Genomic DNA, 72,089 nt, shown 5'->3' with positions numbered 1-72,089 from the left:
CTATGAGAGCCTTGATAAGGTCTACGGAGAGTGGCCAACACACGATGTACAGATTGTCATCGGGGATGCAAATGCGCAGATCGGAAGAGAAAGTTTCTTTCGACATGTCATTGGTACGGCAAGCCTTCATTCCGCTACCAACGATAACGGTCTGCATCTTGTAACCTTTGCTGCTGCTGGAGGGATGGCAATCAGCAATACCTACTTCGAACGTAGGAATATCCGCAAATACACCTGGCAACATCCGAGTGGAGACACTCACTCACAAATAGGCCACGTGCTGAGGGGGCAGCAGGGTCTACGTCCAAGGGCTTGGCGACCCCTCTCCTGCAGTCTGTGAGTCATGGAGAATTGCCTAGGACGTGGTGGGGCTTAGCAGTGGGCTCCACAAACTCTCCGAAGCTCAGTAAGGTTACGCAGGAGACGAACCTGCAAGTAGCTACCGAGAAGTCTGCAGCTCCTAAGCGGGAAAGACGAAAGAAGGTTGAACGGAAGGCTGGCCCTCCCAAGCCGGAGAAACCAGTGCCTCTACCAACGAGGACCACTGAAGCTCGTCTGGAGGAAGACCTACAATGGAGGGAGGTCGTGAACCCCAAGAAGGCGAGGAAGAAACGTCAGCAGGCCGCATAGAGTGCGGCAGGTGAAACTGTGCGCACCACTGCTAAGAAGGGCAAAACATACTTTTGCATATAAACAATAAAGACGGATCCATAAAAAATGAAAAACGATCCATAAATAACATCTGAATGTTCCTTAAAATGCTACCATAAATCCATAAAATAGTTCAGGAGATTCCATAAAGAATAATTTTTTGTTCCATAATTAAGCTAAAATTTAGCAATTAAAAGGGAAATATGTTCCATTAACATGGTCAAGAAAAAAAATGCAATTCTTGCTATTTTCCCATAAACGTATATGACAAAAGATCCATAAAAAACTATATTTTGATCCATAAACCTTCAAATTTGCGCATTTTTTATCGTGATGATGATCCATAATTTTAGTTATATGATCCATAATTCTGGCCATTTGATCCATAACTTTGTTCAAATGATCCATAGTTTCGGTGATATGATCCATAAACTTTGATAATTGATCCATAGATTTTATAAAATGTGTGGATCAATTAATATAGTTTCATTGGCCTTTTTTCCAAGCATTATGGATCACATTATCAAAATTATGGATCATATTACTAAAATTATGGATCATCAACACGATAAAAAATGCGCAAATTTTAAATTTTAAGGATCAAAATATAGTTTTTATGGATCATTTTTCAAAGTTTTATGGATCATAAAAATATTCTTTATGGAATCCAAACTATTTTATGGATTTATGGTAGCGTTTTATGAAACATTCAGATGTTATTTATGGATCGTTTTTCATTTTTTTATGGATCGTTTTTGCACATTGAACGGTGCAAAGTAAGGGCTGCCGCTAAGAAGGGCAGAGCCCAGTAGAAGACGGGTGCGCCTTCTAATGTTAGTGGTAAGTGTAAAGACAGAGGCGAGGCGATTATCGTCAAGAATGACAATGAAAGCTACGCAAAAGTCTTGAAGGCTAAGAGAGTAAACGATAAACTCTCTGGCCAAGGAGGGGATGTCAACTGCATCTGAAAGATGCGGAAAGGCGAGATGATTCTCGTCTTGAAGTGGGATGCTGCTCAGAAGAGTTTTGAGTACAAAAAGTTGACGGAGTAGGTCCTAGGTGATGGGGTACAAGAAAGAGCTTTATGCCCAGTTTCGAACATCCATGGCAAGGGCCTGGATGAAGTAACCGAGGCCCCTGGTCGACGCACTGAGACTGCAATTTCGAGATCCAGGAATCTGCGGTTCGGTTACACAAAAGCTACGCGGGAATGCAGGTTGCCTCATTCCAAGTACCTCAGGCTGAGACCAAAAAGGTAATGGATAGGGCTAAACTGAAAGTGGGTTGGTCGATATGTCCGCTGAGTATAAGCCAACAACTTCATATCTGCTTCAGGTGTCGTGGCAAAGGTCATAAGTCATATGATTGTAAAGGACCTGATCGCAGTAATCTATGCCGTAGGTGTGGAACTGAAGGCCTCCAAGCTCGCACCTGTCTGGCTGCATCAAGGTGTCTGATCTGTCCCCTGGGTACAGACAACAAACACCTTATCGGTGTCCAGGCCTCTACAAGGATCCAGACACGCAGGTTACACAGCTAAACCTAAGCCACTGCGAGGTGGCTCAACTGCTGCTTCAACAGTCGGTTACTGATTGTAAAGCTGATGTAGCCTTGCTGTCCGATCCATACCGCATTCCTGCTGGAAATGGCAGTTGGATTGCGTATAAGTATCAGATGGTGGCCACCTGGACTTGCGGGTGATAACCCATCCAGGAGATATTATCATCACCTGATGATGAGGGGAACGGGTCGGAGATGTCCTCCCACATTCTTGCAGCGAAACTAACTGGCTTAAAACCATTAGTTGCAGCAGGCGTCTATAGAAGCTATATGGAATGCGGTAAACACAGCATCTCAACAGATTATGTCGAAACTGCAGCGGTGGTGGCGTCTTGAACAAAACCAACGAATGTAGTAGGGGCATCTGTGGTGCAGTGAACACTTCGCTCACCCCGACAACTAACATGTCGCGGGACTGCGAGGACCTCCGTATGTAGATATACGGGTCATTGCGGTTCATGCGCGCTGGTTGTTGTCGGAGTGCTCGTCTCCAACGTGAGATTATAATACGGACCTCTAGGTTACTATCATAGCTAGCAATCGACGGGTGGTGAGGTTACCACCCTTGAAGTCGATGTTGTGTGTATTGACGTCAAGTGAGTTAGCATAGGCGTGAGCGTTCTCAACAGTCCCTCTCTGATATATTGCTTAATTGCGGGCCGGAGGTACGGATTGGGCCTCCTTAGCCATGCGGTAAGACGCGCGGCTACAAAGCAAGACCATGATGAGGGTGGCTGGGTTCGATTCCCGGTGCCGGTCTAGACAATTTCCGGATTGGAAATTGTCTCGACTTCTCTGGGCATAAAAGTATTATCGTGTCATGATATACGAATGCAAAAATGGTAACTTGGCTTAGAAACCTCGCAGTTAATAACTGTGGAAGTGCTTAAGGTCTGAGGGAAGGGTTTTCCGTTAAAAAAGCACGTGGTAGCACTCTCTGAGAGAGAAAATTGCCCAATTCAGCCCGCCAGAATGACGCTGTCAGTGTCGCCAAAATTATTTCATCATTATGCAGTTTACAATTGCTTGAGAATTTACCGTAAACGGAGAACAAAAGGAATTGGCAACAATGCGGAAGAAATTTATCACTCATGCAGTGGTTCGGCGAGAGAACAGCAGCAGCGCCGACCAATCACGCAATGAGGAAATCAAAATAAACAAACTCCAGCTGGTTTTGGAAAATGAAAACATGAGCCGTTTCTAGAACAACACTAGAAAATATCGTGGGAGGATTTCTGTACAAGGTTTCCACACAAGCTTTGAAAAGTATTTGGGTGATAACAGTGGTGCTGGTGTAAGTTAGACAAATAAGACAAAAAAGACAAAAAAGACAAAAAAGACAAAAAAGACAAAAAAGACAAATAAGACAAATAAGACAAATAAGACAAATAAAACAAATAAGACAAATAAGACAAAAAAGACAAAAAAGACAAAAAAGACAAAAAAGACAAAAAAGACAAATAAGACAAATAAGACAAATAAGACAAATAAGACAAATAAGACAAATAAGACAAATAAGACAAATAAGACAAATAAGACAAATAAGACAAATAAGACAAATAAGACAAATAAGACAAATAAGACAAATAAGACAAATAAGACAAATAAGACAAAAAAGACAAAAAAGACAAAAAAGACAAAAAAGACAAAAAAGACAAAAAAGACAAAAAAGACAAAAAAGACAAAAAAGACAAATAAGACAAATAAGACAAATAAGACAAATAAGACAAATAAGATAGATAAGACTAAAATGAAATATAAAGAAACGTCCTCCAGGAGTTCCTTCGGAAGTTCCTCCGGGAATTCCTCCGGATTTTCCTCCAGCAATTCCTTCGGAAGTTCCTCCAGGAATTGTCTTCGAAAGTTCCTCCAAGAAATCTTTCAGAAGTTCCTCCAGGAATTCTTTCAGAAGCTCCTCCAGAAATTCTTTCAGAAGTTCCTCCAGGAATTCCTTACGAAGTTCCTCCAGGAATTCCTTCGGAAGTTCCTCCAGGAATTCTTTCAGAAGTTCCTCCAGGAATTCTTTCAGAAGTTATTCCAGGAACTCCTTCGGAAGTTCCTCCAGGAATTCCTTCGGAAGTTCCTCCAGGAATTCCTCCGGAGGAATTCCCGAAGGAACTTCCGGAGGAATTCCCGAAGGAACTTCCGGAGGAATTCCCGAAGGAACTTCCGAAGGAACTTCCGGAGGAATTCCTGGAGGAACTTCCGGAGGAGTTCCCGAAGGAACTTCTGGAGGATTTCCTGAAGGAACTTCTGAAGGATTTCCTGAAGGAACTTCCGGAGGAATTCCCGAAGGAATTCCTGGAGGAACTTCCAAAGGAATTCGAGGTGAAACTTCCAAAGGAATTCCTGGAGAAACTTCCGACGAAATTCCTGGAAGAACTTCCGAAGGGATTTCTGGAGGAACTTCCGAAGGAATTTCTGGAGGAACATTCGAAGGAATTTCTGGAGATTATTCTGAAGGGATTCCTGGAGAAGTTTCCGAAAGAATTTCTGGAGAAACTTCCGGAGGAATTCCTGGAGAAACTTCCAAAGAATTTCTGGATAAACTTCCGAAGGAATTCCTGCAGTAACGTCCGGAAGAATATCTGGGGGATCTTCCGAAAGAATTTCTGGAGGAACTTCTGAAGGAATTCCTGGAAGAACTTCCGAAGGAATTTCTGCAGTAACTTCCGAAAGAATTCCTGGAGGAACTTCCGAAGGAATTCCTGGAGAAACTTCCGAAGGAATTCCTGGAGAAACTTCCGAAGGAATTCCTGGAGAAACTTCCAAAGGAATTCCTGGAGAAACTTCCGAAGGAATTCCTGGAGAAACTTCCAAAGGAATTTCTGGATAAACTTCCGAAGGAATTTCTGCAGTAACTTCTGAAAAAAAATCTGGAGGAACCTCTGAAGGAATTCCTGGAAGAACTTCCGAAGGAATTTCTGCAGTAACTTCCGAAAGAATTTCTGGAGGATCTTCCGAAAGAATTTCTGGAGGAACTTCCGAAGGAATTCCAGGAGGAACTTCCGAAGGAATTCCAGGAGGAACTTCCGAAGGAATTCCAGGAGGAACTTCCGAAAGAATTTCTGGAGGAACTTCCGAAGGAATTCCAGGAGGAACTTCCGAAGGAATTCCAGGAGGAACTTCCGAAGGAATTCCAGGAGGAACTTCCGAAGGAATTCCAGGAGGAACTTCGGAGAAATTACTGGAGGAACTTCCGGAGGAATTACTGGAGGAATTTCCGGAGTAATTCCTGAAGGAACTTCAGGAGGAATTCCCGGAGGAACTTCCGGAGGAACTTCTGGAGGAATACCTGGAGGGACTTCTGTAGGAATTTGTCTTGTTTATTTTATTTGTACTATTTGTCTTAGTTGCTTTATTTGTCTTGTCTCATTTCTTTCATTTTGCTTAGTTGTTCTATTTGTCTTATTTGTTTTATTTATTTTCGATTGTTTATCTCATCATATTCCAATATTTGATTTCAATTTATATATTTGGTATCCTCGTGTTCACAAATAGGAATACGCTTTTTTCTAGTGTCACGCTAGATACAAAGTTGACAGACTTTCTACCGCTCTCATCGCTCCTTTCCTGCCGTGCGCCACAAGACAATATGCTGTTGGCTGCTCTCCCGAAATGGTAACTTTTGTATGGAATTTAAAAAACTTGGTTGAAGTAAAAAGAGCTTCCTTCAAAATTTATTGCGGTGACATATACTTTTTATTACATCAAAATGATCGTTGGAAAAATTCAAAACTTTTGCCAGTTGGGTTTTGCGAAATTCGGTTCCTTTGTGCCTCAAATCATCGGAGAGAGGTACTGAGAAGCGAAAATTTCAGTTCTACAATAGTTCATTATTTGGAGCTTAATTCCATGAAATTTTGTAGGAACATTCCTTGATTAATTTCAAAGAGATTGTCAGTTGGGATAAGCGAAATTCGTTCCCAATTCCGAGTTATAAACATTTTAGTACGAAAATAGCGCTCTACCGCGAGAGAGGTTCCCTCAGACCTTCATGAATCTTAAGCTGTGAGGCGGTTCTGTCTCAGTGTGGGGATGTAATGCCAACAAGAAGAAGAAGAAGGTACGGATTGGCGAAAGGGTTTTGGTTTTAGTGGGTCGGTTAAGAGTTACATGACATACCCATCCCCACACTACCTGAGTTAACCTCCTCAGGTGTCTGGTTCCAGATTTCCGTTTACCCTTGCAAAAATTCGGGCGCGAATGTCCAGCGTCGTGAACTCATGAAACAACAGAACGATGTGTTTCAATATCCAACGCTTGTCAGTTGAAGAAGTTGCTGAACAGTACCACCAGCATCTGAACGAGTGGATAGGAGATGCCACCGCATCTGGCGACGTCAACAGATTGTGGGAAAATATCCACAAAGATGTGACCACTACAGCGTAGGAAGTGTTAGGCACTGCACAGCGACGCCAACGAAATGGTTGGTTTGATGAGGAGTGCCAGGGAGTGACGGACGAGAAAAATGTTGCTAGGAGTCGAATGTTAGTGGCTCGTATCCTTTCCAACAGAAAGCGGTAGTGGCTCGTATCCTTTCCAACAGTGTAGCAAGGTCAGAAGAGAAACGAACCCACCTCAGAAAAGAAAGGCAATACGAAGAAAGTGTGATAGCTGAAGCGCAGGAGAACATGGACAGAAACGATATGCGGAGGTTTTGCGCCACTGTCAATGGCGCGCGGCATAAGACTGCGCCAGTGCCCGCCATGTGCAATGACCGAGAAGGGAATTTGCTGACAGACAAGACTATGGTGGCAGCCAGGTGGAAGGAACAGTTCGAAGATTTGTTGAACGGTGAAAATTAAGGTGTATTTAGAAGCAGGATGGACATAGTCTGCGTCGGTCAGTTGTCGAACCACTAACGCTGGACGAAGTAAAGAAGGCTCTAAACGAGCTGAAAACCAGTAAAGCTGCTGGGAAGGACGAGATCCCGGTCGAGCTTCTCATACACGGAAGTGAGCAGCTGCATCAATCAATCCACCACATTATCCATTATCAATCCTTGATTATACCTGGCAAGCACGCTCCTTTAGTGAACGAATTATCTCCTCTTCTTGCCTTATTGCGGATAGAAGTTATCGATTGTAAACTGCTTTTTTTATTTTTAAAGCGCAAAGTAGCTTAGGGAAGCAAAGGCGAATGTCCATCCATCGGGGGAACCAATGTGTTTGGGCTCCATTTGTAAACTACATGATGGATTATTTCATTTCACTTCTTAATTTGACACGAACCCTTTGATCGTCGGTACGGATCTCCAAAAAAGAGCAACCCTCTCTAGCGATCATAACTATCTCAATATTTTACCATCTCATCGTTTCACTGCAGCAATTAAGCATCATTACATCCTGTCATCAACCTCATTACCGAGACCCATTCGCTGTCCCATAAATTCGGTGACACGCTGTCACAACAGATTTCAATTAAAAGCCACTTTTTTCCCGCTCATTCAGTCCAAAACTATCCGACTGCCTTTCCATGTGATTCTCACCACTAATTTGATCCGTCATTTTTCGTAGCTCCTCCAATGGCTCGCAGCAGTTCATCACACTTTTTTTGCCTTTTCCGATGTCGATGAGCATTCCACTGCGCTCGATTCAGAGGAATAATTTTCCGACAAACTTTCCCGATATTTCAAAGATATGATGTAGGTGAAAATTGTTGGATATCCGTCGGAATGGAATGGAAGCAATGCGATGGGAACGTAAATGATGATTCAATAAATCTAGTTTTTTTTTCTTCCCCCTTCAAACGATTGCGTTCGAGGAACGTTGATGTAGTTCTTGACGATTTGTACATGTGGAACACACGGCCACATGAAAAAGCATGTATGAAAGTGAGGAAAAGCAATATTTTTTTCGTACAGCGATGATCGAAAACCTCACAGAACGCAGTTTGTGTATAGTAAAAAACTCTTCATAGGGGGGAGTTATGCGGGAGGGTATGAAAAAGGAAAAACTTCCCACAACTGGTAGTGGATTATAAAATTATTATTTTATTTTTATTATCTTTTATGGTTCGCAATCGTGCTTCTAGAATCACTTTCCTCGTTCCAAGAAATAAACAAATAAATCAAATCCGCTCGTTTGGTTGGTCCGTCGGTCATGGATTGTCGTTCATTTTCCGCTGCATACTGGTTTGTTGGGGCACGTTCTTCATTTTTTACGAAACGGGGAAAATCTTCACGTGCTGACGGGCCGGGATCGGGAATGTATCTTTTTCGAGTGCATCAAAGTGCGACTTTGTTGAGTTATTTATGGACCTTTTCCGGATTCATCACCTCCGGATGGTGGTCGTATTGCTGTGATGCCACTTTATGTGGAAAGTTTTGTAAAGGGTTTACCGGGAATCGTTGCACTCGGATTGAGTTTCACCGGTGTTGTCGGCACAGTTTATATGAGTGATGGAAAACCACACATCATAATTACGCGCTGGGATGTCATTTCCATAAATTCATTAAAAACAAATTAAAAACCTCATTCTTCACGGGAAATTCATATGGTTTTTTTTTTCCGTTGAAAAAAATGGATTAATATTTTTTTACAATGCAGACATCAGACAGTAGAATTAAATAAAATTGGTGGATAAATTCCAAAATCATTGTTCACAACAACTTGTACATATTACATTTTTCAAAGTTGTGCCGAGTCCGAATAATTGTTTTAGTCAAATAATTTTCGGTGAAATGGTTAATAACTAATGTCTTTGAGACGAAAATTACTTTCGATTGTCAAAAATGTAAACAGGCACCATAAAGTAGTAAATCCAAAGACATCGGGTAACCGGCATCGTAGGCCCAACCATCAAATATTCACTAATTCTTTCTTGTAATGACTGGCAATCATCCACATAATCAACAAATTTCAGCGCAATACGACGTTGACGTGATGATGAAAATCGAAAACGGTGTCTGCAGAATGCGCTGCTCGGATGTTTGGACAGCTCGTGCCTCGCGAAAGGTAGACCGGATTGACGCCAGCTGCGAATTTGATGGGTTGACAGGGAAGAGCGTGAAAAATCTCAAGATAGCTCTCACCGAAAAAGGAATCCGACCATTGAAAATGCTTCAGTGTGGCGGAGATTTCTGCACGTTATGTAGGTTATGCCTTTATTCGGTTCAAGTTGCGTTCATGGGCGGCTTTAGTGTGTTTGCTTCGTGGAATTATTGCAAGGGAAAGTTAACTTTTTCCAGGATTTCACTTTAATGTAGGTAAAAAACAAGTATCGTAAAGAGCACATTGCATTGATTTTGATGATAATGATGAATTCCAACAAGTTGTAATCTTAACAGAAACGTCCTCCATGCAAGGCCGTCTTCAGTGTCTCGTACTTAACTGACACAACACTGAAGACGGCCCTAAAATTGAGGTCGAAATACGCTCTATATACAGATATTACAACATTGTGGAATTAACTAAACTAAACTCGTCTCATGACAAGTGAAATGATTTCATTAAAAGAACTTAATAATTTTCTTAAAAATTTAATCTCTAGCTTCAGCAGGGACGGAAATGATTGACATTTATTTCAACCATCTATCCTTCCATGCAGTCAAAGAAAAATAAAACCACGGTAGCGACAGCAGCAGCAGCCACGGCAAAGCTGACGACAATCAGCACATGCTTCTACTATTGTTTCTCTCTATAACTAATGTTTACGTAAAATAATTTCACAACTTTGACATTGAACGTTAGGGTAAGGGAGGTATTTTGGACCACAATTTCGGCGGCTCATATTTTGGTGGTCCAAGATAAGAGCCCCCGTAAGGGTGGTCCGAAATACATCCTTTACCCTAGTATCTCAGTTGTTTCTGGATAGATTTTCATTTTTTTTACCATTCGAACACGGTATAGTCAACGGTTTTATATGATTACCCGAAAACATTGAATTTCAATAATTTATCATCGATAATCGTTAAATAGCTTAGAAATAGGAAAACCAACTAATCGCGTGCGTGCATCGCAAGCACAGACTTCAAAATTGAGCAACTTGCAGGTTTGGATCTAATCCTCAGTTCAGTAGCGCTACCGTTACATCGAAGGCGCTGGTAGCAAAAGCAACGGAATCTGAGCATTAAATCTCGGGTACTTTTTTTTTTAAATCGGCGTATGTAACATTTTGATCAAGCTGAGAAAATAGGCTTGGAAGTTTTCAGATTTTATTTTTATTCCTATTTAGAAACTAAACATTTTTATTGCAATTGAATTCACCTCAACGATACTTTAAGAAGTTTATGAAGTCTGCACTGCGTGTGAACATTTCAGTTATTTTGATATAAATATATGTGACTAAGCATATGCGGTATTTCGAAAAATTTCGTTTCAGGTGGTTCGAAACGAAATTCCGCGGAATTTCGCGGAATTTAAGAATGGCGAAATCTGATTTCTTGATTTCGTTTCGTTTCGTAAAATTACAAAAATTTCGCTTGAAAAAACTAGCTTCTAACGAAATTTAACGGAATTTCGCGGAATTTCGAAACAAATTTAAACCCTAATCCATACTTTATATTATAAAAAAATTTTGGCTGCGCCGCTGAACAGAATCGTTAAGTTGTTTTCAAAACTTTAGGTCATACAATTTTTTCTATCAACGCTTACTACATAACCCCGTTCTTAGTCGATAAATACGTAAGTAGTTTTCTTCTATAAAACGTCTTCAGTGTTTCCATGATTTAAATTTTGTGATATTTTTTTACTATTTGCACAATATGAATGCGGAATCGATCGTGTTGCTGCTGGTCATGGGACGGCAGCTGGTCCGGGAGAACGCGAAATGAAACAAAATCTACCTCGCGTAGCAGAAATTTGTTTAACCAGTGTGCAATCGACCGTGTTGATGCTGATCACACCAGCTAGTGTGGGAGAACGCGAAGTGATAAAACTTATGTCTGCATCGAAGAGCACAAAATTATTTAGTGCAGAATCGATCGTGTTGTAGAAGATTATTAAACGAAGCACATTGATCTTGTGTTGGATTGATTTGAAACACAGTTTTCGTCTTCTTGTTTTCAAAATAATTTCGTTTACAATAAATATTTTGTCGCTGACCAAGGGGTTTCACATGAATTACCTTCATACCAACGATTCCTTTTCCGTAGCGCTCACGGAGATGCAGAACATTCATCGGTCTCTTAAAACAATGAGTGTTAAACTAATTTTCCTCTCCTAATCCTAAATTGACTATAAGCACGTGACCAGCATCGTTATTAATCATGAATTGGAAACTCCGAAGCAAGTGTACAATAAGAATAACTTTTTGTATCACAAGAATGTTATTTAATTGGCATATTTGCTGTTTCTCGGCCAATCATAATTAGCAACTATGATGTGTACAGTTAATTAAGCTAATAAGCACTTCTTTGACCATTTGCACAATATGTGAGGAACATAGCAGATTTGTGGGCATTTATAGATCTTCGCATTAAATTTGCAAAAACAAAAATATGAGCGGGTTGAAAGATCAATAAAATTGCTGAGAATTCTTTACTTATGATTGCTTTCAGCACATACTGACCATAACAGCTGTTCTCATATGCCAAGGACACACACAATAGCTCAGTTTGTCGAGCTGATTGTATATAAGACTATGCTGCCGCTAACCGCTAGTCGAGCACATCTGTATATGAACGCCCATATAGAGATGAGTGACGTTTAGCGCTCGCACACTAATGTGCAATTCGTCATGTGTAAAAACATGTTTGTTTTCCTTTCCTCATAACCTCAAAAATGATCGGGTCATCACATTGATTTCAAAAGAGTCAAAAAATATATGGAAATATACTCATTTTTACCTAATCTTTGCTGAGTTGCACCATCTAGGAGTGTTTGTTTTCCTTTTATCGCCACTCACACCTTCGGACGTGAGAATCTCAATACAGATGTGCTCGACTTGCGGTTAGCGGCAGTGTAGACGAAGAATAAGAAGGAATAAATTTTGGCAGATAAGCCCTTTTCAAATGTTGATCTACTAATATCAATTCTATAACTGCGTATACGCCTTGCAGATGTGGATACATTGCTCTTTAGTTATAATAACTTATTATAACTCTTTTGGTCGCCAAATAGTTATTCGACATCGAAAAAGTGGAATCAGAATTGCGTACATAATGTAAAACCAATTCAATAAAAATTCCGCGGAAAAAAAATCAAAATTTCGTTTCGTTTCGAAAAAATTCGAATTAAATGAACCTTGATTTCGTATCGTTTCGAAGTCTCGAAAGAAATCTATATTTCGTTTCGTTTCGATCCGAATCAACATAGACATTTTAAATTTCGTTTCGTTTCGTTTCGTTAGGAAAAAGTGTGTTATCGCATACCCTTATATGTAACAACGTTCTGCAACAGATAAAACACATACGCCGTTTTGATAAGTCAGCATGACCGAGGTCATGCTACTTTCGTCGAAATGTAATGCGTAAAGTTGAAACATTTCACGCACATGCGATAAAAATATTGCAATACTTACAACACGACGTAACAACATTTGCTGCAGAAAAACAAGCGTAAAATGTGTTTCTTAACGAAAATTAGAATTTACAAACAACAAGCTCAATTTTGAAATCAGTGGTAAAAAAGTACAAGCAGACGCTCGTTTTAAACTATTTAGTTGTTTGAAAAAACATTTTGAAGTATATTTTCTGCTAAGCGGTGTATGTGCACTATTTTCAACAATGATATTACACTGTTTTGCAAAAAAAAATCTTTTACATTCTTAATAACACATTTTCATGTAGCTTTGAGGATATACACATTTTTAGAAGAATTTGATGTCATATGCTGTTAAAACGGGTTTGTTTACATTTTTACATTTCCCGATAATTGAATACGTTACTTTATTAATGGATCTTCCCTTTGAGTACTGAACTGTTTTGTTTTCAATAATATGATTTTCCAATCACAAACAGAAACAAAATTAGAATTTGATGGAAACTTTCACTTGACTGTTACTGACGGCAATGTCATCCACTCTATAATTTGCATTTGAAACACGATAGACGCCATCAATGCGAATAAATTTCTTTAGCACCTTCCTCCGAAGAGCGCTTGGGATTCTGCTACCGACGCACAGTGGTTCCCCCATAGGTCATAAATCCAAAAACATGACATTATCGAAATTCAACAAGTTATCCCTAAACTGCTACTTTATGGTATACTATATAAGATTCAATCGTCATTTTTATAGAACTTGAGCTAATATGCTCTGTATAAGGCTACGAATTTAAGATAATCCAGTTAAATAAACTTTACGTGAAAATGTTGGCATACCTCATGAAACTTTTGTTTTACCTTTGAATTCCCTCTTGAAATATCCTCTGAATACATATTTACACTCTAATCTGTCATCTACATGCTATTTCAGCTGGGACCGTTCGCAACCAAGCAAATGGTCAACGACAAACTCTGCTGTGTTTCCCCTTCAGATCCCCTCCAGAAACATTCCCTGAGTAAATATATACACTATTATCTATCATCTAAAGGCTATTTCAACTGCGACCATCTGCGACCAAGCAAATGATAAACAAATAACTTTTCTATGTTTCTTCGACGAAAAAAACATTTTCTTCTAAATTTTGTCATCTTAATCCTCCAAGAAAGTATATTTCCCCTTCAAATCCCCTCCAGAAACATCCTCTAAGTAAATATTAACACTCTAATCTGTCATCTAAAGGCTATTTCAGCTGCGACCGTTTGCGACCAAGCAAAAGGTAAACAAATAACTTCACTATGTTTCTTCGACGGAAACACAATTTTCTTCTAAATTTTGTTATCTTCATCCTTTACAAAAATATGTTTCCCCTTCAAATCCCCTCCAGAAATATCCTGTGAGTAAATATTTACACTCCTATCTGTCGTCTAAAGGCTATTTCAGCTGCAAAATTATGTTATTATATATAATCCAGATATAATTATATATATCCAGATATAATATTTTCTGCTCAATTTAATCGTGTACTGCTTCAATTTATTTTTGAATATTCGGCAAGTGTATTAATATTTCTGGCTGCTCCCTAAATGGCATTTCAGTTACCACAGTCTGCAACTGAGCTTGGAAATAAATAAACGAAAAATTACCAAAATTGATAAACACAAGTATTATGTTTTCTTTATCATGGTCAACTTTGTGAGACTGAAAAGCATGTTTCTCCCCAATTTCCATTCTCAGACATCTTTGATTCAAATTTTTAGCTGTCATTCAAAAGCTATCTGTGTGCAGATTATTAAATAGTATATCGTGGATTATGGATAATTTCTGTAAAAATTATATTTTATTTAGCTCTAAATTCATATATTAAACCTTTTTGCCTTTCTCATATACTAAGTATACGTAAAGGCTATACGTTTGTTCCAAAAACGAACTGTTATAGGGTGCCCGGAGACCCATAGTATAAGATACCAGATGATATATGTCTGTGCGTGTGTATGTGTGTGTATGTATGTGCGCAATAAAAAAACTCACATAGGGGAAGGTGGGTAGACTTGATCCTCGGGGAGACTTGATCACCCCCTGTTTTATCGAGAACTAAAGTAGTTTTGTTCTAGCGTATTTTTGAATATAGATCCTCTAAACAAATGACCTTTATGTGGTGAGTTATTTTTTGGATTGACAACCTTAATTATTCTGCAGGGCGATTTGTATGTTTTGACCTTCCTAAAGATTTTTTTATTGGCCACGCAAAATTTGAACAACTTTTCATAACAATGATCGAATGCTTTCGTTTTTTCACAGCACAAAGCCATAAATATGCTTAATGATCTGTACTGATGAGAATGTCGAAATTCCATCAAAGATTTAGGATATTTGGATTTGAAGTTCTTCCTTCAATATGGGGACACTTGATCCCCCATTAGTCACCCATACAAAAATTTATGAAAAATTCAAAAAATTTAAACCTGTATTCAGGCTTCTAATTTTTGTAGATTTGACAGATGTGATGAAGTTTTGGCAGGAAAAATATTTATTGCGTAGATATCATACAAAGTGGATCAAGTCACCCCAAATTTTAAAATTGCATTTGATGTCGAATTTAATAACAAAAATCTATCATGTATACGCACAGCAATTCGAAAATTCTGTATATTTTGAAGGAAAATTATTTAAAAAATCTAAGGACACCTTTCTAATTTTATCACAGCAAGTTCTTGGAGAGGGATCAATTTCCCCCGAAAATTCAAAAAGTCGCTTTTTGACAGCACTCCAAAAAACGATTGTGTATCAATAACAACAATAATTTAAGGACTGTCATACATCAGTAAAGTTAAATACTATATTTCTTAGAGAGTTTGTGTGGAAATCGCGTATGTTTATTTATTTTTGGCTGAGGTACATCAAAAAACAGAAAAGCGGATCAAGTCTACCCAGTCTCCCCTACTGTTTAGGCACTTACACTTCTAGACCAACATTTGGAAAGGGCGTAACAACCAATATTGATTCCTCCTGATCCTTCATCTACATATTTAGGTATATATGTGGACAAAGAATCAGAAGGAATAAATTTTGGCTGTTACGCCAAATGTTGATCAAGACTTAACCGATTTGTTCGGAACAAGTTGCATACGACGTGGAATCATATCCTTTTGTTTTCTAATAAAAATTGTGCGATCTCAATGGGTCTAAAAGTTATGGCAAAAATACTATTTTTTCATACGCACTAGAAAGTCATTAACACCGCTAGGTGGGTTAATCAGGTTTATTTTCGTTTACTACTTTCACAATAACAAGCATCTTCCCACCCACGCATCTTCCTTCCTGAATACAAGAATATAAATTGAACGTTGTTTGTTGGATTGTTGCATATAATACTGAAATCGGCTCCGTAAAGTATGATAATGACTGAGCCTACCAAATAGTTACAAAATAGGCTGTTTATCCCGAAAAATACTAAAAGTACACCATTTTACCGAATAATTTCCGTAATTTATATTTATGACCGCCCTTCTATGGGAATGGAACCACTGTGCGACGACGGCAAGTTTATTTCTTTCTTTTTCGCCACTGATGTTACGGGAACGCAATCAATTCCAATTTTTGCAATCAATCTCATAAAACAGCCGTTCTCAACCTACATGTACAGTACATGTACCCCTGGTGGTACCTTCGCTGACCCCAGGGGATACCTCGGATAAGAATGCGTAATGGCAGATGTGTACAGTTCCAAAAAAATCATTGATATAGTTTTGATTGTTGCATATTCTTTATCCTAAAATTTTGTAATGTACATAATATGCATGGTGATCGTTAAATCAAATACGTTTGAATTCTGCCCAGTGTATAAAGGGCTGTTGAAGACAGTATGACATGATCGAGACAAAATGAAAAAAATGTTTAATATATGCTTCTGAACAAAAACCTAGAACCTAACATTTCGAAAGCCTCAAATTGAAAGCACGTTAACCTCATTGTAAGAGGCTTGGAAGCCTTCTTCTAAGTGTCTCGAAAGCCTACTTCTATGCTGCTCAAAAAATACAAATGGCCTTCAAGAAGGCTCTGAAGCTTCCTTTAAAGAACCTCGAAAGCCACGTTGCAAGATGCTCTAAACCTGCCTTTCAAGAGGGTCCGAAACCTGTTTTCAAGAGGCTGGGAAACCTCCTTCAAAGTGTCTCGAAAGCTTACTGCCATGCAGCTAGAAAGTCCCAAGAGGCTCCGAAGTCTCCTTTGAAAAGACCCCGAAGCCTCCTTCCAAGAGGCTCGGAAACCTTCTTTCAAAAGGCTCCGAAGCCTCCTTTCAAGAGGCTCGGAAACCTTCTTTCAAGAGGCTCCGAAGCCTCCTTTCAATAAGCTTGAAAAGACCCCGAAGCCTCCTTCCAAGAGGCTTGGATACCTTCTTTCAAAAGGCTCCGAAGCCTCCTTCCAAGAGGCTCGGAAACCTTCTTTCAAGAGGCTCGGAAGCCTCCTTTCAATAAGCTTGGGAGCCTCCTTCCAATAAGCTTGGAAGCCTCCTTTCAAGAGGCTCGGAAGCCTCCTTTCAAGAGGCTCGGAAGCCTCCTTTCAAGAGGCCTGGAAGCCTCCTTTCAAGAGGCCTGGAAGCCTCCTTTCAAGAGGCCTGGAAGCCTCCTTTCAAGAGGCCTGGAAGCCTCCTTTCAAGAGGCCTGGAAGCCTCCTTTCAAGAGGCTCGGAAGCCTCCTTTCAAGAGGCTCGGAAGCCTCCTTTCAAGAGGCCTGGAAGCCTCCTTTCAAGAGGCCTGGAAGCCTCCTTTCAAGAGGCTCAGAGCCTCCTTTCAAGAGGCTCAAGCCTCCTTTCAAGAGGCCTGGAAGCCTCCTTTCAAGAGGCCCGGAAGCCTCCTTTCAAGAGGCTCAGAAGCCTCCTTCAAGAGGCTGGAAGCCTCCTTTCAAGAGGCCCGGAAGCCTCCTTTCAAGAGGCCTCGGAAGCCTCCTTTCAAGAGGCTCAGCCTCCTTTCAAGAGGCCTGGAAGCCTCCTTCAAGAGGCTCGGAAGCCTCCTTTCAAGAGGCCTGGAAGCCTCCTTTCAAGAGGCTCGGAAGCCTCCTTCAAGAGGCCTCAAAGCCTCCTTTCAAGAGGCCTCAAAGCCTCCTTTCAAGAGGCTCGAAAGCCTCCTTTCAAGAGGCTCGGAAGCCTCCTTTCAAGAGGCCTGAAGCCTCCTTTCAAGAGGCCTGGAAGCCTCCTTTCAAGAGGCTCAAGCCTCCTTTCAAGAGGCCTGAAGCCTCCTTTCAAGAGGCCTGGAAGCCTCCTTCAAGAGGCTCAGAAGCCTCCTTCAAGAGGCTCGGAAGCCTCCTTTCAAGAGGCTCGGAAGCCTCCTTTCAAGAGGCTCGGAAGCCTCCTTTCAAGAGGCTCGGAAGCCTCCTTTCAAGAGGCTCGGAAGCCTCCTTTCAAGAAGAAGTTACTTGGCATCTACTATCCAGATAGTCTTTCGGTAACTAATTAAAAACTTTATTGTGACTTGAGTGCTTATGACAGTTCAATGTTATGGTTACAATTCAATTACCCTGTAACTGCTTAAAAACTGATATCACATTTAGTTTCAAGATGACTGAAAAATTACCCAAATGCAATCAACCGTGACTTGGAAGGTTTCAAGCATCCTAAATCCAACCATTATGTAACCTTTCATATATTTTTTATATTTAAGAGTTGTTACAAGTGCTACTTGGGAAGCCTCCTTTCAAGAGGCTCGGAAGCCTCCTTTCAAGAGGCTCGGGAGCCTCCTTTCAAGAGGCTCGGAAGCCTCCTTTTAAGAGGCTCGGAAGCCTCCTTTCAAGAGGCTCGGAAGCCTCCTTTCAAGAGGCTCGGAAGCCTCCTTTCAAGAGGCTCGGAAGCCTCCTTTCAAGAGGCACGGAAGCCTCCTTTCAAGAGGCTCGGAAGCCTCCTTTCAAGAGGCTCGGAAGCCTCCTTTCAAGAGGCCTGGAAGCCTCCTTTCAAGAGGCTCGGAAGCCTCCTTTCAAGAGGCTCGGAAGCCTTTTTCAAGAGGATTGGAAGCCTTCTTTCAAGAGGCTTGGAAGCCTGCTTTCAAAAGGCTTGGAAGCCTCCTTTCAAGAGGCTTGGGAGCCTCCTTTCAAGAGGCTTGGAAGCCTCCTTTCAAGAGGCTTGGAAGCCTCCTTTCAAGAGGCTCGGAACCCTTCTAGCAAGAGGCCCGGAAGCCTCCTCCCAAGAGGCCTGGAAGCCTCCTTTCAAGAGGCTCAGAAGCCTCCTTTCAAGAGGCTCTGGAAGCCTCCTTTCAAGAGGCCTGGAAGCCTCCTTTCAAGAGGCCCGGAAGCCTCCTTTCAAGAGGCTCAAGCCTCCTTTCAAGAGGCTCAGAGCCTCCTTTCAAGAGGCTCGGACGCCTCCTTTTACGAGGCTCGGAAGCCTCCTTTCAAGAGGCTCGGAAGCCTCCTTTCAAGAGGCCTGGAAGCCTCCTTTCAAGAGGCTCAAGCCTCCTTTCAAGAGGCTCAGGAAGCCTCCTTTCAAGAGGCCTGGAAGCCTCCTTTCAAGAGGCTCAGGAAGCCTCCTTTCAAGAGGCCTGGAAGCCTCCTTCAAGAGGCCTCAGCCTCCTTCAAGAGGCTCAGAAGCCTCCTTTCAAGAGGCCTGGAAGCCTCCTTTCAAGAGGCCCGGAGCCTCCTTTCAAGAGGCCTGGAAGAAGCCTCCTTTCAAGAGGCCTGGAAGGCTCCTTCAAGAGGCCTGGAAACCTCCTTCAAGAGGCCTGGAAGGCCTCCCTTCAAGAGGCTCGGAAGCCTCCTTTCAAGAGGCCTGGAAGCCTCCTTTCAAGAGGCTCAGAAGCCTCCTTTCAAGAGGCCCGGAAGCCTCCTTTCAAGAGGCTCAGAAGCCTCCTTTCAAGAGGCCTGGAAGCCTCCTTTCAAGAGGCTCCAGCCTCCTTTCAAGAGGCCTCAAGCCTCCTTTCAAGAGGGCTCAGAAGCCTCCTTTCAAGAGGCCTGGAAGCCTCCTTTCAAGAGGCCTGGAAGCCTCCTTTCAAGAGGCTCAGAAGCCTCCTTTCAAGAGGCTCAGAAGCCTCCTTTCAAGAGGCTCAGAAGCCTCCTTTCAAGAGGCTCAGAAGCCTCCTTTCAAGAGGCCTCGGAAGCCTCCTTTCAAGAGGCCCGGAAGCCTCCTTTCAAGAGGCTCAGAGCCTCCTTTCAAGAGGCCCGGAAGCCTCCTTTCAAGAGGCTCAGCCTCCTTTCAAGAGGCTCCAGCCTCCTTTCAAGAGGCCCGGAAGCCTCCTTCAAGAGGCCTCAGCCTCCTTTCAAGAGGCTCAGAAGCCTCCTTTCAAGAGGCCCCAGCCTCCTTTCAAGAGGCCTCAGCCTCCTTCAAGAGGCCTGGAAGCCTCCTTTCAAGAGGCCTCGGAAGCCTCCTTTCAAGAGGCCCGGAGCCTCCTTTCAAGAGGCTCAGGAGCCTCCTTTCAAGAGGCCTGGGAGCCTCCTTCAAGAGGCCTGGAAGCCTCCTTTCAAGAGGCCTGGGAGCCTCCTTCAAGAGGCTCAGGAGCCTCCTTTCAAGAGGCCTGGAGCCTCCTTTCAAGAGGCCCGGGAGCCTCCTTTCAAGAGGCTCTGGAGCCTCCTTTCAAGAGGCTCAGGAAGCCTCCTTTCAAGAGGCTCAGGAAGCCTCCTTTCAAGAGGCTCAGGAAGCCTCCTTTCAAGAGGCTCAGGAAGCCTCCTTTCAAGAGGCTCAGGAAGCCTCCTTTCAAGAGGCTCAGAGCCTCCTTTCAAGAGGCCTCAGCCTCCTTTCAAGAGGCCCGGAAGCCTCCTTCAAGAGGCTCGGAAGCCTCCTTTCAAGAGGCCCGGAAGCCTCCTTTCAAGAGGCCCGGAAGCCTCCTTTCAAGAGGCTCAGGAAGCCTCCTTTCAAGAGGCTCAGAGCCTCCTTTCAAGAGGCTCAAGCCTCCTTTCAAGAGGCTCCAGCCTCCTTTCAAGAGGCCTGGAAGCCTCCTTTCAAGAGGCTCCAGCCTCCCTTTCAAGAGGCCCGGAAGCCTCCTTTCAAGAGGCCTGGAAGCCTCCTTTCAAGAGGCTCAGAAGCCTCCTTTCAAGAGGCTCAGAGCCTCCTTTCAAGAGGCTCGGAAGCCTCCTTTCAAGAGGCCCGAAGCCTCCTTTCAAGAGGCCTGGAAGCCTCCTTTCAAGAGGCTCGAAGCCTCCTTTCAAGAGGCTCGGAAGCCTCCTTTCAAGAGGCTCAGAAGCCTCCTTTCAAGAGGCTCAGAAGCCTCCTTTCAAGAGGCCTGGAAGCCTCCTTTCAAGAGGCTCAGAAGCCTCCTTTCAAGAGGCCTGGAAGCCTCCTTTCAAGAGGCTCAGGAGCCTCCTTTCAAGAGGCTCAGGGAGCCTCCTTTCAAGAGGCCTGGAGCCTCCCTTCAAGAGGCCTGGAAGCCTCCTTTCAAGAGGCTCAGGCCCTCCTTCAAGAGGCCTGGAAGCCTCCTTTCAAGAGGCCTGGAAGCCTCCTTTCAAGAGGCTCGGAAGCCTCCTTTCAAGAGGCTCGGAAGCCTCCTTCAAGAGGCCAGGAAGCCCTTCAAGAGGCTCGGAAGCCTCCTTTCAAGAGGCCTGGAAGCCTCCTTTCAAGAGGCTCAGCCTCCTTTCAAGAGGCCCGGAAGCCTCCTTCAAGAGGCTCGGAAGCCTCCTTTCAAGAGGCTCGCAAGCCTCCTTCAAGAGGCTCGGAAGCCTCCTTTCAAGAATCTCGGAAGCCTCCTTTCAAGAGCCTCCTGTCAAGAGGCTCGGGAGCCTCCTGTCAAGAGGCTCGGGAGCCTCCTTTCAAGAGGCTCGGGAGCCTCCTTTCAAGAGGCCAGGGAGCGTACTTTCAAGAGGCCTGAGCCTCCTTTCAAGAGGCTCAGGGAGCCTCCTTCAAGAGGCCTGGGAGCCTCCTTCAAGAGGCTCTGGAGCCTCCTTCAAGAGGCTCAGGAGCCTCCTTTCAAGAGGCTCGGAAGCCTCCTTTCAAGAGGCTCGAAGCCTCCTTTCAAGAGGCTCGGAAGCCTCCTTTCAAGAGGCTCAAGCCTCCTTTCAAGAGGCCTGGAAGCCTCCTTTCAAGAGGCCCGGAAGCCTCCTTTCAAGAGGCTCCAGCCTCCTTTCAAGAGGCTCAGGAAGCCTCCTTTCAAGAGGCTCTGGAAGCCTCCTTTCAAGAGGCTCGGAAGCCTCCTTTCAAGAGGCCTGGAAGCCTCCTTTCAAGAGGCCCGGAAGCCTCCTTTCAAGAGGCTCAGAGCCTCCTTTCAAGAGGCTCAGAAGCCTCCTTTCAAGAGGCTCAGGCCTCCTTTCAAGAGGCTCAGAAGCCTCCTTTCAAGAGGCCTCCAGCCTCCTTTCAAGAGGCCTGGAAGCCTCCTTTCAAGAGGCTCGGAAGCCTCCTTTCAAGAGGCTCGAAGCCTCCTTTCAAGAGGCTCCAGCCTCCTTCAAGAGGCTCAGAAGCCTTCTTTCAAGAGGCCTGGAAGCCTCCTTTCAAGAGGCCTGGAAGCCTTCTTTCAAGAGGCTCGGAAGCCTCCTTTCAAGAGGCCTCAGAAGCCTCCTTTCAAGAGGCTCGGAAGCCTCCTTTCAAGAGGCTCGGAAGCCTCCTTTCAAGAAGCTCGAAGCCTCCTTTCAAGAGGCTCGGAAGCCTCCTTTCAAGAGGCTCGGAAGCCTCCTTTCAAGAGGCTCGGAAGCCTCCTTTCAAGAGGCTCGGGAGCCTCCTTTCAAGAGGCTCGGGAGCCTCCTTTCAAGAGGCTCGGGAGCCTCCTTTCAAGAGGCTCGGGAGCCTCCTTTCAAGAGGCTCGGGAGCCTCCTTTCAAGAGGCTCGGAAGCCTCCTGCGCGTTGTGAACTGCCCAACGAATTCCCATACTTATCTTTTTCATGATTTTCATAGTTTTACTCGAGACTTTCCTATTTGAAAATATATTGTATACCAAGAATAACAAAGCCCAATCAGCAGTTTTCAAGTTATTCGTAACAAACACAATCCAATTCATTTTTAATGTACAAGACAAAAAGATACATCATCTGTGCTAAAAAACTGTTATTTTACTTTTATAAAAGTACACCAATAATAGGACGTAGATATTTTTTGATGTTCAGTTATATTCATTGCTCAAATGTCATTTGATTTTTTTTCCTCGAGCAGTAGGGGGAGATCCCCCAGTGCCGGACACCTCCCAACACCGGACACTTCTCAAAAAGATACTTGCAGAGGTCCTTCCACCATCTAATGTAGTGCAAAGGATAGCTTTTTCAAAGCCCATCACTTGTAGGAAAAATTTGATCATTAGGTTGAAAGCTTTGGTCAAAGTTTAGGATTTAAAAAAAATGGTCAATATTTCCTTGTCTTACCTTACTCAAGAAGGTTTGAATCAACAAGATCAAATTCGATCGGAAGCACTCTAATCATGTAGAGATGGTCAATATCAGCCATATTTTGAATAACGATCATGATTTGTTAGATATGTTTTGTAATTGTGATGCAAAGTCAATTTCGTCTATCCGGCAGCTGTCCCCCAGCTGTCCGGACAGTGATATTCTTATGTAAGCAAATAGTCATTTTCACACCAGTTTTATTAAACTTACTTCAATTTCATTGCTTTTTCTTACTAAAGTATCAGGAAGCCACATAAATAAGTAGAATTAATAATTGAAGATGGCATTGGCAGAAAGGTGAGAATTCGAAGTAGAAAGTAATAAATTTAGCTGGAGAGTCGAATAAGCTCTATTAACACATTTTAATATCCACAACTCAAAGCAAGTGAAAGATAATGCTATTCTAAATGATGTTTCTACTCATATAATAGCAACTTCGTTATATTTGAACATGATGCAATAGTGTCCGGTACTAGGGTACGCTTTTCTGAAAGGTGAAATTTTCTACCAAAACTCATCAATCAAATACATTGTCCAAAATGTATTCAAATGCTCAAGTATAGTTTGTATGATTCATCAATGATATATTTTGTGTATACGGTATAGCAGTTAACATAAAAAAAAAATCATCTTGATATTTAGTAGATTGAGAGTTCGACTGCTAATTTTTGAGTATTTTTGTGGTTTTTGGCTTTTCAGTCTGTGGGTTTTTTTTAGAACAACCGTTTGGGACAGATCTTAAACGGTTGTTCTAAAAAAACCCACAGACTGAAAAGCCAAAAACCACAAAAATACATAATCTGTATAGTTAGTGAGATTTCCGTTAAATGGCTTTTGTGTCCGCCACTGGGGGATTTCCCCCTACATTGCCCTGAATGTAAAAATCACGTGTCATTTGACTTGATGTCTTTTGCATGACACTTGAGGTCTCACGCCGGTTTTTAAGCAATGTCCTGATAGACAAAATTATATTTTTCTGATTCATATTACGAGCACTCACACTCTAATAGCCTTTTCACAGGGGTATGCGAAGCGGCCATGTTTCTGATGCCAGCATCAAAATCATCGATTAATTTAATACGAAGGCGTAATCATAATCGTTGAAACCTGCCATTGAAAAAATATTTTAAATATCATGATATTTTGGCGAAGTATAGAGCGCTCAGTGCCGATTGAAATATGACAACTTATTAACGACATCAATATTCTTGTTGAAATACACCTCGTATTCATACTTTCGCACAATTTCTTGAAAAATGATGAAAAATAATTACGTCTATTTGGAAAAAATCACTTCGGAATAGTGGTTTGTTTACAAAATAGAATTGTCAGTGGGAAACCCAATTTCAATAGAACAATGGGAAACTCAAAGATGTTGGCTATTGTCAAACGTAGTGAGTAGGATTGGGGGTGCCAGATACCTGCCTTTTCACCCTAATACCGCCGACCGCCCATACCCTAATTTCTTTATTGGTTATTATCTATTTTTTATGAACAATTTCCAATTCTTCATGGAAATTTTATTTTCCTGCCAACTCCATTCTGCTTCTTTCTTAAGAGCTCGATGCTTTTAAAACTAGTCATTATTTTGTGGATGGCTACTCCTAACTACACCACCGCAAATGGTTCACCCTGCCTAAGGATTAAATGGCGGCTAAAAGCAACGGGCTACAAACACTTCAAGTGAGCAGAAAAGCGCACCGAAATTGCATTTCATCAACTGTCAGCACTCATCCGGGGTGTATTCTGCTCGCCCTGCACACCCATCTGCGGCACGAGATTTGCGGGACGGCTACGGGGCTTCATGAGATCCGAGACCAAATTGGGAGAGTGAGATTTCGGTACTTTCGGGGGTTAACATGTTTATTACGAATGGCATCGTTGCATTAAGCTTGCATTTCGTTTCTGATTGCTTCTGACAGTTTGTTTTCCGAGTGATGCCCTTCTGCGGTGATATTCGTTTCAGCATTTTTCGAACGATTTGTTCCATTTTAAATCATTGTCCGTCAGTGTTGAACGCAGGGAACATAATCACTGCGGATTCCCCAGCAGCGTGCCAGTTAGTCGTTATTCTCGAATGAAAATAATTAATCAAACGATTCCCTCTTGTTTCGGTGTAGATCAATTTATCAGTCAGGTTACCGAGCACGACTACGTTGTCGTCGTCGTTGTTGTCAACCGGTCGGTAGGTTGTAGGTCCAGGACTGACTCTGACCTCCGTCGAATCCTTCTTCCTTTCGCCCAGACACAACTCAGAGGACCGTCGCTACTGTCATCAAGCAGCAAAGTACGACAAAATGCAACCATCCATTTCTGCAAACAATTTGTCAGCGTTTCCAGAATCACGAAACTTCTGGCCCGTCCGCCCTTCCCGTGACGAGCCCGCCAGCCTGGTCAATCTCGTTAGCACTCCCATAATGTTCCCGGGACTGGAGCCGAAGAGCGGACAGACTCTGCAGCCGCAAGCCACCGAAACCCAACCGTTTGTCGTTGTCGTTTGCTTTATCATCGTCATCATCATCATTGGTTAAGTGAATTGACTTTTTGTATCGCATTTACGTGGGGATCCCCCTCACTCCTATCGCCACTCCACAGACATTTGCGAAGGAAGAAATTGGGAGCTCAAACAGAGAGACGACAATAATGCTGTATCGCTGAATTGTGTCACCGATGTCGTCGTCGTCGTCGTGGTCAGTCATTTAAGCTTAACATGATCGTTAAAAACGGATTCGTGGTTTATTGGTTGGTACGGAAGTCGGGAGTCATGATATACAACACTTCATGAAACACTACAAGATTTGCAACAGTATACCATGAATGTGCTCTGTGAATATAGAGAGGTATGTATATTAGTAAGCTATTGTTTCTTGAATTCTGAACTAGTTTTGCATAGTTTTGCAAAGTTCATAATATTGCATTCTCGATTTTTGTAAGTTTTTTTTTGATCAATGATCATGGTATTGGAAATAATTTCAAAACTATAGAAAATTCATTTTTTAACTTCGTTAAGTTAATTTTTTTTTTATATCTTCTTTTTTGGAAATTCACAGATTTTGAACTGATTTATTTTCCGTAACGTGCGTAAACTGCGTAAAGAAAGAATGCTCCAAAACATTTGTTTTCATATACAGAATATCGACCCGTTTAGTTTTATAAAGCACTAGCAGGACGTTCCCTGCGTTGCTCGGGTTTGTTGTTGTTATCAATTTATGAGTTTTTTTTTTTGCAACGCTGCACTCTAGATTAATGATGTGCGTTTGCGTTATATTCAGGAAAAAAGAAATGAAAACTCATTTCTATATATTGAGATAAGAGATAAGAGATAAGAAATAAGAGATAAGAGATAAGAGATAAGAGATAAGAGATAAGAGATAAGAGATAAGAGATAAGAGATAAGAGATAAGAGATAAGAGATAAGAGATAAGAGATAAGAGATGAGAGATAAGAGATAAGAGATAAGAGATAAGAGATAAGAGATAAGAGATAAGAGATAAGAGATAAGAGATAAGAGATAAGAGATAAGAGATAAGAGATAAGAGATAAGAGATAAGAGATAAGAGATAAGAGATAAGAGATAAGAGATAAGAGATAAGAGATAAGAGATAAGAGATAAGAGATAAGAGATAAGAGATAAGAGATAAGAGATAAGAGATAAGAGATAAGAGATAAGAGATAAGAGATAAGAGATAAGAGATAAGAGATAAGAGATAAGAGATAAGAGATAAGAGATAAGAGATAAGAGAAAAGAGATAAGAGAAAAGAGATAAGAGAAAAGAGAAAAGAGAAAAGAGAAAAGAGAAAAGAGAAAAGAGAAAAGAGAAAAGAGAAAAGAGAAAAGAGAAAAGAGAAAAGAGAAAAGAGAAAAGAGAAAAGAGAAAAGAGAAAAGAGAAAAGAGAAAAGAGAAAAGAGAAAAGAGAAAAGAGAAAAGAGAAAAGAGAAAAGAGAAAAGAGAAAAGAGAAAAGAGAAAAGAGATAAGAGATAAGAGATAAGAGATAAGAGATAAGAGATAAGAGATAAGAGATAAGAGATAAGAGATAAGAGATAAGAGATAAGAGATAAGAGATAAGAGATAAGAGATAAGAGATAAGAGATAAGAGATAAGAGATAAGAGATAAGAGATAAGAGATAAGAGATAAGAGATAAGAGAGAAAAGATAAGAGATAAGAGATAAGAGATAAGAGATAAGAGATAAGAGATAAGATATAAGAGATAAGAGATAAGAGAAAAGAGAAAAGGAAAAAGAGAAAAGAGAAAAGAGAAAAAAAAGAGAAAAGAAAAAAGAGAAAAGAGAAAAGATAAAAGAGAAAAAAGAAAAGAGATAAGAGATAAGAGATAAGAGATAAGAGATAAGGGGCCATCCAGAAACCACGTGGTCATATTTTTGAAGATTTTCAACCCCCCCTCCCCCCATGTGGCTTATCGTGGTCATTTGGCAGACCCCCCCTCCCCCCCCTATGACCACGTGGTTTTTTTTTTTCAAGTACAAAAATTAAAAAAAAACCTTATGGTACTAAAACATATGGTTAATCCGATCAATTTTGAAGATGGACAATTTCAACTGATTCAAAATTAAACTAAACCCAGTATGAAAATTATAAATTTTCATGAAGTCGAAAATTTTGATTATGTTATCATGTTGTAATGAGTATCAGGTATTAGGATATCTAGAACTCGCACACCTTCAATGCATCAGGAGGATACAAAAAAATGTGGACTCGCGAATATCTTATAAAAATTTCGAGAAAAATTTATAATGGTTTAGAAATTTTCCAAAATATCCCTATATTTTTAGTTTTTTTCGTTAAATTGTTTTGTTAGTGTTTTTTTTAATAACTATAAAGTTCATCACTGAATATCCCTATAGATTCCTTAGAGTATTTGGGACCTTCCATAGCTCTGGAGTTACTGAAAATTCTTAAGATATTAACCTCAGCGAACCATCTGAACTGAACTCCTACAACGAAAAGTTTATCAGAGAATCACAAAGTTAATATGTAATCTTAGAGATGCAAATAAAACCTCCGACTGTTGTTTCTTTTGAGTAGCATTCGTGTAGAAATTTCAGTATTGTTTTCAGAATCATCAATATTAGAAACAAATAATTATATTTATTTTTTTTTTAAATTGTTCATTGCTAATATTGATTTATTCATGAAAATTTTGTATTTTTTCGTTGAACATTTTGATTTCTTTATGGAAAATTCTTATTTCATAATTGCAATTTTTGCTTTTACAAGTGCTAATTTGTACAAGTTGTTGTGTGTATTATTGTTGTTTATTGGCAATTTCCTATTTTATTATGGAAAATTTCTATTTTTTCTCTACTAAAGAGATTTTCAATCCAGAGCTGGCTCATCTCTCAAAATTTCTAATTCTTCATTGAAATTTTATTTTGATGTCGACTCGTGGAAGCCAATGATGCCATACTAAAAATATTTTCTCCGTCACTATGATGGTTCTTTGGAATAATTTTCCAAGGAACTTCTATTCCACATCTCGAATATGCTTCAGTCAATGGTCCTTTCATAAGCGACTCATAGAGGAATGAATGTATTATAGACCAATTATTATTTTGAAGTTCGGATCATTCGATTTATCCAATTAACCAACTTATGAATGATGTATGATATAATATCCCAGTAGGTCCATTGGGTTGATATGACTTCAATTATTATTTATACAAGCTTCTACAGACTTTTTAGGTTATACAAAACGTCCTGGAATTCGTAATGTTTGAACTACTCAAGTCCGTGAACCCAGTGCTTCTAAGGCCCTACAAAAACAGTTTGTGGACAAACCTTATAGTCATTGTGCAACTTGCTGTTGACTCAAGATAATTTTGGGTACCTTGGCTCTTGGATCTCATGTTAATGGAAATTAGGATCATATGCTTATTTCATCGGATTGGGTATATACCGATGATGAGAACTTTGCAAATGTCTTGATTGATCTGGTAGATTCGTGGGCTGAACTTGAGAGCATTTTGAAGTACCTTGAGCATCTCGTATTCCTGAATATTAATCACTGGCTTAACGTTCAGGATGACCCATCTTATCTGACCACCCATCTGTTTAGAATGATTCAAACATTTAAACTTTATTTACACACTCTTAGAATCGAAATCTTCCCAAGGTTTCGGATATCTGAGTTTTCATGGTCAGTCAAATCTGAGCTCCCATATTTTTTCTGAAAGCCAATATCTAGATGAACAATTTTACTGAAGAAAATGGTGGCCTAGCTCTCTTTTGTGATTTTATAGACAATCTAAAACGCTGGGCATATACGACCCATCATTTCTGAAAGGGTTGAGATTTGTTTTGGAATTCAATTTCAATCGTTATTATAACACTATTTTTTAACCTAGAATGTTTTAGGAATTGGAGAGTTTTTTTTCTGGAAAACTGTCACTTTTTCGCAAGAGTCTCCTTAGTTCTAAGACCCTTTTATGAATTTAAAAAGCATTTTATTTAGAATTTCATGTTGATTTTTTAAATGCAAGCTTCTCTATGTCATAACCTTTTTCATGCGCACTACTAGAATGTTGTGCAATCAGAACATTTAGGTCCATTATTATTTTTTCGATCAATTATGATAATTATTCAATATCATAAAAACTAGGCTTCTTAAGCCTAAATTATTGCCTACATTTATTGCTTAGATAAATTTTAAATTCCAAGATCTTCTTAATTTTCAAGAATAATTATTCTGGAGTTGCAAGGGAAACCCTTCGGAATATTGATAAGAAATTCTTCGGAGTCTCCCCGGAAAATCTTTAGAATTTCAACGACATTTTTCTTCCGAAATTCTGTGGAAGAGTTCCGAAAAATGTTCGGTAGAAATTTTGAAGAACTAGAAGAATCCGTAGAAGGATCCGAAATGTATATTCACGATGAAAATTCCAATAAACATCAAATTCCGAAGAATTTCCAGTATAAAATAGAAAAAAATCCAGCTTACTTTTTTACAGAATCTCTAAATATTTTTTTTAAATCCTGGGCAACTTTAATGAATCTTCCAAGGAAATTTCCAATGGAATTTTTTTCGTTTTCCAAAAGAAATTCTTAGAAATTTTCAGCAGTTTTTTTTTAATTTCCAAAAGAAATTATTCGGAATATGCCAACATATTTCAGATGGAAATTCCTAAGATTTTCCAGTAGAAAATCGAAAAAAGTTCATCTGAATCACCAATAGTGAATTTCCCGAGGAATTCCGATGTTTTAACAAGTGGAAATAACGAAAAAAAATGTACTTTTGTAGTACTTGTAAAGGTTGTACTTTTGAAGCATTTCCAGTAGGAATTCTTTAATAAATTAAATCAAAATTTTAAAGATTTTCTGATGTGAAAATTCCTTAAACCTTCTAAATCATTTCTTGTGCATCTTTGCATGGTAAAGATTTAAAGCAATGTTTAGCTGAACCTACAAAGAAATCAAAATGACATCCCGAAGAAGAAGATGAAGAAGATGGAATCTTGAAATGATTTCTGGTTCAAATTCGAAAAACATGAACCTTGAGAATCCTAAAGATTTATTCTTCGAAAATCCAAAGAATTTTTTGAAGATAATCCATAGACTGTTCCGTGGAAATTCTAAATAATGCCTCGAATAAAAAAATACCTGGAAAATTTAAACAAAAACGTGATAGAGCTCACAAAGAGCGTAAAAAAGTATTCCGAAAAATTTTCATTTCAAAATTCCAAAATTGAAAAAAAAAAATCGACGGAAATATCAAAATGTTTCATGTGGAGCAAGTACGATGGATACACTATACCTAGGGTGTCGAGAATGTTTCCCACCCGAAAACATCCTAGACAGGAACGAGAATCGAACTCGTCATCTTTGGATTGGCAATCCTACGCCTTTGCTCGCAAGGCTAACTGGAGACTGAACTTTTTGAAGTGCACTCCTGTTCGAAAAACTTCTTTTGTACATGAAGAAGAATTTCTGGTGAAGATTCGGAAGAACTTGTCGAAGAAATTCATTAGAATGTTTTTCCACCGAAAATTATATGTATTCCCCCACTGTTTTTAATTTTCAGACAGAATTCACATGGAATTTTTTTCGGAGTTTTAAGGAAAATTTTTCGGAATTAACACTGGAGATGTTTTGTTTTTTTTTTTTTCATTATCAATTTGTAGCAAAATTTCTAAGCAAAATTTTTCAGAGAGAATTGTTCAAAAAAAATTCTGAATGCCAGCACTTTATCAGGATTGTATGAAGTAATGTCAAAGTTTTTACAGGAAATTTCTCTACTTGATTTTTCCTGAATATCCACAAGAAATTCTTTTAAGTTGTTCTTCTTAAGATTTTTTCTTGGATTATTGTAAAAACATGAACATTTTTCAAAATTGTAGCTGCAGTCCGCTGATGAAAAAGTGTCGGTGGTGTGATGCCAAAAACCATCTGCGGCGAATTTTTAAAAAATATTTTTCCATTTTCCCTATCCAATTTCTTGTGGAAATTGAGACTGAATCGCAACCTGTTTTTTCGTTTATTTATGTATGGATATAGGATCTTAGGCTAAGATGGTCAAATAATGCAGATATGCATCGGCGTTGCGACCGACGCTGCGTTATCGATGTTTCTCGATGCACACCTACGTCTTTTTAACGCTGAGTTGAAAAGACGCTACGTGGGCATCGGCCCTTAGATGCGCTTTGCGTTTAATAATTTAATCATTAAATTTTAATGATTTGTATTTTTTACACCGCTATTGTTATTCACCAAAAGTTTTTCGTGTAAAAAAAACCACGTGGTTCGAGAGCAACACCCCCCCCCCCCCCATGTGGCTTGTCGTGGTCATTTTCCAAACCCCCCATCCCCCTATATATGACCACGTGGTTTCTGGACGGCCCCTAAGAGATAAGAGATAAGAGATAAGAGATAAGAGATAAGAGATAAGAGATAAGAGATAAGAGATAAGAGATAAGAGATAAGAGATAAGAGATAAGAGATAAGAGATAAGAGATAAGAGATAAGAGATAAGAGATAAGAGATAAGAGATAAGAGATAAGAGATAAGAGATAAGAGATAAGAGATAAGAGATAAGATAAGAGATAAGAGATAAGAGATAAGAGATAAGAGATAAGAGATAAGAGATAAGAGATAAGAGATAAGAGATAAGAGATAAGAGATAAGAGATAAGAGATTAGAGATAAGAGATAAGAGATAAGAGATAAGAGATAAGAGATAAGAGATAAGAGATAAGAGATAAGAGATAAGAGATAAGAGATAAGAGATAAGAGGTAAGAGATAAGAGATAAGAGATAAGAGATACGAGATAAGAGATAAGAGATAAGAGATAAGAGATAAGAGATAAGAGATAAGAGATAAGAGATAAGAGACCAAGCAATTTTCCTGACCCAAAATAGAAGCTAAATGTTTGCTAAAATTGACACTTGATTGATTAAAATTGAATTAAAAAAAAATTGATTAAAATTGAAATATTCAGAAAAAATACATCAATTTTATTAAATGGATATTATCTACTAAAATGCATCAATATTTTCATGGAACATTGCATGCTTTTCAATTTGCCGATTATTTTTCAGTGTGTCTATATTTTCTTGAACAGTCTATACTACACGTCATATGGTAAAGAGTTTTCCCGTAACACGATAGATCACTTTGACGTAGTGTGTTGCGGTGTAAGATCTACCAAACAGAACCCTAGCTTAATCCATTTTTCTTGCTAGGGCAATAAGTTGTGGTAATTAAGTATTTAGTCCCAGCTAACAACAGCAGTCTCAGAAATAAAACATAATTAATGTTACCTTGCAGACAGTTGAAGGACTCGAATTCCTCTTGTTTGAGGCTAAACTGTATGCAGCGGAAACAACTTTTCAAGCAATTAGTTAAAAAAACCTCGGTCCCCGATCCTAGGCTGAACTGACTGCTGGAAAATCGAGTTAGTGGTTTAAATACGTACTAACTCTTCTTGAACTGGTGAACAATGGTAGTAAGAGGAACACACGGAAGTTCTTATTACTGAACAAATTCTCTTGCTTGAAATGGTCTTGTAGACAGAGCTAAATCCCGGGTTTTCATTGTTTTACTGGTGATATTCTAGAAGCAAGACAAGGATGTGGCTAGGGCTCCGATGCATGGCCGAAAACAGTATCACTGTTCTGTTTTCTCAAGAAAGGATTGATTTCCTATTGATAAGGGGTGCGCCTTCAATGGGATTGCTCTCTGTGAAGGGTCTAAATAGCGGGACCTGGGCAAAGTGTATCCTTGTACTTGCCACACAAGATACATACTCGTGCAATGGCGGGCATAGAAAAGCTTTCAATTATTACGGAGAAAAAGAAAAATTTGGATGGCTCCGCGGAAATAACGCGCAGAGGTAAATCCCCGCATAGAACAAATCGTACATAGTGTGCGATGACTTGATTTCAAATATCAACATAATTCAACTGTCATAGTGCATAAAAATTGAATCTGCAATGGCTTAGCGTTTATGGCAGCTAACCATCAATGAAACCTATCGATGTCATGCCAGATTTTAAAGAACGTTAGCGTATAGTTTCATGTCATCAAACTTTCATGTGTCCGTGATTATTGGTTTTACATAGGGCTTATGAGATCTGCGCAAACCTTCTATCTCGCAGGGGGCGTTGAGTCAGGTCTATCGTGTCACCCACCTAACCCCAGGATTTGAAATAGTGCGATCTGAGCACGCTCGCTTGGTAGGGTATATTTGATTATATACGCAGATTTCCATGGACGTTCAACAGGGCTCATTGTCAAACCCCATCACATTCTATAGGCAATCCCCACAACTCGCAGTGGCTAGGGTACGGGTTGTCAATCCCTTGGACATAATCCCTGCCGCCCCCTAAAATCCAAACATCTTATTTGTCATAGACTATGTGTTTTCTAATTGTTCATTCTCAAAAGAATGATTAGGTAGGATTTAGATATAGAAATGTCATAAATATTAATATAAACAAAACCATTTAGCGTTAGCTTCCTTTGATCATTAACCAGGAAAATATTCATTGCAAGCGCTTCGAATTTTCCAGGTTTCCAAATTTTTCTTGCAATGCGTAATAATAACTGCGGAAATGCTAATAGAATATGTACTAATTTGAAAAGCAGGCCATGTTCCAGCTGGAATGTAGAGCCATTGAAGAAGAAGATGATTGTGTGTTTGGTTTTGATAAAATATCGAAAACCAAAGTGTGCTTAAAATATACATCGCCATAACAAAAAGGTGATAGAGAATTCACATTGTTGTTTACATTTACAACCAAATCCAAATGTCGCACAAGTAGGGCGGAACTTCTCCCCTTGGTTTCAAATCATTCGGCCCGAAATCGACATCATTCGCCTTATACCACTCTAGCAAGTCCCTCGTGTGGCATTATGCCGAAAACTGTCGGCCCCGGGGCTTTCTTCCGGCAAAGTTCGGCCATGCCCAAGAACAAATTGCTAGCTAAAATTAAAAACTTTTAGGTGAAATTCGATATTCTTCTGGGACCAGAGGTTCTCGGGAACATAACACTTATTCTTGGCAGTCATATACAGGTTTCTTGGATTCTAATTGAAGTCCGGCTTCACATATGTCTCGTCATTCATTACGCAACAGTGTGGTTTCGTTAATTTCTGGTCGTACAATCAACAATCAATATGATTGTGGTTCCAGTTGCGCACACTATGAACAATCCTCGGTACCCAGAAATGTCATCTAAGCAAATAATACGTAATCTATGAACGACCTTTAGAACAAGGTTTAGTACTGATGTCATAGCAACATTTTCGTAGATTTTTTTTTCACCAAACAATAACAAATCAGGAAAATGTTAGTTGGCATCCGTTGAGTCTTGATGAAATGAAAGATATTTCCATTGGTTTATTTTAAAACCTTTCATTTTCATTCAATGTTTGGTTTTTATTTCAGCTAAAAATGAAACGATCACATCAATTACCTAAATTCTAAGCCCCGAACTGACAAAATTGAAGGCGTACAAATGTATTTTGGAAAGATTTAGCTTCGGGAGAAACCGCTCGGTTCCAGAAGGAACTCGTCCGTGCCACATGCAGCTGTCCTTTAGCAAATGATCGCTTCCGGTGTGTTCAACAACTTATGACCACTTGTCGGTAGACGTTAGCTGGGTGAATAGGATGATCAGGATGAACGAAAGCTTTGACGGGGAGAGTGCGGCAAACTACAATTATCGATTGAAATACTGTGCGTTTAGGAGAGCAGTGGTCTCCAGATGTGACCAGACTTTCGAATAAGATTCCCGAGGTGTAAGGTTACTTCAAGGATGTGTGATTTTGTGCTCGTTTGACAAGCTTTATCCTATGCGTTTAGCTTCGTGAATAGTTTTTTTCAAGTTTGTGAGTTTCTTAACAGCAAATTGTCGTTGAGTCTGAGAAGCTATATCCACGGGACTTGTAAGGCATTAGAAGACATTAGAGCTTGAGGTTAACGCTTATTGTACTTGTAAAATATTTCGCTTGAATGCAGGCAGTGGGTTCCATTTTTTATCCTTATCTAATCAAATTAAGCGTAAAGGCCAGTTGCTGTGTTTTTCAAACGGCGAATTCAAATTTATGTGGTGGGTGGTTCAAACGCAATTCAGACAATGATCGACCTCGGCCTCAAAAAAAATGTTAAATGTTAAAAGGAGGAAATATCGAACGCGTTATTTACGATGGGAGAGAGTGTCCAAGCCATAGGTTGAGTGAACAAAGCAATACAATCTGTGTACATTGTGTCTCGTATTCGACAACCCGGAGGTGCCATCTTGCTTCGACACCCGTGGACAATATAGCCCAGCCAAACAATCGCCCAACCATCCTCGAACAACACGATTGCGCATCCATCATCCAGCTTCCCAATTACCCACGCTGTTATACGATAGTCCGTTGGCTGCATCGTGGTTCAGCCTCCCGTCGGCGGTAAAATTGTCACGCCACCTGTTAGCTGCATCATCACCAGGTCACTCGTTGGTTGTCGCATTGTTCAACCACCTGAGTCCCAGGCTCCCTGTTGTTCGACGATGTAGTCCCAGGCCACTTGTTGGCCCCACCCACATCCAACTCTTGGTAGGCTACCTTTCCGCACCGCAGACCGTGGGTTGTATATCCACCTGATCGCCGTGCAGCCACATGAATGTTTGACTATCGGTCAGTATATTGGTCGTCAAGTCTCCCGCTAGCCACGTTATTGCACAACAACCTGTCAACTCCATCACAATCCAGAAATGCATCAGCTGCGTTATCGTCCGGCCACCTAGCGGCAGCTTTATTGTCCGCCCGATTGCCGCATCACTGCTCGGTCACCCTTGGGTTACTGCACGTTACTGAATTCTCCGATCGTTCTTTTCGCAACTCGTTCTAATCCTCACCACATTGGTGACGGTCGGCTGCCCTATCTTCAGGCAAAAAATCAACCATCTTTTATTCAAAATAAAATTCCACGGTTAGGTCCGCCGCGTGCTCGGAAGCCTTCTCACACCTAACATCCTGTGACTCAGAACATAACGAGTCCTTCCGCCCCTTCCAGAAGGCTGCCGATGTTAGATCAGTAGCTTATTGTTTAAGCCAGTTTCTGTCCGGAACTAAGCGGTCCCGTAGCCACAAAATTTGATTCGTATAAACCTAAAACAAATATATAATTAGTAAATTTAAAAAAAAAACTAATGAACCGATAATTGAAATGTGACTTCCAAGGGTAATAAACAAGCAAGTATGATACCCATGGCGACGGTGAAGAATTAGAACAAATTCAAAATTTCATCAAAGATTGCTTAGGTTTGCTGGGTACCGCTGGGTACCGAAATATTAGTACATTGGAACCATAAAATGAGTACCGTCAACTGGGGGGAAGATGATCATTTGATGTGTCATTCAAAAGTGCCATTTTTTTTTATGAAACGGTAGTCAACAATATTCTCCGTTCAAGTAATGTTACCGCTAGGTAGAAATCCGAGTTTTTCGATTATAATCATGAAAATGTATTTTGTGGAAGAAAGAGAGAGATAGTCATAAATGACGCTATTTTCGTTTCAAATATTGACTTCTTAGACTTCTTTACGTAGTAAATTCCACATTCATACAGATAACCAAGTGTATTTTGACTACTAGATCATAATGGTTTTAGTAGAGCTGTCTTGATCAACTTCACCCCAAACCAGATTATTCAAAAAATGTGTGATAATTTATTTTATTTTAATAAATGCGAACGCATTTCAGAAAACTTAAGTTGTTGATTATTGCAACGTATAGCAGTACATGTTTTAAAAATATTTGTTTCGACTTAAAATGTAAACACACATCGTTATTGCATGTTTTGTCTTAAAAATGATCATCTTCCCCCCAGTTGACGGTACTAAATTGTTCTGACCCCGACATCTTGATAATTATATCTATGGTACAATTTCCGGGAACGTATTTACGCGGAAAGATGAATTTTACGCCAAAACTATATTTTTTAGAAAAAACTGTTGTTCTACAAAATTGTTCGAAATAGTAAGGCCATCATTATGGTTCTACCAAAAAATAGGGTGGCCCATCATATAAAAAAACTAGATTTTTTTTTTATTTCTCAGAATATTGACATCTTATGTTCTACAAAGTTGTAGCGCAGCTAATTCCAATCAATTTTGCTAGAAAAACTTTTTCTGTAGCTCTTAAGTTGGCTGATTTAGAGCAATTTTACCTAATTGGATTAGGGTGTACCTCAAAAAAACAGTATTTTTGATCTAATTTTTTTGTTTCAGATTTCTCGAAAAAGTCGTCTTCAGGTGACTTTTAGAGCTAAAAAAATGCAACTTTTGATGGGTAAATATGCACAATATCTTTTTCCGATCAAAAGTTATAATCATTTTTCTGTCAAAATTACATTTTTTTCATAAGTTGATATCTCCGGTTAGGGCAGACCAAAAAAATATGTTTACACGGCATGTAAAAGAGAAATTAATATTCTGCATTATGTCAAAAAATTGAGCATATGTTATTTTTTTATCTCAAGTTTCACCAATTTTACTAAAATCATGTTTTTTCAAATAAATTGATATAACTCGACAACGGAAGAAGATACAGACGATATTCTTATAGAAAAACACGTGTTTTGAAAAGCCACAAAAGTCTTCAGAAGGTGACATCCGTGAAAAATAAAAAATGAAATGAGCAGATCATAAATCTTGTTTTTTGAGGGACACCCTAATCCTGGTAAGTAAAATTACTCTAAACAAGTGAGCTTAAGAGCTACATAAAAAGTTCATATAGCAAAGTTGATTGGAAAAAGCTGCGCTACAACTTTGTACAACATTTTACGTCAATATTCCGCAAAATAAAAAAAATGAAAATTTTACATTTTTATAAAATGGCCCACCCTATTTTTCGGTAACTCTATAATAAGGGCCCAAGTATCCAGAACAACTTTGTAGAACAAATTTTGTTTCTTAAAAGTATGCTTCAGACCGAAAATGCATCTTTTCTCGTAAATCTTGCAATACGATGATAATGATAAAACTTATAAAAAGTGTTAGAGCTGTAGATTTTTTATTTTTCATTTCTCATGAATGTCATCTTCTGAAGACTTTTGGGGCTTTTAAAAACGCGTGTTTTGCTATAAGAATATCGTCTGTATCTTTTTTCGTTGTCGAGTTATATTAATTTATTTGAAAAAACATGATTTTAGTAAAATTGGTAAAACTTGAGATAAAAAAATAACATATCCCCAATTTTTTGACATAATAAAGAATATTAATTTATCTTTCAAATGCCGTGTAAACATATTTTTTTGGCCTGCCCTAACCGGAGATATCAACTTATGAAAAAAAATGTAATTTTGGCTGAAAAACGAATATAACTTTTGATCGAAAAAATATATTGTGCATATTTACCCATCAAAAGTTGCATTTTTTTTAGCTCTAAAAGTCACCTGAAGACGACTTTTTCGAGAAATCTAAAACAAAAAAATTAGATCAAAAATACTGTTTTTTTGAGGTACACCCTAATCCAATTAGGTAAAATTGCTCTAAATCAGCCAACTTAAGAGCTACAGAAAAAGTTTTTCCAGCAAAATTGATTGGAATAAGCTACGCTACAACTTTGTAGAACATAACATGTCAATATTCTGAGAAATAAAAAAAATATTTTCTAATTTTTTTTATATGATGGGCCACTCTATTTTTTGGTAAAACCATAATGATGGCCTTACTATTTCGAACAATTTTGTAGAACAACAGTTTTTTCTAAAAAATATAGTTTTGGCGTAAAATTCATCTTTCCGCGTAAATCTGTATCCTGGACCATAGTGCAATGAGCTAGGCAGGTAAGCTCCAGTCCATACAGTAGTCGACAATCGATTGGAGCTTGACCTATCCAGAATCGGAATCTGTTCTTAGTCCTGTATGGCTTAAATATGATGTTTATTAGATTTTTTTAGATTTTATAAGTTTTTATAAGATTAGTCCTCGGTAGACATTTACAAACTTCCGGTTTGGAAACGACTGTCCATCAATTTCAAGGGAGGAGCCTGAAAGACGGTGACGCTTATTACATATATGCCCGCGAACGATTTTTTCTGGCCAACATGGTGAAGCCGTTTGCGTCAGAGTATCTCCGACGACCACAAGCAGACCTCATTCATGGTAACCAAAAACAGAGTCACCACTAGAATACACCCCTGTGGGACCCCAGTCTCTTTTGAGTAGATCCTGGAGCCGAAGTTACCGATGAAAACCCGGAAAGACCGGTGGGAGGGGAAATTGTAAACGAAAGTTAGTATATTCCCAGCTACGCCCTAGTCCGCCAGCAGCTTAGACACTAATGGAGTCCATGTGCGATTACAAGCCTTCCCTATATCCAGAGGAACCAGATCGACGTGTTATTTCCTTTCGTTTAAAGCTTTATGAAGTATATCTGCTATCCCAGCAAAATACGAGTTGATAAATGGCAAATTTTCCGTCGGCTTCAAGTTTTTCCCGTAGTCTTGAGTCTGCGATGTCATGGTAAGATGCAGACTTTGAGGATCAGCTTTGGGTGACGTAGCTGAGGCGCCACTCGTTGGAAAAAACTTGACTGGACCAGGCCTGGTTTACCAGACCGAGAAAAAACTTTTATTTAAAAAAATTAAAGCTAAAAGATTTCTTTATGCTTCTGCGGAGAGCGTAGGAGAGCTCAACAAATGGACAGGGGTGGTTCATTGAGAAACCCAGTAAGTCCAATTGGACTCTAAAATTTTGCATAATCCAGCGGCGAATAGCCGCAAGAACCTTCAGTCAGTATTTTTTGCGGCTATTAGCCTTTGAAACTTGGCTGTATAGCCACTTGTCATATACATTGTATTAACGATTGACAAAACTCATAACTTAGCAATTTCACCCCAAGCGTTCGGATCAAATTACTTATTTCAATGCTTGTGCAGAGCAAGCACATCGACTCTCCCATGCTCAATAAATTATATTTGTCACACGGATCAATACCCTCACGTTTAACCAGTGTAAGCAAAATTAAACCACTTTGTATATGCGCAATGACGCGAAAATGTAGCAACACATAGCTTGTAATATAAAACACATTTGGACTCTGTAATAAACGTTCTGTTCGTAGTTAGCGTTCTTCGGAACCACATCGTTTTGTGATTAGTGATCCTATCTGCCCAGATTTTGGGTTAGGACACTGTTTTAAAAGAAACTCCTTTAGGGTCAAGCGCAACGGATTGCGCAGTGTAAAAATCGTGCCACGAACCTGCCAAATTAAGAAGAGGCATGATATGGCGACCGGCCAGAGTTAGTGCAGTGCAACAGTTTACCGAGAATGAAGAAAAAACAGCCATTAAGAAATTGAAGAGATGGTTTGCGTGGAATTGAGTCGCAATCGTTGCAGCCAGTATTTAAGTGCTAGCACAGAGGTATAATACAATCGGCATGGTGCTCAACACAAGACTGGAAGACAATCCGTACAATGTTAGTGAAATGTGAAAAACACTAAATACTTGTATAGTGCTAGTAAAATGCGTGAACGATCATTACGATGCACGAGAAAAATAGTGAAGTGAAAATCAAACTGTTCGATACACGAGAAAGGATATGAAGAGAATGCAGATGCGAAGATCTGCAAGACAATCTGTACAGCAGACGAGCAGGGCGATGAAGAGAATGCAGATGCCAAGATTCGGAAGATAATCTGTACAGCAGACGAGCAAGGCGATGAAGAGAATGCAGATACCAAGATACGGAAGATAATCTGTACAGCAGACGAGCAAGGCGATGAAGAGAATGCAGATGCCAAAAACACCAGCCTGAGACCAGTGGGTGAAAATACAGCAGCTGGAGTTCTGGAAAATTCAGTAAGGTGAAGTACTCAAACTATTACATCGTGTTATTATTGTTATTATTATAATTATTGTGTATTAAATATTGTACATTTATATTACGATGGGGAAACCAAATTCAAAAGTAGATCAAAAACGCGAAAATAATATTAACATAGTTGAACACCTAGAACAAAATGAAAATTACCATGATAGTCACGAAATTAAACTTTGGCTAATCCTTGCAATTGTACTTATTCAACTCATTTTAGTCTTGAGAAAAACGTTGAAGAAACGCTGGCAGCGTAAAGGGTATGCCATGGGAAAAGCAGCATCTATCGCAAATATAGCTGATGTATAATATTTAATCTAGCTGAAATATTTATCAATGTCGACTTTACAAGACGACATTGGCTTACTGAACACACTTCTAAATAATTTAAAAAATCCATTAATAAAAATTTCACAGTTACCACTCTTCAGGCTAAATTAAACTACGCAAACGAGTTATATAACCAAATTGAAAGGGGTTACTAGAAGAAGAAGATACTATACCGGATACGGAATTAACTTTTAATTAAAGCATCTCGAAATTCAATATCTGAAATTCGAAATATTCTTAAACTCAAATTTGAACAATTAAACACTAAACCACAAGTCACAATGCCGTTTGATTATAAAGTAGCTACATCTATCGTACAGCCATACGATGGAACGGCTGACGGTATCGATGCTTTTTGGATTCCGCAAATCTTTTGAAGGATCTAACGGAGGCGAACCAACAAGCAACACCAGCAAGATTTTTGAAGACACGTCTTACGGGAAAGCCAGATTGGGTCTACCGAAAGATTGGCAACGATTGACGATATTATTGCTGACGTTAAAACAAGATGTGAGGATAAAACCACACCGGAGAATATTTTGGCCAAGCTGAAGGCAGTGAAGCAAAAAGACACTGCAGAAAAATTCTGCGACGAGGTGGAAAGACTTACCATAAAATTGAAGGCTGTCTACCTTAATAGTGGAATTCCTGATACAGTATCAACAGCAATGTCAACAAAAGCTGGAGTAGATACCTTAATTAATGGTATTGGTTCGGCTGAGACAAAGCTCATTCTTAAAGCAGGTACATTTAAGGACATGAAGGAAGCCACGCAAAAGGTTTTGGAAAATACTGCAAACACTTTATGTCAATCTGCTCAATTGTTAACATTCAAAAGCAGACAAACGCAACATAACTACAAAGGCCGCTTCAATAGCAACCGAAACGACACAACTCGTTTCTTTAAAAGAGGTCAGTATAACGCTCAACCAAACTACCATGGAAATAATTTGCAATTCAGGAATAGTTTTCCTCATAATACGAATAACTATTATCAAAATAGAGGACGTGGCGGAAGGTACCATACAAATTCTCGAAGGCAAATCTTTACAACTGATGCAATACGTGTTCATAACACCTCAATTCCAAATTCCATATCCCAAGATGCAGGACCACAATCTCATACACCTCCTGTACCAACCAATTTTCATCAACTGGATCTTTCACGTAATATACAAAGTATTAATAACGATAATTAATTTAACGATAATAATAACGTAAACCCGCATCGTCTAACGTAATTTACTTAACAAATGTAAACGCTGTAAATTTTATTACTTTAGATGTACATATGACCAATTCAAAATGTACATTAATAATTGATAGTGGAGCCGACGTTTCACTTTTTAAAAGTGGGAAAATATCTGTTAACCAACCTATTGATAGAAATATTAAATATAAACTCTCAGGTATAACCAATGGAATATCTGAAACCATTGCCGAAACTACTACTAACTTACGATTCAATGACTGTCTTCAAATAAGTCATAATTTTCAGATAGTTGGTAATGATTTCCCAATACCAACAGACGGTATTTTGGGACGGGATTTTCTTATCAAACACAGATGTACTATAGACTATGAATATTGGCTATTAAATTTCAATTACCAAAATCATGTTGTTTCAATACCAATCGAGGATAGTTTCCAAAACACCATTATTCTCCCACCGAGGTGTGAAGTAGTACGCAGAATACCAAACTTCAAAGTTACTTCTGATTCTATAGTATTTTCACAGGAAATTTTACCTGGAATATTTTGTGGAAATACAATAGTATCTCCAACGAATGCTATGATAAAATTTATCAACACAACTGACAAACAAGCACAAATACAGAACTTTCAACCCGTTGTCGACGAACTTTGTAATTATGAACAAATCGCGACGAAACCCAATTTAAATAATGAACGAAACCAAAATTGCTTTCTAAAATAGATTTTTCAAACGTTCCCCACTTTGTACAGAAACCTTTGAAAAAATTAATCGAACAAAATTCAGACATCTTCTGTATGTCAGATGAGAAATTGAGCACAAACAATTTTTATACTCAAAATATTCACTTAACGGACCCTGTTCCAGTTTATATCCTGAATTATAAGAATATTTATTCACAAAATGATGAAATAAAAACAAGTTCAAAAGATGCTGAAGGACGATATTATAGAACCATCAGTATCGTTGTATAATAGTCCAATTTTACTTGTTCCAAAAAATCGGACAACAATAGCAAAAATGGAGACTGGTCGTTGATTTTCGCCAGTTGAATAAAAAAATCTTGGCAGATAAATTTCCATTGCCAAGAATTGATACAATTCTTGATCAATTAGGAAATGCTAAATATTTTACAACACTGGATCTAATGTCTGGATTTCACCAGATTCCATTGGATCCGGAAGCAAAAAAATACACAGCTTTTTCCACTTCATCTGGACACTTCAATTTTAAGCGATTACCTTTCGGGTTAAACATTAGCCCTAATAGCTTCCAGCGAATGATGAACATCGCTATGGCAGGATTATATCCTGATTGTGCCTTTATATATATTGACGATATAATTATTATAGGTTGTTCAGTAAATCATCATCTGAACAATTTACAAAAGGTTTTCGAGCGCTTGAGGTACTATAATCTCAAGCTCAACCCTGAAAAATGCAACTTTTTTCGAAGAGAAGTTCTTTATCTAGGACATCGTATTACAGATAAAGGGATTTTACCAGACAATAGCAAATTCCAAGTCATCAAAGATTTCCCAGTACCTACAAATGCGGATGAAATACGACGATTCGTCGCTTTCTGTAATTATTACAGAAAGTTTGTGCCAAATTTTGCGAATATAGCAAAGCCCTTGAACAATTTATTGAAAAAGGGTGTAAAATTTGCTTGGACACATTTACATCAAAACAGTTTTGAGAAATTAAAACGATTACTGATATCTCCGACAATTTTGCGTTACCCAGACTTTACGAAAGAATTTATCCTTACTACGGATGCTTCTAACGTAGCGTGTGGAGCCATTCTTTCACAACAACATGACAACCATGATTTACCAATCGCCTACGCAAGCAAAAGCTTCACAAAAGGTGAAAGTAACAAACCAACAATTGAAAAAGAGCTAACGGCCATACATTGGGCCATCAATCATTTTAAAAGTTATTTACACGGGAAAAAGTTTATAGTTCGTACGGATCATAAGCCACTAGTATATCTATTCGGCATGAAGAATCCTACTAGCAAATTAACACGAATGCGCTTAGATTTAGCAGAGTTCGATTTTGAAATTGAATATGTTTCAGGCAAAAGTAATGTAGGAGCAGACGCACTTTCGCGCATTCCTTCAAATTCAGATGAACTGAAAAATTATCAGTTTTAACAGTCAACACTAGGGCAATGGCAAGAAAACAACACAGTTCACAATCAAATAGTAAACTAAGATCAGAAGAACCAAGTAATAAGATTGATCACCTTAATGCTTGGCAAACTGAAAATCCCTCTGAGACCAGAAAAATCCTTAAGCTTGGTTGCGAAGTGCACCGAAACCAAGTAAGATTTAATGTATACAGCCATAATTATACAAAAATATTGGGAAGTATTGAAATTACTCTGAATAACGGAAGTCATGCGCTAGAGTATGCTCTTCTGAAAATTGAAGAGATTTTAATAAAATATACAAGAAATAAATTGGCCATTTCACTCGAAGATAAACTTTTCAAAGAAATCAGCGCTAGTACATTCAAGGAAATCGCTAACAGAGCCATTTCCAAATGCGAAATAATATTATTCAATCCTCCAAAACTACTGACAACACAGGAAAAAATCAAAGAAGTTCTTCAGAATTTCCATATGACCCCGACGTCAGGTCATATTGGACAGCACAGAATGTATTTGAAAATAAGAGAAGTATACAAATGGAGAAACATGAAAGCAGATGTTGCAAATTTTGTCAAGTCTTGCAATATGTGCAAAATCAATAAAGTTCACCGACATACTAAAGAAAATCAAGTTATTACTACCACACCATCAAAACCTTTCGAAGTTCTTTCAGCGGATACAGTTGGACCGTTCATAAGAACGAGAAACGGTAACCGGTATATTCTAACACTACAATGCAATCTAACCAAATACGTAGTTTGTATTCCAATACCTACAAAAGAAGCAGCAATAATAGCAAAGGCGCTTGTCGAACATTTTATTCTGATTTACGGAAATATTTTGGAATTTAGAACAGATCAAGGCACAGAGTATAACAACGAAGTCCTTGATCAAATTTGCCAACTTTTATCTATAAAACAAAAATTTTCAACAGCGTATCACCCACAGACAATTGGAGCATTGGAAAGAAATCATAGATGCTTGAACGAGTATCTGCGATGTTTTACCAATGATCACAAAGATGACTGGGATGATTGGATTCAATTTTATACATTCAGCTACAACACAACACCCCATATCGAGCACAGTTTTACACCGTTTGAATTAGTATTTGGACATAAAGCAAATTTACCAATTGATTTTCGAAAACGTCAAACCATGAGCCGATTTATAACCTTGAGGAATATTACAACGAATTAAAATTTACACGGCATATAACAAACAAATTAGCTAGAGACAATTTGCTAGAGCGAAAAGAAAGTAGACAAAAAGTAGTAAACGAGAAAATTAATCCAATAGATCTGAGAATCGGTGAACACATTTATATTACAAACGAAAATCGTAAAAATTAGACCCATTCTATCTAGGCCCATATATTGTAAAAAGAAATCAACAGCCCAAATTGTACTATTGTTAATGAAAACACAAACAAACAAACAGTAATTCATAAAAATAGAATTGTAAAAGCATAAAGAATAAACTCGCAAAACAAAAAAAAGAGAAGAGAAAAAAATCGAAGAATTGTTAAAATTTTGTCAAAAATAAAATAATTTCATTTCACTTCAATTATTTTTTTTTGTAAAAAGGGGAGGTGTCATATACATTGTATTAACGATTGACAAAACTCATAACTTAGCAATTTCACCCCAAGCGTTCGGATCAAATTACTTATTTCAATGCTTGTGCAGAGCAAGCACATCGACTCTCCCATGCTCAATAAATTATATTTGTCACACGGATCAATACCCTCACGTTTAACCAGTGTAAGCAAAATTAAACCACTTTGTATATGCGCAATGACGCGAAAATGTAGCAACACATAGCTTGTAATATAAAACACATTTGGACTCTGTAATAAACGTTCTGTTCGTAGTTAGCGTTCTTCGGAACCACATCGTTTTGTGATTAGTGATCCTATCTGCCCAGATTTTGGGTTAGGACACTGTTTTAAAAGAAACTCCCTTTAGGGTCAAGCGCAACGGATTGCGCAGTGTAAAAATCGTGCCACGAACCTGCCAAATTAAGAAGAGGCATGATACACTTAAAGACAAGAGTGTAAAAGGATTACCCGAGTTCGTTGGTCACCTCCGATAGGTCGGAGATAGTGCGGTCATCCGAGTCAACTTAGCGCGTTGAATTACCCCTATAGTTTGACAGCAGATTGCACCGGATCAACGGAGTCCATGAACTCCATGAAACAGCGGGAGCACTGTTTCCTTTTGGCGTATTAGATAATCGCACGACATTAATAGTGTATTTGCTAGTAAACCCCCACTGCCGTAATCTGAAAAAGTGACGTAAACGCCATTTTCCAAAAATAATGTTAACGAGTAGTACTCATCGAGCTCTTTAACAGAAAAATGGCAAACATGCATATTGTAAATTGGCTGTTACGTCACTTTCTCAGATTACGGCAGCCCAGTGCACTTACTTTATTCGGGTATCTTGGGGGAAGCCTCTTGAGCACACGGAGAACCTTCTTTCTGGCGTTGACGGCTCGACACTTCTCATCCAACCACCACACACTGGTTCAGAAGCCCCCAAAACGTGCGTTTCTTAGTTTTCGACCTGAAAACTACATTTTAGAGTCATGATGTCTTCAGAAGAGTTGAAGGATATTTCTTGGGCTTTCTTTTGATAAGAAAATATCAACAATCTATCCACCTTGAAGGGCGATATGAAATAAAAAAAACTATGCAGATTTACAAAAGCAGTGGTTGTCCTCTGCAATGTTATAAAGAATGTAAATTGGAACATCTTTTCTCAAGACACAATTTTGGACAAACGGTTTTGTAACGAATTAGAGCACGTTTTGTATGAATGACCCCCAAAAATCATATTTTGAGCCTAACTTTTTTGAAAATGATTTTAGCGCTATGGTTTATTCTAGAAAGTTGTGCATAATTACAAAAAACATGTTTGTCTAGAAGACTACTTTGATCTATCTTGAAACCATGTTTACATGGTTACAATCTCGACAAATGACAGCCATTTGTCTTAAATGTGGCTGTTTCGTCTTGATGGAGATTGCTATTATGCAATAAATAACCAATCATGTTAGCCACTTTTCAATTGTTTACGTAACAGTTGTACTGAAAAACGTACATTAAGGACTATTTTAAGATTCAACAATAGTGGAACACGACGGAACAAAACAAAACATTGTGCATTCTGTAGCTTAAAACCGAATCTTTCAGATGGTGGCTGTTTGGCTTGCCGCCTCTTGCCGCTTTCCATGGTGTGTTGATGTGCAAATTGACTATTTTTTCTAAAGATTCCTTAATAACTTTGACAGGTTTTAAGATAGATCAAAGTAGTCTTCTAGACAAACATGTTTTTTGTCATTATGCACAACTCTCTAGAATAAACCATAGTGCTACAATCATTTTCAAAAAAGTTATGCTCAAAATATGATTTTTGGGAGTCATTCATACAAAACGTTATTCGTTACAAAATCGTTTGTCCAATATTGTGTCTTGAGAAAAGATGTTCCAATTCACATTCTTTATAACATTGCAGAGGACAACCACTGCTTTTGTACATCTGCGTAATTTTTTTATTTCATATCGCCCTTCAAGGTGGATAGATCATTGATATTTTCTTATCAAAAGAAAGCCCACGAAATGTCCTTCAACTCTTCTGAAGACATCATGACTCTAAAATGTAGTTTTCAGGTCGAAAACTAAAAAACGCACGTTTTGGGGGCTTCTCAACCAGTGTGCACCAGTCAGTGGAGAGCTTTTCTTCCAGGTCAAGACCTGGTTTGATGGATTGAAGAACCAGTGGTGTCAAGGGTGGCCTTGAAGTAGTCGGAGAACATTAACCTCCGCTTCTTTCTAACGCGCGTCAAATATTGTCATCGAATGATTCCCAGTCAGCGGCATCATATACCGCTATCGAGATCTCTTAGTGACAGCGGAAGGAGAGGCGTTTGCAGTGACCTGGACTCGGTAGTGGTTGCTTCTATAGAGGTGAGAGGCATCCTCCCATTTAAGCACGTGGAGAAGATATCGACTAGCAGTGGTCACATCAATGATGGTAGCCGAGCGGCTATTGAAAAAGATGGGGGTACCATCATTGGAAGGAACAAGATAAACTTCCTCGAAAGCTGCACCAAAGGGATCAGACCTACCTCCAACAGCCACACCACATCGGATGGTCTTCTGCAAGTAGAAGAGGAGAGCGAACCTTGCTAATTGCCGGGGATTGTAGGTGAACATTCACTACACTGATGGAAATGCATTCTCGGACCCCAAAAACTGGGAGATTTTCGCTCATTTGAAGGACATTAAAGGAGATCTCCTAGAGAGTCCCTATCGCGCCTGAGTGTCGGATATTTGCACCTTCCTTACATATCCACTTGCGAGGGAATGATCTAGGGAAGTGGAGGAAACATGGTCAACCTCCGGGAGGTCTATGATCCAGGGTAAACTGTTGTGCTTCAGCAGTTCTAGGAATCGTAGTTTGTTCCAAAGCACTTTGATGTTCCACTGAAGCCAGAGATTGACCTCCAGTGGAAGCGTAGGAGTTGGAAAGGAGGCGGGACAATTGCTTGATTGCAAATCCGACGCAGGTAGGAGCGATGATGTACCAGATGCATTGCGCTGATTGATGGGGAAGATGGCGCTTTGGTATCCAATTTGGGGGTTGTTAAGACCGTCCAAGGGGGCGCTCTGTTGGGTAGGGAATTCTTAATTGGTCAGGTCAGGCTTGCTTGCTTGAGTTCTTAGGTGGGACCATTAGGAAGAGCTGGACAAGGTTGAGGAGAATGCTGATAGTGGTAGGGATTGCCACCCGGGTTGGAGTGTCCGGGTAGCCTGGAACGCTGTATTTGTTGGGACTTGTGGCCCGGATTGGTGTCTTCGGGGCGCGGCTGCCCAAAAAATAGGTTTGGGATGTCCGTGTAACCTCATTGTAGTTGCAGCATTCATGATTCTGCCAACCTGTTGAGTTTGGATGTACTGCATACTGCTACTCGAAGGTTTGAATCCCACGTCGTCCGTCGGGGAGAAACAAAGCGTCCCGAGAACGCCAGACTGGATTCGCTTGTTGCCCTCGGAGTCCTCCGGAGAAACAGCATGATACCTTGCGCTTGCAGAAGGATTTCCGGGGTGTATTCCCCATTTTCAGTGTGGGAAAAACGTCCACACTGGGATGTCCCGTCTACCGAGAGATCTAGACAGGCTCTTCTTGGTTGGCATTTCTTCGTCTACTGGAAACCGTCGTCGGCCAGGTCATTCCGATCTGCACGTCTGGTCAACAGGCGCCCCAACTATGCAGTGAGCCACACGAATTTTGTTCGTCCGAGGCTTGCTAGGTGTTTTACCTTGAGGAGAGAGAAGGAGAAGAGAAATCAGATTAGACAGTGTTGTGACTCTGGGAAGAGGCGACTCTAATGTTCCATGTTGTTTTTTTAACGGATTATTCTCAATCCTCAATGTTTGGACTTCGAGCCGAAGGAACTCTAGCTCGGTGCTCATGGCTTCCATCTCTTGGAGAATGGAGTAATCTTCTTTTGCTGCTGCTACCCGATCAGGAATGCATAACAAAATTTGTTATAAATTTGGCTGGTTAGTTGTTAAAATAACAAATATCCCTCTAGCCGTAACATTATTAAAACAGAGATTTGAAAATCCCATACAAAATGTACGAAAAACCATTTTACCGAAGAAATTGAGTTTTGATTTCCAAATGCTTTCATCGTAAATTGAAGAAGTAAACGAATATAAATTAGCAAATATTATGGTGTCATTTCTTGTGGGATTCGCGGGCGTACAAATGCCAACTTTGTTTAATATATTTTAAATAGGAGAACTATTCCATTTTCCATCTCACTGAACATATATTCATCTCATCGCAAAACAAAGAAATACAGCACCGATATCGTCGCTTCTTTTTGCTAACACGTGTGCTCACTGGTGGAAAAAATCACAAAAATAAGAAACAAACTAACTTTTCATTGCTTTGTTTTGATGGGATGGAAATAGGAGCTATGCCGAACCGTTCCCCTACTAGTTTTGATTTTATTTTTATCACAAATACTTTGGACACGGTGTTCCATTCAAATACAGTAATTTCAGTGAACATAATTTTTATTATTTTTTGAAAAGAAAACTTGGCTATTATGGAATATTAATCTGGAGTTTGATCAGACGGTAAAGTTTCAAATTTGGAGAAAATCAAATAGCGATCGGAAATTCCTCCCGTAACTCTATCACCAGTACATTGGAGAGCTTTCATTGCGTTTTACTGAAGACAGAAAAAGCCAAACCACAGCGAGCTGACATTATGTTGGATAAATATCCACGACTTGGCGATTAATCATGACGGAACAACACTCAGACCCGACCGCAGCGCTGGTGACACATTATCGGGCTATGGCTCATCCGTTGAATCATGCTGGCCGCGTGGTGCAATCACGCGGGAAACTGGCTGCGGCGCCCCCTCCCGACGAAACGATGTCTTCCAGTTTGTTGACCACTGCTTCCACTACTGGCTTCCGTCTGGCCGACAGCGTCGACTGCGAAAGACGAGGGTGACAAGGCGAACCAGCTGCGGAAGGAGTAAATATCCACATACCTACCTGAAATTGCATCCAGTTCAAATGAATAAGAACAGGACGTGTTACTCGAGAGAAATTGACCGTGTGGTGGCAGTCCGTGGCGGATGGGCATCAGGTTCAGATGGCACACGAGACAGCGTAAATAGTCGTCGCCGTCGTGGTCGTCATTGTCGACGCGGATCGGTTTCTGGGGAAGTCTTGTTGAACAGTTCTGTTCTTTTATTTTCGTTTTGTAGTGGTTCAAGGTGGTGGATAAGTATTGTTTTTTTAAACTCAAACTACACATTTGGCTTTCATTTGAAAAAAAAAAAAAACAATTTCAAAAGGGTGTGTATAATCAAAACAATCCTGAAAATTTTACAAATATTCCACATTTGGGACAGATTTTTGTTTTGTAAGTGTTTATCAAAGATTAAAATTGAACATTAATTTCAAACAGTCAATTTCTTCTTACTTAATGTCTCTAAGAAAAACTCCTTAGTTGCTAGTGGAATTAATCAATCGTTTTTTTTTTCTTCGTCACGTGTTTGCCTTTCGGTTGACCAATTGCCTGCAAGAAGCAATGAGTGATTTGTTTTTGTGCCTCTATCTCACTGCCGATTCGCATGGCCTTTTACCGGGAAGGACCTCTTCCCGGTCGTAAGCGCTCCGTATGGGTTTTCCATTCCCGGTCGAGTGAAAATACTTCATTACCGAGATCCATTATCTGCTGTGTGAAGGAGCGCTGCTGGGCTGGCCTCTCACTGCTGTTTGGCTGGTTGCAATGGCTTCGTTCGGATTGGTTTGGGCCATGTGGTTGCAAGAAATGTGATCATCTTTCGGGACGACAAAAAGTCAAAAAACATAAACAACGTGTCTTGTAATGGTTTCTTGTTCTATTGTTCGGGGTTGCTTATTCTCAGCTGTTTTGCTGGCTGCGCCGTTTGTCGACATGCAGGAAATAATTAATTTTCCAACTTTTGCTTCGTCTCTGGCACGACGCAAAAGTTGTCTGATGCAATGTGGGAAGGTATCCGTCTTGCTACTTGCTTCTTGTTGGATCTTTTGATTTATGGAGGAGTGAAAGTGTCGACTGAAGTTTCGTGCTCTGATATAATTTTCTTCAATTAATTGGCAAGTGGTAAAATTTAAAATATATCAGAGATTTTTTTTTTGGAATAGTAGTTCGCAGCAATAAATGATGGATGATGTATATATGTCAATAGTTCTATAGAATCATGATTTCTCTTTATACACGACAATACCAAATTTTCGAAACGACTGATCTGCATTACCATGAGCAGAGCATAATTGACCGCCCACCGCCCACTGTTGACATTAAAATAACTTCGGGTAGTATTAAGGCTCAAATTACCGTCATCCAGTCGTTGACAAGAAAAACAGCCACGTGCTCGTACCACCCACTAGATAAAAAAAGGCCGCCCACCAAGGAGAAAATGCAGTTTCCTTTCCAGCTGAATGGGGGAAGTATTTATTGAAGCAACCTCAACATCAACCAATAGCCATCACAGATCAATCACTACGCCCTTGGATACATTAATTGGTTGTATTTCACAATAGTTTTTGAAAAAACTGCTTTTTGCATAAAATGTTGCAAAATTGAAAACATTTTTTGTTTTTGGAGGGGAAACCAACGATTGACTTTTACGCTCTCTTATACTTTGTTGATGCTCTAAAATGGATTATGAACGTATATTGATACTATGTGTAGATTACAATACGAATTAATCATTTTTTGTGAAATTTTAGTAAGACGTTATGCGTGTCACAAATGGGGATGAGTGGGATATCAAATCTGCGTTTTTTTGCGTTATGAAATTGGTAAATGAACCCTTGTTATCTATAATGTACTGATGATTACATATGAGTCAGGTATAGGATTCCCATTTCGGTGGCAAAACAAAGCTTCATCACGCATATTCCCTTTCTATAGTGAACATTATCGAGAATGAAGCCGTCATAAGATTGATCATATACCATCATTATAATGTATGGTATTTTTTTATTATGATTCTTTAAATTAAAACATAACAAAATAAGACTGGCGCCACGTTCCTAGTTTTGATAAAAGCTTCTACTTAGTGAATCCCACAGTCTATTCCCTACGAATGTTGATAAACTTGAACACATTTTTGAGCTAGTTTTAAGCATAGCTATGACTCATCGTCACAGGGAACGCATCAAAAAGTTATTGCCGAGAGATCTCACATCATTATCACTGATGAAAAATGCCTCTGCCTTACTGCATTACCAAGGCACGATGTACGCTGGAACACATACACAAGCGTATAATGCCAGATATGTGACGCGGCACGAAACAAAAATAGTCAACATGTGATACCACCACGACAGGATATGTCTTTGGTTGCCATCTTAGTGCTAAAGACATATGCCCACTCATCGCATCAAGATAATATATCCGAGGAGAGGGATTTTTAATGACAATTTTGATGCAATATTTTTGAAGTCGAATGCGACCAATAGAAAGGCAGTTTTTGTGTATTTACCGTTAGAGACAAGGCGTTTCCGTGCTGCTGTATAAGCTAAAGTACATCATCACCCTGGTGCCTCTTGATTGGAGTACCTTCGAAGAAACCTATTTCCAAAAAAATCATTTCCTTTTCACTGATAATCTTAAAAATGTACAGTTTCCTTAAAAATGTATAGATTTTCGCTCAACCAACCTCATAATTGTTGAAAAAATACAAAATAAACCTAAACTTATTTCAAAGTGTTTTATGTTTTATCTAAATATATTAACTAACTGGACACAACACTTATGGTTCCTACAAATGAAAACGGATTTATAAAATTTACCTTTTTGTCGATTAAAAAGACGTATTACCAATTATACAACAGCTGCCCTTGCGAGAAGTTGTTCCATAACCAGCTAATAACGATGGGATATCTTTTCCTTATATTTTATTAATTAAAATGATATCTATTCATATAGTGATGATGGAAATATTGAAATAACACATAAAAGACATCACCTGGAACATAAAAACACATTTTGAGTAAGCATATGCGGTATTTCGAAAAATTTCGTTTCAGGTGGTTCGAAACGAAATTCCGCGGAATTTCGCGGAATTTGAGCATGGCGAAATCTGATTTCTTGATTTCGTTTCGTTTCGTAAAATTACAAAAAATTCGCTAGAAAAAACTAGCTTTTAACGGAATTTAACGGAAACAAATTTAGACTTTGTTAGAATTTAGAATTTGTCTCATACGGTCGTGTGTTATCAACATTTTAGACTGCGCCGCTGAACAACAGCTTAAATCTATTTTCAAAACTTTATGTTAAACAAATTTTTCTATTAACGTTTACTACATAATCCCACTCTGAGTCGGTAAATACGTATTTAGTTTTCTTCTACAAAACGTCTTCAGTGTTTTGTTAGAAATGTCCAACAGAAAACGAAAAACATCTTTAACTATTCTATCGTATTTTTTTTTTCAAAAGTTATCCGACTCAATATTTAAGACGTCAGGCTGAGAGTGTAAATATAATCAGATATGAATTATATCAGTACAACTATGTCAAAGAGGCAAAGTCGTGGCATGGATTCCTGAGGCTTTTGTTAAGTATTTTTAGAGTACCGCTTTTTTATTAAAGGCCAACTCCTTCACCTCTTATGCCTCAAATCAGGTTTAAGCGCATGACTAAGCACCGCTTAAGAGTTGAGAAGGCCCTAAGGAAAACTTTAAACGAAGCACATGATTTTGCGTTGGATTGATTTGAAACACAGTTTTCGTCTTCAAGTTTTCAAAATAACTTCGTTTACAATAAATATTTAGTCGCTTATCAAAGTGGCTTCATATGAACTACCTTTTCAACAAACCAAAGATGCCTTTCCCGTGGCGCCCACGGAGATGCAGAGACATCCTCCTATAATCTTATAATAATGAGTATCAAACTAATTTTCCTCTCCTATTCCTAAATTGACTGTAAAGGCGTCCATTGCAGTTGTTTCTTGCACTCAATTGAATTCGGTGGAGGATGAAAATTTGACAACAATTTTTGCATGCCTCATATGCACAAACACATATACAAGTAGAAACAGACAACAGCTTGGTTCGTCGAGTTGATTGTATATAAGACTATGTGTCTCCTAGCTTCCTAAAAAACGGTGAATTTGTAGGGAAATGATATCCTTTTGTTACAAGTTTTTTGTATGAGAAAAGAAAAATTATTTCTTCATACCTGACAAACTGCTGCCTTCAAAAGTTTGCTATCACATTTCTGAAACACAAACTGAAATACATATCTTTATGCATTTTAGAAAGGTGCAGAGGATTCGTCTAGCAAGCAAATGTGTGCTATTAACAATTATATGTGTATATGACTAGCACTTATATAAATGAGTATCTCACTAGATAAAAAATAAAATCTATGCAATAATTTTCTGGGCTTGAGTTACCTCCATATCACAAAACCACGCTGATACGTCAATATGAAGTATGCTTCAGCATAATCACATAGTTCTTAAATTAAATAAGGTTTTAAACAGAATTTGAATCAGAATACAAAAAAAAACCCTACAATCCCTATATTTTCACTGATATAAAGCTGAACTGATATAAAATTGATCAGATTCGGGAGCACACACTCCACGATGAATTGCTTTGAAAGCGGCACAAATGCTGGGATGTTGCCTTATCGGCAATGGTAAACGGGAACGCGGTGATTTATCACATACTGCTTCTTCTGTTACTATAACTCTATTGGTCGCAAAGCAGTTATTTGACTTTAAAAAAATGAAATCAGAATTGCGTACATAATGTAAAATTAATTCAATAGAAATTCCGCGGAATTTTTCTTTTTTAATTTCGTTTCGTTTCGTAAAATTTCGAATTTAATGGACCATGGTTTCGTATCGTTTCGTTTCGAATCCACATAAGTATTTTTAATTTCGTTTAGTTTCGTTTCGTTTGGAAATAGTGTCTTATCGCATACCCTTAATTTTGAGCATCTCTACTATGCACACGATGATAATTCAGCGCCTGATGGAACCACTCTATATTACAGAATGTATGAAGCTTCAGAAAATGTTTTCAAGTATGTTGTCTTCTGTGAACTTGTTAAAATAAATCTAAACTATACACGAAACATGTGTGATAATAAATTATGATGTTCTAGGATCTCCGAACTGTCCTGGAATTTGAACCAAATGGTCTACCGAAACAACCAAGGCTTCCATGATGGCCCCAGCCTCGGTACCAGCCCAAATATTTCCTCCGAGTATTTGTCTTTCACTTGCGTCTCAATTCCAGGCATATGAGATGTTGTAAGATTTCCAAAATGTCCTGAAATTTAAATCAAATAGTCTACTGAATTAATCAAGGCTTCAATGATGTCCCCAGCTGCGGTATCAACCCAATTATGTTCTCCGAGATTGTGTCTTTCACTTGCGTTACAATTCCAGGCATTTTAGATGTTGTAAGATCTCCAAATTGTCCTGGAGTTTAAATCAAATGGTCTACCGAATCTACCAAGGCTTCATATTACCCTTGAGTTTGAATGAAATAGTCTACCGAATAGACCACGGCTTAAACGATATTAGCAACAAAATCAGTTCCATCAAATCTTACAACATCTAAAATGCCTGGAATTGAGACGCAAGTGAAAGACAAATACTCGGAGGACATAACTGGGTTGATACCGCGGCAGTGGACATCATGGAATCCTTGGTTGATTCGATAGAGCGTTTCATTCAAACTCCAGGACAATTTGGAGATCTTATAACATCTCATATGTCTGCGTTTGAGAGACAAGTGAAAGACAAACATTCAGAGGACATAATTGGGTTGATGCCGCGGCTGGGACATGAAGGAAGCCTTGGTTGATTAGGTAGATCATTTGATTCAAACTCCAGGACAATTTGGTGATTTTACAACATCTCATATGCCGGGAATTGAGACGCAAGTGAAATACAAATAACCGGAGGACATAACTGGGTTGATACCGCGACAGAGGACAACATGGAAACCTTGGTTGATTCGGTAGACCATTTTACTCAAAATTCAGGACAATTTGGAGATCTTACAGCATCTCAAATGCCTGGATTTGAAACCCAAGTGAAGGATAAATACTCGGAGGATATAACTGGGTTGATACCGCGGCATTGGACATAATGGAAGCCTTGGTTGATTCGGTAGACCATTTGATTCAAACACCAGGACAATTTGGAGATCTTACAACATCTCAACATTACAACAAATAAAATAAATAAATAAAATCTCATATGTCTAGATTTGAGATCCAAGCGAAAGACAAATACTCGGAGGAAATAACTGGGTTGATACCGCGGCAGGGGACGAATAAATCCCAGTGTTAATTATGTCCCACTTTTCACATCACTATTGTTGTTTCACATTGTACATTTTCGGCCATATGAGCTGTTCAGCCAAAGAATATGTTCGGCTATACGAACAGTTCGTCCAACCCACATTTTCGACTATTGGGGCAGCAGGGACTATGTCTAACGACCTCTCCCCACGGCCTCTGCGAGTTAGGGGGTCTGCCTAGGACGTGGTGGGGCTTGGCAGCGGGCTCTGTTAAACCTCTACAAAAGACTGCATGTGTCCGCAAGCAGGCCTTATCAAAGCGACCATGTGCCGCTCAAAGTGCACAGGAGCTCAAAGAGTGCCAATTAGCACATCATGATCGATGCTAGCGATATCCTGATTATGGCATTCTGGCCGCGTGTTAACGGACCTTGTCTTGGATATCGTAATATTGTGAAAGCGAGGGCTGACAGTCTAACATTCTACTCTCTTAGTAGAGCCGGGTGACACTGACTCGAAACGGCGAGTTGTTGTTTTGTTTCCTCAAGAGCACCATGACAAGGTCCCGCTATTTAGACCCTTCACAGAGAGCAATCCCATTGAAGGCGCGCCCCTTATCAATAGGAAATCAATCCTTTCTTGAGAAAACAGAACAGTGATACTGTTTTTGGCCATGCATCGGAGCCCTAGCCACATCCTTGTCTTGCTTCTAGAATATCACCAGTAAACAATGAAAACCCGGGATTTAGCTCTGTCTACAAGACAATTTCAAGCAAGAGAATTTGTTCAGTAATAAGAACTTCCGTGTGTTCCTCTCACTACTATTTTCAGCAGTTCATGAAGAGTTAGTACGTATTTAAACCCCTAACTCGATTTTTCCAGCAGTCAGTTCAGCCTAGGACCGGGTACCGAGGTTTTTTCACTAATTGCTTGAAAAGTTGTTTCCGCTGCATACAGTCTAGCCTCAAACAAGAGGAATTCGAGTCTTTCAACTGTCTGCAAGGTAACATTAATTATGTTTTATTTCTGAGACTGCTGTTGGTAGCGGGGACTAAATACGATGAATCCTTAATTACTACAACTTATTGCCCTAGCTAGAAAAATGGATTAAGCTAGAGCTCTGTTTGGTAGATCTTACACCGCAACACACTACGTCAAAGTGATCTACCGTGTTACGGGATCACTATCTCGCATACTCACTTTGTCACTAACTCACTCACTTTCTCACCTTAGCATTAGCATTTAGCAGTTCGCACAAATTCGTAGGTGGTACAAGCCAAGACTATTGTATGATAGTAGCATCACTTGCATCCGTTACCACAGATATTGATTTGGGACTAATCACTATCTCTTAGATGGAAGAAATGCACTCTCCAATAGTCGAGATCTGTCCTGGTCACGTCCTTGCGAATACTGAGGAAGGGGAAGGATGGTTAGTTGGACACCTACTTAAGAAAGATGCAGAGAACTCTACGACCTCTCATAGGTGCCACGGGAGATTTTGGGATTGTGTGACAGGTTATAACAGTAGGAATCGTTTTGGTAGAAAGTGAAACACAGAAGGAACTAAGATAAAAATACAAAGTAGGAAAGGGACGAGCCTGGAATTGAACCCACGACCTGCTTATAAGGCAGAAGCGGTAGCTACTAGACCACCGAGCTCGTCACTAGCTCACTCACTTTCTCACCTATTGATTAATTCGTTTGTTTTTTTAATCTTACTCAAATAATCATGAATTTGTTCTCTCGCGGAAGTGAAGTGAGTAATCCCACTCACTTACTCACTTATACATTTGCTCACTCACCCAATGAGTCCCTCACGCCTTCACACGCTTACTTCCTCACTAATTAATTAACTAGTCCTTTTACTAACTCACTCAATCACTCATTCCCATCGTTCATTTTTTTTTTGCACTCTCAAGCTTTCCTTATCATCTGATTAACTCTTCACTTACTCACTCATTCACTGACTTAATTACTAACTCACTTACTCATTCACTCATTTACTCACTCACTTAATCATTCACTCACTTACTCTTAATTTCTTGCCAATTCATTCATTTACTCACTCTCTCATTTACTCACTCGCTCACTTACTCACTCATTTACTCACTCGCTTACTCACTCACTCACTTAAGCAGTCACTCATTCTCTCATACGATTATATCTTCATTTATTGGTTTATCGCGTTCGTTTACTCATTTATTCATACTCTAATGAACGATAATATTCCATTCACTTGTTCGCTTACTCACTTACTCACTTACTTGCTCACTCACTTATTCACTCACTCACTTGTTCAATCACTCAATTACTCACTTATTCACTCACCCACTCACGTGGGAAATCTGCACCCTCATCAACTAGCATTTTGATCGGATTCTACATACAGTCATATATTTATTATACGTTGCTTTAGAGTCGCTTTTAACGCAAGTTGTTTTTGGTTGTTTTTGGCACCTGGAACTAATAAAGCTTACGCTTTACGGTCGTTGGGTGCGGAAATGGCCCTCCAGTGCAAGCAACTGGACGAGGTCATGAACGGGGACGACGTCGTCTCTGCCGTCAGAGACCAGTGCGGTACAGAGGTCGAGAAGACCTCTGTACGCCTAATAGGCGGTCTCTTTGGCACGCAGGTACCCTAGCTTAAGTTACCGGTTGCGGAAGCCAAAAAGGTAATGGAGCGAGGGAAGTTGAAGACCGGCTGGTCAGTAGGCCCAGTGAGCAAACTACAGCTGCCTTCAGTGGACAGGTGCTATCGGTGCTTAGAGTTAGGGCACAAGTCCTACAACTGTAAGGGCCCAGACCGTAGCAACCTGTGTCGTCGTGTGAGGAGGAAGGGCACAAGGAGCAGGAATGCGATAAGGCACCAAAATGACTCATCTGCGGCAGAAAAAAGCAAGCCTGTGAACACGTTATGGGTGGATCTTCGTGTCCCATCGGAGAGAAAAATAAGAATAAGCCGTGCAAGTAACACAGTTGAATCTTAACCAGTGTGCAACTGCCCAACAGCTGCTGTGTCAGTTGGTCTCGGAGTCGAGGACCGATGTCGCCCTTCAGTCCGACCCGTACAACGTCCCTGTCGATAACGGCAATTGGGTGGCGGACGGGTCTAGGATGGCGGCTATTTGTACGACGGGACGATACCCGATCCAAGAGGTAGTACACTCCTCTGCTGAGGGTGTTGCGATAGGCAAGATCAATGGTGTGTTCTATTTTGCTGCTATGCCCCACCAAGGTGGCCATTAGCACAGTTCAACCAGATGATCGATAGCCTATCGTCTGACCTAGGGAGTCGTAAGCCGGTCGCCATTGCAGGAGATTTTTTTAACGCTTTGGCAGTGCAGTGGAGCTGCTGCTGCACCAATCGAAGGGGTCAAGCGTTACTAGAGGCGCAAGCGAAGCTCGACGCCGTGCTAGTCAATGATGGTTCCGCAAATACGTTCAGAAGGAACGGGATCGAGTCGACGTAAGGTTTGTAAGTCCTGGTCTGGCACCAGACTTGGACTGAAGGATGGATGAGGGTTACATCCATAGTGATCATCTAGCAATTCGCTTTAAGATCAACTATGGCGTGTAACATTCGAGGTCCGGGGATCCCTGTAAGGTCCGTGGTCCAATCACTTCGACAGCGAAGTTATCACCGCGGCCCTTGGACTGGAAGCCAACACTGAAGGTCTAAGCGAGGATGCGTTGGTAGCTGTCCTATAACGCGCGTGCGACGCCACCATGCCGAGGAAAGCCCTGCCGAGAAATGGCAGACGCCCGGTATACTGGTGGAGTCCCGAGATTGCGGCCCTTCGATCAACCTGCCTCAAGGTTAGATGAAGGATGCAACGTGCCCGCACCGAGGAAGAAAGAGCGGACTGACCTTTGACAAGGCCATCAAGAGCAGTAAGAAAGCATGTTTCGATAACCCTCCCAACGGTCCCAGGATTAGTTGGCGAGGATTGTCGAGTTACTCTTCCCGTCCCGAGCCACAATTCCTTGGCCCCCTGCACCGTAAGGCAACATTTTCGACCATATGACCCCGTTAAGGCAAACTACATTTCCGGTCAATTGGCTCTTTTTGCGAAACGACCTATTCGTTAAAACGAGTTTTCTGGTCAAGTTCGGCTTTATATCCTTCTCGGCTGAATGTAGCATCCGGTTGAGGTGTTATAATCATTTCGGCCAAACACTCCTACCTCCCGGTCCGTTTTCAGAGGTCAACATACTTGTGCATGCTATCAACCTTGACCTTAAAGAAAATCATCGCTGGTCCGATAAGACTAGAGCTGTTATTTCACAAGGCAGCATGAATTACTTAGGTGAAACCGTATCGCTTTCGAAAGAGGTTACAAAATCTATAGGTTTGAAACTAAATTGAAATTCATCTTAGTCCAACTTGCTGAACAAAGCTGTTTGCAAAAATAGAATGAATTACGTACGTATTACAAGTTAACTATGGAGACCTGCCGACTATGGAGATTCCCTGTCACTCACTTTGCTTAAATTATGCGACTTATGAGAACACACCAGCTGAGATTCTAGTTGGATTTGTATTCGGCGAACTGTAAAATTATATGACAAAAGGAATTATCGCCTAGCCCGCAGTTCAACTCGTCCCGACATGACCAAAATTCCATATTCAGCGAGATTTGATGAAAGTAACAATGCTGTAAGCTCATCCAGATTCAAAATCAACTACCTTCTGCTCCTGTCTGTCTGCACGGTAACGGATTGCGATATAGGCGATGTTACCTTGCATGTGATCGAGCTGGAGCAAAGTGCCACCGGCAGTAGCGCATCGCATCAGCTCCGATTGTAAGTGCCTCTATCTGCAGCAGCGCGCACAGAAGCAGAAGCCAATCTTATAAATATGTAGATGTCATGTCCTATCTCGGAGGGAGTATGATTTATTGAGCTATTTTCTCCACATTTTATCGGTCGGTCGCAATCTTATCGCTGCGCTGAACTGTTCAGCTTACCTCCTTCAGGTTGGAAGATAAACGAATGGCAAGAGCTGCACGAAAGACGACAATCAGACAATCGGAACGGAGTGTTTCACTGCATTACTGACTGTAGCTACAGTACAGCCAGCGTGCTCTCTACGTTCTAGCGGCAGAGGTGAGCAGTCAGTGAGCTTTTTGAAGGTTTCCTGCATGCAATGCGATGGACCTGCTGCTGTGTGCGCACTCACTTGAAAGTTGATCCGAGCAAGGATGAGATGTTTATCAATGATTGCATCTGGAAACGTTCAGTTGCAATCACTCGGAGAAGAATGATTACATTTGCAATTTGGTAGGCATGTAAACGATGCTAAATGGCATATTTTATGCAGTATGTCTTAAAAGGGGTCCTGATATTATTTGACTCACAAAATAAGTCAGTATGTCCAATTGATAAAAACGAGTCGAAAATAATTAGTCACATACATGCAGTTACTGTGTTTTCTTAAAGGTAAATAACATTTCCTAACCTAATTTATTCGGAGGTTTTCCAAAAAATTACCAAATGGCGCTCCAATCTGTTCGAAACTGCCTTTTGCTACTGATATGAATTCCACAAGTGATTACTACGCTTAAGATATTATATGGCAGGCCCGAGTTGTTAATCCACCTGTTATTACATAAAATTCTCAGAGGTACAGCACCAAAGCAGAATAGACTAACACTTTGAGCAGGATGTGAGCGGAATCGGTCGAAACCTTGCGAATCACACATTCAGAATTACGGATGGTGTTTCCGACAGGGTCGCGTTACCGGCATAGACTCGAACACCAATGAGAGAAGCATCTTGTTGCCAAAACTCTTCCGTAATTGTGTGTGCCCAATCGAAAATTTACGATGTAGCTTCTTCTTCTTCTATAGCTCTACATTCCAACTGGAACTTGGCCTGCTTTTCAACTTGGTATTCTATGCCCATTTCCTTAGATATTATTTGAAAGCTTTTCTATGCCCTACGGCTTTGCTCGCAAGGGTAACTGGAGAACCATAACGATGTAGCTAGTTAGGATGAAACTTAAAGATACAATTGCGGCTTTAGAGATTTGTGCCAAAGCGTAATACCTGCGATCGATACCCTATGTCTGGCCTTTCAAAATGCGTAGCTCGGATTTCATTTTTTGGCACTACATTTCTGTATCGTACACAAAAGTACATGGAAATTCTCGACCGACAGAGCAGCATCCTCCTGTCTTAGTGGAGAAAAAATACCACCAGCTAAATTTATTGATCCTTTGTAGACTTGTGAATTTAATTTAAATTCCGTCTCACATACTGGCAATCTAGCACTTCGCAAGTGGTCGCCCGCATCGATGAAGAAGGCAAATTATGTTTACCCCAGAGTGGAGCAGCCTCAGCAGAAGCAACAGTCGCTACTTCATCCGATGAGAATGTCGTGGAACGCGCCGAAGAAATGCCATCAGGGTTCCCTCTTGGCAATTCAGTCCAGACTGACTGTTATCGAGACGACGACGCCCTCTGTCGTCGTCGGCGGTGTTGTCCCATTCGATGGGACGCAGCTTGAAGCGATGATGCGTTTGGTCTGATGGCTGCTTCGGAAATCCAAAAGTGTGAGAAAAAGGATATCGAGTTTTTCGTTGACTCTTTTCCTTTCGAAATTCCTGCAGATGGATCTTTTGCTGTGTGGTAGACAAATACGAGGGGGCACCAATGTTGAGAAGACGCTTTATTATCATTGCTTGACTGTGTTTTTCAGCGTTCAGTCTTTGTTTCTACGAGGACGATGGCGTAGCGATGCACAGTTATTCAAATCGTTACTTGAGCGATAGACAGGGCTAGGACTCTTAATGCACATCTTTGTCTGCTCTTTATCTGCACCATAGTGGTTTTGCTAGTTATCAAAAGCCGTTCGAATCGAACAAGGGTGATAATTTTTGTTCGTATTGAAAACCCTTCCAGTACTGCTAATACTAGAGAATCATTAAATTTTCATAATGTTTTACTGAAAAACTACGCATTCCTTAAATTATATTATAAAACCCTAAAGTGTGGCTATTTGTAATGCGAGTCTAAAACAAAATAATTCTATTGTGTGTGATACCTAACGTATGTTTGTTTCGGTTCAGGGAAAACCATTTAGGTGAATAACGACAAAGTTCAAAAATGGCTGCCACAATGGCCGTGCTAGCCCTTACCTCGTGTTTTTGCTATCACATATGTGAATTTATAGGCGATTATAGGCGAGTGAGCAAAGATGCAAAACTACTTTTCGCTTTTGCCTGTCGTTTGCTTATGGAGTTATATGCTATGAAGTTTTGAAATTGGATTCTCGCATAGTTGATGTCATTTTACCCATTTCAAAATATGTACTACGCATATGCAATGCCAAAATAAATTATACAATTTGTGGCCCATATTTTTTGACTTCGTTAAAGTGCAAAATATTAAATTGTGGAATTCTTAATTATCAAACATTGCTAACATTGACGCTGATCTTAGGCTGCAGAGGCTGTTTTCTAATAAATGATTGCGATTATTTACCACAAAAACGAAATAGACCCCGCCCATGAGAATACATTATGATTAGTATTATCTTTATTACCAAGATTTTCAGCCCGTGGCTGGTTAATCTCGTCATTAGATTACATTTTTGCAGCGTCTTACAATCTTGAATGAAAATTTTACTTGACTGCTACTGACGCCAACGTCAGCCACTCGATTGAATTGCCGCTGAAACGCGATAGACACCATCCATGCGAATATATTTTTGCAGCGTCTCCCTCGGACGAGCACTTGTGATTCTGCTACCGGCGGTAACTTTCTGACGTCACCAAGCACCAAGCACCAAGCATGATTTGCACAGAATATTCGTCTCAGAAAAACCTCTCCTTGCTTGAAATGATGGTTATGAAAAGAATCTCTGTGTTTTCAATAGTATAGTACGCCTTTTCATCATTAATAGAAAGAAACCAAAACTAGCATCTTGAAAGAAAACTTCACATAGGGACACGGCAGGTATTTTCGTCTGTTCGTCATAGTCTCAAAAACCAATAAAAGAGACGCTTTTTTGTAAAACTCATACGTACATAATCGTAATCTCAGGAGAAACGTTCTGCTATAGTGGAGTTCAAGCAAATGTACGTTGCTTTCGTTGGTTTTAGCCCCTACGACGATGGACGGAAATACCTGCCGTGTCCCTATTTGCCTCTGACGCCAATCGATGATTTGCTGCTGAAACACGATAGACACCATCCATGCAAATACATTTTCGCAGTGTCTCCTCCGACGAGTACTTACGCTGTTACCGAAGCAGAACGATTATGATTTGCACTTTGCAGAAAATTTGCTCGGGAGCATTGGCATCCAACGAAAGAAAGGCGTGGCCAGCGAATGCCAATGGTACCGGCCGCCGAAAGGGCGGGGCCTTATGATCTCCATTGCAGTTTGCAAATCATCGATACTGACAAGACGAGGTCCGGTTTTCGTGACAGATCGGCAGAACGACCTGAACAAAGCACCGAACAACCAAGCCTTATTAGCATTAGCATTAGCATTAGCATTGTTACGGTGTAATTCGTAGATTGGACACTAGTGATACTCATGTTTTACTTTTGAGATCCTTATCTAGAATGCTATCAGAAATCAAGAAGGGGAGTGGTCCTTGATTCCAGTCTTAAAAAAAAATAGCAAAAGCATGAGGATTACTACTCCTGGCCACGCCCATCTTCACCGTAACTAGGGAGAGGAAGGAAGTGTTGATGTAGTACTTACTTAACGAGAGGCCACCGACTTAGCGACACCCTCATAAGTACCACGGAGTTGGAAAATGAGGAAGGTATTCGTTGGGTCAGGATTTGCCTGTAGCTGGCAATGCACAGTGTTGCTTTTTGTCGATTTCGTGCGCTTTTTTAATAGCATCGTTTCTGTTGATTTTTTCGCTGTAGTTTGTTTGGAGGAAACGTTAGATATCATAAAGGGCTTTTTTTGAGAGAATCTGTGAAATGATTAATCCACCTAAAAGTGAGATAAAAATTTTACTTTTTCACCTAAACCGTATATGCGCCTAGTGTCTTCGAGAAAGTTGTAGCGGATGGTATTTTAGGCCACTTTGCCAAAAATCATGTATCTTTGACTTATACTTTACTAGATATGTGACATTTACCGTGGAAGGCCCTAAAATCAGTTTTTGAGCATAACTTTTTTATATGTTTCAGGCACTTTTACACCCTTCTACAAAGTTGTTTGGCTAATAAAAATACACGTTTTTGTAGAACATTGCGAAGCTCTATCTCTTAAAATTGATAAGTTATTTGAGAAAACATATTTTTTCTAGGGGTATTTGAGAATCGTATAACTTGGTCCGGCGCAAAATGGCGCAGACAACTTTTTAGTTCTCTGAAGCTGCTGTATGTTGACTCTTGCCTAGCGATTGAAGCTTGTGTTTACACGAAATTACAAACGAGTTATATAAGGTACACTGGGGGAAGTGGAAAAGGAAAAATCGATAGTGCATGTTTGAATTAGTGTAAAACCGGTTTAAATGATTTAAATGCGTTCAATCAAAATGGGCTATCAAAAACAGTCAATTTTGCACCAACTGTGCGGTAATTCATATCATTTTGGTCGCCTGAAATTTATGGAAATAGATTTTAAAATTATGAGTTGTTTTTCCACTTACTCTAGTGGGATGGGGTAAGTGGAAAACCCATGTTGCCTTGACCTTCAATAGTGATGAGTAGTTACATATAACTAAAATCAATACGACAATTGTTCTGAGTATCTTTTGTGGAATAATCTCATTACCTTAACGGAATAGATCCTTAAGAAATTCTCGTAATAGCTAGGGGAGGGCTGGATTTGCCTTCTCGGACACTAAGTGTACGTAAAGTCTATATGTTCGCCCCAAAGATGAACATTTTAAAGGAAAAATGGGACTTACAGGGTTATAAAGTAATCAACTTAGTTTAACGAATTGATAAGATGTCTGTATGTGCGTATTTGTATGTATGTGTGTGCGCAAATCACGTACAAAATTATCAGCTATTCTTAAGCACTTGTCCTTAACCAATTTGTTCGCAAAAAAATTGCATTCAATGGCGAAACTTGTTATAAATAAAAAATAATGTGAATTATACAATATATTTACCTATCAGTGCTATTTTTAACATTCTTATATATTTGTTTTCATATGTAAAACATGTGAAAGGCATCAGTACCGATAGGTGGATTAATCAGGCATTTTCTCATTCATATTAGTCTAATCACCACTGGAATCACAATGATAACGAAGAAGGAACATATTAAGATTCACAGCTATCGAAATACACCCTGGAGGGAAGAAACAAATTGCGTAATTAGAACATTATCCACTTCCCCCGCAGTGTTTGATACCTGGGGTAAGTGTAAAATCTTTGAATTATTTGCTTTCTTGGTACAAACCACTACCAATTGAATGGGATTAGTTTAATTGTATTATAATGGTCTCCTGTGATATAAATTCACTTGAAAAAAGAACAATTGGTGTATATAAGAATTGATTTTATGAATGCAAATATCAATTTTTCGCGAAACCTAAAATTACAGTTCAAGCGTTAACCGTGTTAGTGCATGTGTTACACAAATTTCAACATAGTATTGGTGTGAACATCAAAGTATAACATTGCATGATGCTATGATGTGGTAAAAACTGTGAAGTATGTACAATTCCAATTTTTCGAGTCGATTTTTACACTTACCCCCTTTTTCCACTTCCCCCTTAGATTTTAAATTTTCTTGTTTTTGGCCTTACTCGTACACTAAGATTATGTATAGGCTATAGGATCGCACTAAAAACCAATATTTGATGGTGGCCCATAAGCCCATAGTTTTATATAGAAATTCGATCAACTGAGCTGATGTCTGTATGTGTGTATGAGTGTATGTGTGTATGTGTAGACATTTAAAAGACACCTTTTTTGCCTTTCTCGTACACTAAGTGCAAAACTAAAAGACTTTTTTATTAAGACTAGATATACACATAGTGTCTTCGGGAAAGCTGTAGCGGATAGTATTTTGAGCCATATTGCCATATTGACGTATTTTCTGCATTTTGCCTTTCTTGTACACTAAATATTCTTTAAGCATACTGTGTAGAGTAGAATGAAAGGCCCATTTATGTATCTATCAGCCCAGCCCTGTTAGACGCAACTGAGGTTTTTTTTAAAATAAAAATGGTGTCAAAGAATAAACATTGCGAAGTTTCTTTAAAAATCTGTGATTTGTAGAGGAAGTTTGAAATCGATATAACACACGTGTAATTTCGTGTAAACATAAGTTTCAATCACTAGAGAAAAGTAGAAGAACAGTAGTTTCTGAATCCTAAAAAGTTTTGTGGGCCATTTTGCGCCGGAACAGGCTATTTGATTTCTGAACACCCCTAGAAAAAACACCTTTTCATTATAACTTTTAAGCTTTAAGAGATAGCGCTTCGCAATGTTCCACAAAAACGTGTAGTTTTGTTTGACAAATAACTTTGTAGAAGGTTGGAAAAGTCTTGGAAAAATAGAAAAGTTATGATAAAAATGTGATTTTAGGGATCTTCCATTGAAAAAGTCACATATTTGTGAGAGTATAATAGTTAGGAATGGGGTGTCTTTCGCAATATTGCTGTAATTACTATTCGCTTCAGCTTTTACGAAGAGTATATGTGTATATCTAGTATTAATAAAAAGTCTTTTAGTTTTGCACTTAGTGTACGAGAAAGGCAAAAAGGTGTCTTTTAAATGTCTACACATACACACATACACTCATACACACATACAGACATCAGCTCAGTTTATCGAATTTCTATATAAAACGATGGGCTTATGGGCCACCATCAAATATTGGTTTTAGTGCGATCCTATAGCCTATACATAATCTTAGTGTACGAGTAAGGCCAAAAACAAGAAAATTTAAAATCTATATAACTCGTTTGTAATTTCGTAAACACAAGCTTCAATCGCTAGGCAAGAGTCAACATACAGCAGCTTCAGAGAACTAAAAGTTGTCTGCGCCATTTTGCGCCGGACCAAGTTATACGATTCTCAAATACCCCTAGAAAAAACATATTTTCTCAAATAACTTATCAATTTTAAGAGATAGAGCTTCGCAATGTTCTACAAAAACGTGTATTTTTATTAGCCAAACAACTTTGTAGAAGGGTGTAAAAGTGCCTGAAACATATAAAAAAAGTTATGCTCAAAAAACTGATTTTAGGGGCCTTCCACGGTAAATGTCACATATCTAGTAAAGTATAAGTCACAGATACATGATTTTTGGCAAAGTGGCCTAAAATACCATCCGCTACAACTTTCTCGAAGACACTAGGCGCATATACGGTTTAAGTGAAAAAGTAAAATTTTTATCTCACTTTTAGGTGGATTAATCATTTCACAGATTCTCTCAAAAAAAGCCCTTTATGATATCTAACGTTTCCTCCAAACAAACTACAGCGAAAAAATCAACAGAAACGATGCTATTAAAAAAGCGCACGAAATCGACAAAAAGCAACACTGTGCAATGTAACCATGGTAGATCTTACCCCGTAACACACCACGTAAAGGTGTCTACCCAGCATTACGGGTAATGAACAACCAAGCCTTATGGCACCTAAAACCGGCAGTAAAAAGGTGCAGTAACGTTGGCTGCTACGGCGTAACGGGCAGCGATAGCAAGGCTCAGAAAAACATCGCTTAGGACGACAAACAACCGAAGCGGAAGCCACGGAGGAAATAAAACTATACCATCTACATTTACAAGGTGTTGAAGCAGGTCCACCTGGAAACTGGCATCTCGTCGAAGATGGTAGTCATCGTGAACAGCTTTATAAACGAAATCTTCGAGCATATCACGGCTGAGACTTCCCGTCTGGCACACTACAACAAGTGCTCAACGATCTCCAGCCACGAGATTCAGACCACCGCTACGTCCGCCTTCTGCTGCCGGACGAGCTGGTCAAGCACGCCGTCTCGGAGGGAACCAAAGCTATCACCAAGTACACCAGCTCCAAGTGAACGAGAACAAGGACGTAGCGCGTAGGGATTTTTGTACCGCGCACGCAGAAAATCAGAATTTTGAAAGAGAACTCCACTTCACTGCTATGTCGCCACATTTGCTGCATCTCCCTCCGACGAGCGCTTTTATTGCTACCAACTCCAACTTTCTGCAGTCGCCAGGTGGTTATGATTTGAGCTTTGAAGAAAGTTTGTCTTGACCCTACCTTTTCTTGTATAAAACGGTGTTTCTGATAAGAACTGATTTTCATTCCACAATGCACCTTTCTAATACCTCACAGCAACCAAAAGTTAATCCGAACCTTGCGCAAAAATTTCACTTCAATGCTGTCCAACAGTTGATTGTTGATTTTTCGCTAAGATGCCACCATTTAGAATACATTTTTAGTATCCGAAATTCGGTGTCTGGACTTGCTAATTTCCACCATTGCTTATCACCGAAACTCGTGGATAATTCTGGAGAAACTAATGGAGAGTCCTTGAGGGATTTTCTTAAGAAATTACAGGTGGAATTTTCGGAGGAACTCTTGGATGACTTTCCGAAAAAAAAACTCTTTGATAGATTTTCGGTAGAATTCCTGGTGTAATTTTCGAAGAAATACAGGGGTTAGGCAAAATGATTGAGATAGGCAAAATTTGGCCCAAATTCAAATCCTTATAACTTTTTGAAAAATTGATGAAATTGGACAAAACCGGAAGCATTCGACGGCAAATTTAGTCAAGATTTAGGAACATGCGCGGTCACGAATACTGGCCACCGGACACCGGAGATGTTCCGAATTTTCGGAGGCCATGTCAAAAACACATTTTTTCTGCCGCTCGTATTTTTGTGTGGTTTGAAGTTACATCGATAAACACTATTTTCCTAGAAACTAGATCTTATTGAAAATTGAATGCGGGCTGTTGCGCTAAGATCCGTTGAAAAATATCCGAGATATGGCCATTTCAGTGAACCTGGTTCCGGATACTATGGTCAATTATGTATATCCTTCCAATCACGTATATATTATCCGGTACCATATCAATATTGATATCAAACTTCAAGATTTTTCATGGAGATGCTTCAGGAAGCATATGCAGGACGATCAGTTGCCCTGACCACTCTGTGGTAGGTTCCAGGTGCCCCGGGGGAAGGGGCCAATTTGAAAAACGTTCAGAACCCTATCAATATGGGCATCAAACTTCAAGATTTTTCATGGAGATGCTTTAGGAAGCATATTCAGGATGGTCAGTTGCTCTGACCACTCTGTAGTAGGTTCCAGGTGCCCCGGGGGAAGTGGCCAATTTGAAAAACGTTCAGAACCCTATCAATATGG

Source organism: Armigeres subalbatus, chromosome 3 (assembly GCF_024139115.2).
Source record: "Armigeres subalbatus isolate Guangzhou_Male chromosome 3, GZ_Asu_2, whole genome shotgun sequence".
Taxonomy (NCBI): domain Eukaryota; kingdom Metazoa; phylum Arthropoda; class Insecta; order Diptera; family Culicidae; genus Armigeres; species Armigeres subalbatus.
Note: the sequence above shows the minus strand (reverse complement) of the source record.